At 33.6% G+C, this 55,047-nt stretch overlaps 7 protein-coding genes across 34 annotated transcripts; 5 read left to right on the plus strand and 2 right to left on the minus strand.

Moving 5' to 3' along the window:
- Positions 1-4,677: 4,677 nt before the first annotated feature.
- Positions 4,678-12,679, plus strand: LOC111317970 (uncharacterized). 2 transcript variants are annotated; one of them, XM_022920525.2, is made up of 6 exons: positions 4,678-5,786; positions 5,915-6,023; positions 6,320-6,440; positions 6,580-7,314; positions 8,205-10,080; positions 11,893-12,679. In XM_022920525.2, the coding sequence occupies exons 1-6, from the start codon at positions 5,591-5,593 to the stop codon at positions 12,315-12,317; spliced, it is 3,462 nt and encodes a 1,153-aa protein (XP_022776260.1). In that variant the 5' UTR covers positions 4,678-5,590; the 3' UTR covers positions 12,318-12,679. The 2 variants fall into 2 exon arrangements, with proteins under 2 accessions (XP_022776260.1, XP_022776261.1); XM_022920526.2 differs by having other exon boundaries at positions 5,939-6,023.
- Positions 12,680-13,200: 521 nt separating this feature from the next.
- Positions 13,201-21,433, plus strand: LOC111317971 (DEAD/DEAH box RNA helicase family protein). Of its 7 annotated transcripts, none has more exons than XM_022920529.2 (21): positions 13,201-14,372; positions 14,459-14,512; positions 14,647-14,759; positions 14,883-15,095; positions 15,190-15,268; positions 15,573-15,626; positions 15,716-15,790; positions 15,916-15,969; positions 16,580-16,624; positions 16,714-16,808; positions 16,897-17,026; positions 17,267-17,365; positions 17,530-17,585; positions 17,679-17,781; positions 18,411-18,539; positions 18,929-19,098; positions 19,318-19,342; positions 19,431-19,546; positions 20,216-20,357; positions 20,456-20,569; positions 21,189-21,433. In XM_022920529.2, exons 1-19 carry the CDS (start codon positions 13,296-13,298, stop codon positions 20,301-20,303), a joined length of 2,775 nt encoding a protein of 924 aa, XP_022776264.2. In that variant the 5' UTR covers positions 13,201-13,295; the 3' UTR covers positions 20,304-20,357; positions 20,456-20,569; positions 21,189-21,433. The 7 variants fall into 7 exon arrangements, with proteins under 7 accessions (XP_022776264.2, XP_089609060.1, XP_089609073.1 ...); XM_089752934.1 differs by having other exon boundaries at positions 20,216-20,363; positions 21,189-21,432; XM_089752947.1 differs by having other exon boundaries at positions 20,216-20,363; positions 20,499-20,569; positions 21,189-21,425.
- Positions 21,434-22,413: 980 nt separating this feature from the next.
- LOC111317974 (Acid phosphatase/vanadium-dependent haloperoxidase-related protein) lies at positions 22,414-25,266 on the plus strand. Its single transcript, XM_022920536.2, has 5 exons — positions 22,414-22,945; positions 23,764-23,920; positions 24,175-24,225; positions 24,439-24,531; positions 24,861-25,266. The coding sequence occupies exons 1-5, from the start codon at positions 22,776-22,778 to the stop codon at positions 24,930-24,932; spliced, it is 543 nt and encodes a 180-aa protein (XP_022776271.1). The 5' UTR covers positions 22,414-22,775; the 3' UTR covers positions 24,933-25,266.
- Positions 25,267-25,706: 440 nt separating this feature from the next.
- Positions 25,707-31,673, minus strand: EMB2421 (FAD/NAD(P)-binding oxidoreductase family protein). 3 transcript variants are annotated; one of them, XM_022920530.2, is made up of 11 exons: positions 31,411-31,673; positions 31,051-31,133; positions 30,828-30,963; positions 30,074-30,567; positions 29,920-29,967; positions 29,365-29,539; positions 28,773-28,885; positions 28,589-28,685; positions 28,246-28,465; positions 27,943-28,096; positions 25,707-26,238 (listed from the first exon to the last, which is right to left on the minus strand). In XM_022920530.2, the coding sequence occupies exons 1-11, from the start codon at positions 31,610-31,612 to the stop codon at positions 25,801-25,803; spliced, it is 2,160 nt and encodes a 719-aa protein (XP_022776265.2). In that variant the 5' UTR covers positions 31,613-31,673; the 3' UTR covers positions 25,707-25,800. The 3 variants fall into 3 exon arrangements, with proteins under 3 accessions (XP_022776265.2, XP_089609085.1, XP_022776266.2); XM_089752959.1 differs by lacking the exon at positions 31,411-31,673 and having other exon boundaries at positions 30,828-30,955; XM_022920531.2 differs by lacking the exons at positions 30,828-30,963; positions 31,051-31,133.
- Positions 31,674-33,474: 1,801 nt separating this feature from the next.
- Positions 33,475-36,291, plus strand: LOC111317474 (Remorin family protein). The gene is made up of 3 exons (XM_089743006.1): positions 33,475-35,166; positions 35,336-35,417; positions 35,903-36,291. The coding sequence occupies exons 1-3, from the start codon at positions 34,358-34,360 to the stop codon at positions 36,110-36,112; spliced, it is 1,101 nt and encodes a 366-aa protein (XP_089599132.1). The 5' UTR covers positions 33,475-34,357; the 3' UTR covers positions 36,113-36,291.
- Positions 36,292-38,187: 1,896 nt separating this feature from the next.
- On the plus strand, positions 38,188-45,304 carry LOC111317975 (cyclin-dependent kinase G-2). 19 transcript variants are annotated; one of them, XR_016332796.1, is made up of 12 exons: positions 38,188-40,452; positions 40,982-41,117; positions 41,242-41,330; positions 41,417-41,439; positions 41,526-41,637; positions 41,725-41,831; positions 41,940-42,316; positions 43,039-43,085; positions 43,277-43,345; positions 43,445-43,531; positions 44,327-44,472; positions 44,922-45,304. XR_016332796.1 is itself a non-coding variant. In XM_089752978.1 (6 exons), exons 1-6 carry the CDS (start codon positions 38,726-38,728, stop codon positions 42,037-42,039), a joined length of 2,271 nt encoding a protein of 756 aa, XP_089609104.1. In that variant the 5' UTR covers positions 38,188-38,725; the 3' UTR covers positions 42,040-42,455. The 19 variants fall into 19 exon arrangements, 1 of the variants encoding a protein (XP_089609104.1); XR_016332800.1 differs by lacking the exon at positions 44,922-45,304 and having other exon boundaries at positions 41,940-42,116; positions 42,189-42,316; positions 43,277-43,368; positions 44,327-44,761; XR_016332798.1 differs by lacking the exon at positions 44,922-45,304 and having other exon boundaries at positions 41,940-42,116; positions 42,189-42,316; positions 44,327-44,761.
- A 159-nt stretch (positions 45,305-45,463) lies between these two features.
- On the minus strand, positions 45,464-49,046 carry LOC111317976 (uncharacterized). Its single transcript, XM_022920541.2, has 4 exons — positions 48,389-49,046; positions 47,508-47,939; positions 46,957-47,260; positions 45,464-45,974 (listed from the first exon to the last, which is right to left on the minus strand). The coding sequence occupies exons 1-4, from the start codon at positions 48,854-48,856 to the stop codon at positions 45,832-45,834; spliced, it is 1,347 nt and encodes a 448-aa protein (XP_022776276.1). The 5' UTR covers positions 48,857-49,046; the 3' UTR covers positions 45,464-45,831.
- Between the last annotated feature and the right edge of the window lie 6,001 nt (positions 49,047-55,047).

Here is a 55,047-nt window from a genome sequence, read left to right on the forward strand (position 1 = left end):
AGGATCCTAGAGTTCTTCATTTAATTGTTGTTAAAAAATCTTTTGCTATGTCAAATGAACTCTTGATTACAGTCTTATGTACAAGAAAAGTAGAGAATTTCTCTTAATTGGCTATCGATGTAGATTAGGCTGGGAATGTTAATGATCGTAGATCAACCTCGACCTATTAATGTTGGTTCAATTGCAATTTCCTAGTGTAGTAAGAAGCAATCAATAGTTGCTTTTATCAAGCACTAAAGCAAAATATACAGTAGCAACTATGCCTACATAAGAGAATAGTTGGCTTAAAATGAAATATTTTTTCTAAAGCTGACTATGCAGTGCAGATTTATTATGATAATGAAGGTGCTATCACACTTTCTTCAAATCTTGTATTTTATGCAAGAACAAAGCTTATTGAAGTTCATCATCACTTTGTCATAGAAAAAGTGTTAGCCAAAAGATAGAATTGAAAGGTGTTGGAACAAATGAGCAAGATGTAGATATTTTTACAAAAACTCTAATAAAGTCAAAGTTCAAAATCTTTGGAGTTGCACTTTAAATTATTATTGATAATAAGCATGCAGGAGAGTGTTAAAATTAGTACACGTTGCTAGAACTTATTTTATCGTAATTTTATTTTAATAATCTTTCATATAAAGTCAAGAGTTTTGAAATATTTTTAAGACAGTTTTTACACTTTTTTTTTATTGTTAGGTTTTATTAATTTATTGAGTATTCTTAAGAGATAGAGTCATGTTAAGAGTTAATTAATTAGTTTTATTTGAACAGTATAACTTTGTAACGATGGAATGTAAAATATATATATATATATATATATATTCATTTCAAGTTGTATTCTAAATAACACTTGATTAAGTAGGAATAATAACATTCTTTCTTAGCTGTTTTTCTTTATCTTTTCTTCTCGGTTCTATAAATTTCTTCTCTTTTTTTTTTTTTATAGACATCGGGATCTTGAAGCCGCCGAAATCAGATTACAACTCCTGAAGTTTTCGAACTTAACAGTCGTCGCCTATTCGTCGAGCTACTGCATTCACGCCTAAAATCCCCAGTTGTAGTTCTTCAGAAGTGACATAATGCGACGTCGTTTTAGACATTTCTCTTATACCGATTACCGACATTAAAACGCGAGCGTCTTGAGCGCTGACAACAGGGTGGAGTAAGGTGTATCGCACCTAAAGGGCTCAGTGTTAGGTTGACTGCTGAGAGAATGACACGTGTATGATAGGACTTTAGTCAACCGTAACGCGTTGCGCATTTAGCTTTCAGCTTTCGAGAGGCAGCCTACCTTGGAAAGGTAAACTTCGACATCATTAATTGTTTAATTGGCTTTACTTACCGTCGGATCTACATTAAAAGTACGATCTGACAAAGGAACAAACCATCAGTCTTACGCCACGTGTGTCTGGAGACAGACCTGATTCCAACTCGCTTTTTGCAGCTGTAATCAGATGAACACAAACCGACGAGCCTCACGCGCACCCCCAAAAACAAACTGGATTTTCAGCGAGACGCTCCATCATTTTTACTCGAAAAATTACAGTTTCACCTTCCAATAGTATATTAGTAAAACGGAATTGAAACCCAATATAACGTAAACTCATCGCAACTGTAATCAATTTGTTTATTATTAATTGATGGATATGTTTAATTAATAAATAAAGAAACTAAGATAACAACTTCATCGGTGTTTTGGACATTTTCTAGATTTCGCAATAATTTAGAAACTACTAATAAAAACAAATAAAAATATGGGTACTAAGTTAGGGGTTTTTTTTTTTATATTACCTTAGCTTGGTTGTGCTGATTCAATTGATTCCATTTTCTATACTTAGATTGATTAGAATAAGGGAAAACGAATACCTAGTCAATTAGGGATGGATATTTAAACCGAATAATTACTTTCTTATTTTATTGCCAATCCACCTATAAATGATTCTTTTTCTCAGCCTAATTCAATTGAAGTTTAGGAAAAAGAACAGTTTGAAAACTGGTAATGATTTTTTAATGTATCAAAATCCATACAAATATATTATATATATGGATTAATGTCATTAATTTGGTCATTGTATTGTACAAATTTTTTAAATATGGCTTATTATTTTTAAAATAGGTAATGTGATATATGTATTAGTATTATGTTTATCAATGTAGGATAACATTCTTAAACAAAAGCGGTTTGATGTGATTGTGTCTATCACCCAATCACATAATGACACATGTCATCTTGTCGAATCATTTTGCTACCACATCAATCAAAATATTATTAAAATGCACTTGCAGCACTTACGTGACACTTACATCTTAACTGTGATTTGATAAAAGTCACATCAATTATTTTGATTGAGGACATTAATTTTAGGTATCAAATTTTATCATATAAAATAATAATTTAAATATCACATTATACATTTAAAAAAATAAGTGATATATTGAAAATTTTGATAAATTATATTGACCAAATATGAAATTAACTCTGTAAATATATATTATTTCAATGTTACTAAAAAATAAGTAGGAACATTGGTTTGTTTTTTTACCGGAAAATTAGTATTGTTAATATAAGATACTTATCGTAAATATTAGTACATAGAAAATCATACATTTAATTATTGGCAAGCTTGGGATTGCTCTTTCAAATTCATGTCATAGACATTCTGATTGCTCTTTTACGTGAAATTTTTGTTCATGAATCCTAACCAAAAACTCAATTGTCAACCTAATTTATAGACCCATGATTGATAGTAAACCTAATTTAATTATTTAAATCCAAATATCTTTCATGAACCGTAACCAAAACCAACAACTCAAATGTCAAAAATCCAAATGATGAGTTTACCTTTGACAATGAATAAAGACTAATACATAGCAATTTGCATAGCTAATCAAACTCACATCTCAAAGTATTTTTAACAAATGAAGTCATAATTTAAAAATAAAAAAATTTTCAATTTTCAATTTATAAGACATTATAATTTATAAATAATTATATAAATTAATTAAGTTAAATTTCAAATTCTATTTCTTAACACTTTAAGAATTAACAAAAACACTTTCCATGCATTATTATTTTAATGGCTAAGATGCTTTTTTGCAATATATAAAATGGAAAGCAGACCCTTTGATGGATGGAAAAAGAGTAGTTACCATATCATTGCTTCAATTGTGAAGAAAGCTTTGAAGTTATCTCCTACACCTAGGCTACCTACCAATAACAACGACATCATTCTAAATCTAAATCTTTCCATTAGGGACATTAGCTAATCATTACTTTGGTTGCCATAATTTGGCTTTTTATACCCTTAGGCTAATTGTTGCCTATATATATATTTTTTCTGTTTCAAAATTTTAATGATCACTTGTTGCATTAAAATAGGATATAATGATTTTATTATATTTAGTTTATACAAGGAGACAAAGCTTTTCATGTACTAACACCCTAAAATGTGAAGCACCCCACACTCCATCCTATTGTTTATTCAAATATAATTTAATAAAATAAAAAATTATGTATGATATAACAAAGAAAATAAAATAAAATTTTTTATCTTATGCGTTAGGACAAAAAATTAAATTATGTTTAATATAGAAAAAAGAGTTTTAATAAATGGTTGATTTACAAAATAACAAAGATTGTTATATAACTTAATTATCAAAGGAACTTTTTCTTGCCGTACCCATTTATTTTCTCTCTATTAAAAGGAGTGTAAAAGTTACATGAAGGAACTTATACACTTATCGTATGTCTATTTAATTAAAAAAAACAATATAGTAAAAATGGGAAAGTTGCTTCTTGACCTTACATTTTTTTTTTATGATTATTTTTTGAGGTAATTGTTTTTACTATTTGTCACTCCTTATGTAGCAAAAATCCATTGGGTTAAATTTAAACAATCTAATTATAAATAAATTTATCTTTCATGAATTGTTAGATTTTATAATTTTCGTATTTAAATTATTCAATGAAAAATTACGAAAAAGACTAATAGGAGGGGTAAAAGTATAAAAACAAATACATTATTCTAAAAAGGATACTATTAAATTAACATAATTAATTAAATTAATGATATTAGTTGTATATAAATTTGTTTATAAAGGTTTTTATATCCAACCTAAACATATAATAATGGTTCACATTTTAATTTGTTTTTTTTTTTTTACCAACAAACTTGTGTTTACAAATTGAAAAACATGAAATACCTAGTACCTAGCTACTCCACACATACCTCCAAAAAAAAGTCAATAAACAATGCTGGTAAAAGGGAACCTATCAAATTGTACCTCCCATAGAATTTATGAGGTGTCTATTGTTGCTGAAATCCATGTCTTGCTGTTGGACATACGCCAATGTTGGACCTTAAATAATATTTGGATTTTGGATTAATATAACTTTCGTATCTATACTAATGTTTTTTTTTTTTTGTCTGTCACAAAGTGAAAGAGGATTGATTATTTAAGGTCACCCAACCGCTAAAGATTTTTTTTAAGTGAAAGAAGGGCTGCGATGAGAAATAAAAGTTTCAATTAATTTTAACCGTACAGATCGTTGACAATTTCCAACGGCTACTTGCAGTTTTTATTTAGTCACTGTAATTACCACTGAAGCAGTAAAACAAAAATTAATTAAAACCCAAAAAAGGATTTAAAAAAAAAAAAGAAGAAAAGAGAGAGAGAGTGAACAAAATGAAAAAGAAAACGAAAGCTTGCTGCGGAGGAAAGAAGCAAATCTCAACAACAGCCAACCAAAAAAAAAGGGCCAAAGGTTAGTTATTTTACTGTCGTGGACATTCCACTTTCTCTCAGTTTCTCGGAGGAGAAAGAAGTGCGAGAAACTTCGACGTGTTTCCGTTGGAAACCGATCGGTCTGCTCTTTATGTCACCGATCTGAGCCGTGCAACTCTCATTTTCTCAAAGAAGAAAAGGACATTAAATGCCTATAGATCCAGGTGTCTCATTCAACACTCTTCGCATTGTAATTGGCATGTAAGCTCCATTTTTTTCTCTCTTCCAGTTTGAGATCTCAATCGCAATCAAAACCAGCTTCGTTTTACATCTGGAGGCGTTTTTTGTTTGACTTGGGATTCTTTGGTAAGCCCAAGGAACTTGAAACTGTACTTTTCAAAAATGGTGAATTAATTTCCGCACTCTAATTTTAAGCAGCGCTGGTAAGGCTTAGCTTGGCGGTTACTGGTGGCTCAAAATTTTGAGTTTTGGCTTAGGGTTTTGCTTAATGAAGCTGTTAAATTGATGGAAATTTAGGGTTCGGAGGTTGTGTTACGTTATGAGCCTCTCAATTTGGTCGTTGTTGTTCAGTTAACGGTGCTGAACCTCTCCTTTTGGAATGTACAGTCATTTCAGTTATTCTCAAAATATTGTCGATTTATAAAGATTTCTCTCACGTATTCTATTTTAGAAGTAGGACTTGTGCCCTTGTTAGGGTCATTTGGAAGTTGACTGCATTTGTTAGTTGGAAACACAAAAAGGCGGCGAATTTGGAGTAAATTATGGGGCAGGATGGCTGCTTAATTTTTAGATACGTGGAGAGATTGCGGTGATTGTTTCAGAAGGGTAGATTAGCGAAGTAGAGATGCCTCCTTCTCCAGCATTGAGATACTCTCCAGGGAGGGAGCTGAGAGGGGAAAACCACAAACGAGGGCGTAGTTTGGAGAGCGGGTTGATTGTAAGAGAAAAGCATGATGACCTTGCTTTGTTCAATGAAATGCAGTCCAAAGAAAGGGAGAATTTCTTGCTTCAGTCTTCGGATGACTTTGAAGACTCATTTTGTAATTTTCTGCTTTGACTTTTCATTTCAGTTATTTGGCTTTATTTGCTCTTGAATTAATGAATAGAAATCAGTGTCTGCATCTAACCTTTCTGTTTGTTTTCTTTGGTTTTGAATTATCATTTACAGCTACAAAACTGAAATATTTTTCAGATTTCAAGCTTGGAATTTCCGTTCCTGTTCGAGGAGAGACTAGTGAACTCCTTAATGCAGACGAGGAGAAAAATGACTACGAATGGTAGGTCCTGGTTTCCGCTTCAAGATTTTGGAACCTTTTGTTTTAAAACCATGACATGTGAAGCCTTTTGGTTGGTAACTAAGCAGAAATAGTAACATAATCTGCATGTAATTGGTGCTGCTGCTGCCTATGTTCAGTGTATGTCAGAATAAGTCATTGCTAATTGCCAAAGCAAGCAGTTATTATTATGTGATCATTTTTATTTCATTCATCTCTTTTATCGTGCTATTGAGCTGTTATCTGTACTTTTCGAAGTTTTTGGTTCTGACAAAGTGTCCATCTTGCTGATTTTGAAGGCTATTAACTCCACCTGACACCCCACTTTTTCCTTCACTGGACAATGAGCCACCACCAACTAATGTTGCCAGCAGGGGTAGACCTCGAACTCAACCCATTTCCATATCAAGATCCTCCACAGTAGGTTATCATATTACTCTTATGGAATGCAACTATGTGTATTAATGTAACTATGAGCATTCTTTCTAGGTTTTCTATTGAAACTCTTAGCTTAATCTTTCAAAATATTTGCCCTATATCGTCTGTGAAAAATATGCAGATGGACAAGAGTCACAGAAGCAGTAGGGGCAGTGCAAGTCCAAATCGTTTAAGCCCATCACCTCGGTCTGGGAATAGCACATTCCAGTCTAGGGGAAGGCCATCTTCAGCATCTCAGTCCAGTCCAGTACGTCCAGCAACTCCAACCCGGAGGCCATCTCCTCCCCCTGGTAAAAGTTCTGCACCTGCTCGAAGGTCTTCTACGCCTACCCCTCGAAGGACAAGCTCAGGCTCCAGTGGTATTGTGGCCTCATCAGGGGTAAGGGGAACTTCTCCTATTAGGACAAGTAGAGGAAACTCTTCATCACCGAAAATAAGGGCATGGCAGTCAAATATCCCAGGTTTCTCCTTAGAGGCACCGCCTAATCTTCGTACTTCTCTGGCTGATCGACCGGCATCATATGTGAGGGGTTCCTCACCTGCATCTAGAAATGGCAGGGACGCAAGATTTGGCAGGCAATCAATGTCTCCAACTGCCTCTAGAAGTGCAAGTTCATCACGTAGTCATGATCGAGACCAATTGAGTTCATACAGTAAAGGTTCCATAGCATCATCTGGTGATGATGACGTAGACTCTTTACAGTCTATTACTCTTGGTGGATCAAGCCATTCAGTCACAAGGAAGCTTGGTCCATTCCCAAATAACAAGGCTCCAACCTTTAACAGGAAATCAGCTAGAGTGTCATCACCAAGTTCTGCTCCAAAACGATCCTTTGACTCTGCTCTTCATCAAATGGTATTTTATTACTTTTCTTTAGGTCAATTTGCTTCGATTATGGCAGTTTTGGTCCTTGTACAACTATTAAAATATAAGTAGTTAATTTGTTTGCTCTAACAATTGCTTAGTATTCTGAACCTGTCCTGCATTATCTGCTACTAGTTTATTTAATTCCATTCTGACTGCCATCCAGAAAAGGAAATTAAAGAAAAAGCAAAGTGCTTCTCTTCCAATCCTTTTTACTAATATGGTATAGATTTTGTCAGCGGTAATAATGGAAGAGATGTGAAAGTTCAATGCAAGTACTTAACTGTTTTCATTTTCATTGGAATGTAAATCTGCGCGTCTTCGTCCAGAAGTATATTTTCAAATTCCTATGTCATATGTGAATTCAATGCTATATATCTAGAGGTGGCAACCATGATGGTATAATTTAAAATGATGTGTTTGATGTGCTTCTGCTAGTTAGTAAGAATTGTGCATGGAATTATGGTCTGACTTAATTGCTGAAATGACTATGAAGTTTTCAGTTGGATAACTATTGAAAACTTCATTGTTTAATATTAAATTGGCATGTCCAAAAGGGGGAAAGAAATTCAAACTCTAAATTTCCTATTTAATTTAGTGAGTGCATTCTCTAAATCGCAGTTTATAAGTAAACTTTTGATTGCAATAAGCATTCATTTGATGTGCTTTAATGTGTTAAATCACTCACAATTTTTAATGCATTCTGCATACTCTATTTGTACTAATAAGCAAAAAGAAACTAAATTAAAGAGAACTGTGGCAGAATCCATGCACTGACTTGTCCTCCACCTTTCGTGCGTGCACTTGCTGTCATTTAGAAGTGTTCATGCATATCATCAATGCACATCTTATAGTTTATTATAATCAACATTTTGATACAGGATCATCGGAAGAGTCCTCCTAATATGTTCAGACCTTTACTGTCTAGTGTTCCAAGTACCTCTTTCTATGTTGGGAAGGGAAGTAGTTCTGCACATCGTTCTTTGGTGTCAAGGAACTCATCTGTTACCACCAGCGGTAATGCAAGTTCTGATCAAGGTATAAGTGCTGTGCTTGATACTGAAGGGAGTGACCACCGACATGTTGATATGGCAAGTGAATCTGAAATGGGACCTTATGCTGATGTTCAAGAAGAAGTTTTTGCCTTCGATAAGATGGATGTATTAAACCAGGATGCTAGCTATGATAGACGTGATGGTTCGCTTAATATTCTTATTGAAGATGCTGATAGAGACTCTGCAATTCAATGTAACCCTGACAACTCTAAGGACTTAAGTCACCATGGTCTTGAAGTGGAAATGAGTTCAACTTCTGATGCTTTATGTGACAAGGGTGATCTTTTGGAAGTTGATAGTTTTGAAAATACAAAAATTTGTTCTAAATGTGGTTGCAGGTATCCTGTTACTGAACAGGTTGAAGAAGAAATCAGTCTTTGCGCAGATTGTAGTAGGCAACATGATTTTGTCGCTGGAGACATCTGTGATTTGACAACATTAACTGCAGTGAACTCCCCAGCATTGTCTATGAAGATTTCTGAAGAAGATAAACCATTTCATAAATTGGAAACCTCACTTCCTACATCTGATTCCCCATTGCAAATTACTGATGCAGTTGAACCCTGGATTTCTAAGCAAGAAGAAAATATCAAGCAAAGAGAAAATTCTCTTGGAATGTGGGCTGAGAGAGGTGAGCAGAGGCTGTGTTACCATCAAGAGATGGACCAACCTACCATTGGTCATTGCCTACCTGATAGGGACACAGGAGATCAGCAGTTGCAGCACTCTGGTGAGCATTCTGGTTTTAAGGTTAACACCTCAGAACTTGCAGGCATTTCAGTGCTGTTAAAGAGGTCAAGCAGCAGCAAGGGGCCGGTTGTTCAAGGTAGGACCTTTGCTACCGTAACTTATGAAGATCTGTCATATGCAAGAGACAGTTCTAACAGTTTCAGAAGCTCTATTGGACATGGCAGTATCTCTGCATCATCCTCTGTTGATTTTAGCTCATCTAGACAAACAGATACACCTGTGCAACGGCAGTTAAGTGGTAAAAAATCTGAGTTGGAGTATTGCAGATATGAAATGAATGCAAAGCCTCTAAGCTTTGCTTTGCCTTTGTCTCAAAGTTCAAGCAATCATTTAAGTCTTGCAACAAGCACAAATGAAGAAAATTTTGAGGGTTCTGTTGGCTGTCTGAAATTTGACGAAGCAGAGGAAATAGCTGTAGTTTCACAAGCCAAAGTGGTATCTTCTGAAAATTTAGAAGCAGATTCATCATTCGCTGGTGCTGCTGTTCCCAAAAAAGATGATATTGAGTGGAATGAAATTAGTAGCACAAGTGATGCTTTAACTTCAGAGCTATTAGAGGATAATTCAGCACCACTATTTCATCCCTCTGAAGACTGTGTTTCATATAAAAATGGAGATAACTTGCCAAGTAATGCCAGGGTTGTCTCTGGTGTTGATGCATCATCCATCACTCAATATCCTACTCTTGAAGAATGTAATATGCTGAATGCTACTCCTGATGGAGTAGATGCTGTTGAGGCTGCTGGCCACAACTCTTTGGCTAAAATCTCAGAAATAGAAATCGAGAATTCCAGTCAGAGTACCTGCAGTTCAGAACTTGATGGCTTTTCTCCAAATTCTGAGAGAAACAAGAAGGCATCCATGGACCTATCAGTTGCCATACCTTCAGATGTGGATACTACAGCTTCTGTTCAGGACCAAAACACATCAGATCATGCAGATGGCATTTTAGGTATGTTAATTATTTCGTGGTGACTTGTTATCTATTTTGGGCTTTCAACTTTCCTTGAAGTAAATTTTCACTTCCCTTCTTGAGAAATTTTTAGGTATGTCAAATACAATTTTAATAAACAGTTAATGATGCAGCTATGTTTAATCCTTTATGAACTATCCATGCTACTCATTTTAAAAGTTAGCAATACCTATTTGTTCTTCAATTGTTGCTGCTTTCTTGTAGTTTTATTGATAAGAATAGTAAATAGCAACAACAAGAGCTATAAGTTTCTCTCTTGTCCTATTTGTTACCAGTTAAGGTGTGAATGCATAAAAAATATCAAATATAAAGTTTAATGCTACTTTGTATGATGTGATATAAGAAAAGTGATGGCAAGGTTTAATGGAATTGGAATGAAATGATTTGGCCATTTACTATTCTTTTTTTTTTTTTTTTGGGATAAGGTCCATGTTTATCACTCTACTTAGGGTGATAGATCCAATCTACCACTTACTTTTGAACAAGTACAATTTTAACAGTGTACTTTTAATTTGGTTTAAAGTGGTCAAAAATTAACTGTAAAAGGAATATTACATAGAGAAGAAAGGACTATTCAGAAAATTTATTTGCTGATAATTTTTGACCATTTTTCAATCAAATTAAAAGTAGTGTTAAATTTGCATCTGTTAAAATATGAGTGGTAAATTTGGACCTTATCCCTTTTCTTTTGCTCTTTTAAACCATCTCTTATTCATGTCTACTGCTTCCCACCCAACCTGACAAATGAACATGATAAACATTTAGATACTGCCAGATTACTTTGTTCTTTGTGGCCTTTCTACTAAAAGTTATGCTCTGGGAAGAAGCAGGTTTGAGGGTGGTCCTGGTTCCAAAATCTGTTTATTTCAGTTTGAGTTCAGTCACAACTTTCATAAGGCTTTTAGGCTATGAAGGATCTTAATTTAGTTTACCAAATTTGTCACAGCCAATTACTTAACCAATTTTGGGAAAGCTGTGGATAAGGCAATTACTGGTCTTATAGTGGATGTGAGGATAGCCTGTTTCCAAGCCTTGTTTGTTTCGAATGGAGTTTGTTTGGCTTCGATGAGAGATGTGAAGTTGGAAGCATCTTAAGTATATTTTACCACCAAAGAATATGTTCCCATTTCGTGATCTTAAGAGAAATATTTATATGGCAGTTATTACCAATAATATTTTATAGATGAAGGTTATCATTGTTCACTAAATCATTTTTATCATGGTTGTAAAAGTCAAGTATTCTTTCTCCTCCCCTCTCCTTAACCCCAAAAAGGTGAAAATGATAGACAAGCATGTTAAATGTCTCAACATTGTACTGACATGTAACAAGCTCAATTTCTTTGATTACCCTAGTGCAATTGATCTCAGCTATAGAGACTTTGAAGGTACATCAAATGTAAGTCTACCAAAGGCTACTAGCATGTTGCCATGATGGTTTTAATGACATTGTCCTCCTATCATATATCCTGAATGACTTTGTCCTCTGCTGTGCTGCCTTCTCTTTTAATGGGAATGGTTTTCTTCGCAAAAGTGCTGTAATTTTTAATGGTGGAAACTATTGCATGCTTTGCAATGAATTTTTCCCATAGATCCTTGTCTTGGTGTCATGTTAGATCTTCCATTTGCCACCATGCCCTTGTTGTCAGTATGTGCACTGCCAAACTAGTGTAAAATTTTGTTTACAATAATTTTATACTCTTTTTGATACCTAAGGATAAAATAGGCCTTTTATGCTGATGAGTGGCAGAGAGATTGTGTTAGTCTCTGATGACCTTTTATGCTTTTTAACAGAGTCAACTGTCTTGGTAGAATGTCATGGAGGAAGTAAGGCCAGAAGCCTGACACTTGAAGAAGCGACCGACACAATACTTTTCTGTAGTTCCATTGTCCATGATATTGCCTACCAGGCTGCAACCATAGCCATTGAAAAGGAAAGTTCAGTGCCATTGGAAGGTTCCAGGCCAACAGTGACAATCTTGGGGAAATCCACTTCTGACAGGAAGGATCTACGAGGGAGAACTGTTGGTCGAAGGACTTCCAAATCTCATAAAGCGAGGCAGAGGCGGGTAGAAACCGATGTAAAATCTCCGTCCACTAAGACTGAAAATGATGAGAATGCTGATGAATCTTCAATTTGCAACGTTGGTCTTCCTAATGAGGTGGACAGTATGAAACCTCCAAAGCTAGAATCCAAATGCAACTGCTCAATAATGTGAGAAGAAGTCATTCATTCAGACCAAACATGGATGTCTCCACCAGCCTCGACATGATCATATTTGGAGAGATTGGCAAGTGCTTTGTAATTTAATGATTTTGTGTTCTAAAGGCTGTTTGAATTTGTTTCCAATCGGTTCCACCTGATGTTGGTGACATAATTGTAAAGTTGTTTATTAGTAAATTTCTTCTAGGTTGATATTAAAGAAAGGGTAGTGGGGGTTTCTATTTACTTATTCCTGTTTGTTTGGGGTCCAGTCCTCCCTTGGAGAAAGTGTGAATTAAAGACCCTTACTCTCATTCATAGAATCATATTCATTATTATCATTATTATCATTATTGAAAATATAGCTCAATTTGCTTAGCTTCTCCTTCCAGGCAACGTCTGCTTCTGTGCTTTGTATAGTTTGTGGGCTCATAATGTTAATTTTTATGAAAATTGCTCCTGTTTTCAAACTATTAAGAATTTTGAATAGATCTTCATCAATGGTAGTTATCTTTTTATTTTATTTTATTTTATTTTAATCAATTATTTTATTATTAAAGTTTTTAAATAATAATTTATTTTCGAATTATTATCCTATACATAGAGTCCAAAGACTTCACAAGTCAAGTGAATCTCTTTTTGTATCATGTGTGTTTTTTTTTTTTTATTGTAAATAAACTTTATGTAATTTTGTTAATATTCGGGGTAAAATATTTTTTCCAAATTAAAATAGAAAACAAAGAGAAAAAATTTTGCAGCGTTTTTAGAAAAAGGTTAGGCTTGGGTTTGAAACCAAACATTGGATATTCAAAACCACAAGGGCCCAATAGCTCAAGGGTAATTTAGACATTTAGATTCTGTACATTAAAATAATATAAAAATCCTCCAGGCGGGAAATTTTAGCGCAAAAAACTTAAAGCGGCTGAGCTCTCTCTATCTGCACACAGTCATTCATCACCTGTCTCAGTGACCCAATCTTCTACATTTGACACCCATGGACTCCGATTCAGACTCCGATGGCTCACATATATCCGCCACTCCTCCACGAGAACCACTCCTGCCTCCGAGGCGGCCGCCGCAACGGCCTCCAAAACCTCTTACCTCCCCCTTCAAATCCACAACAAAGATCAAACCTTCCTTTCATTCAGATACCATTTCCAAACCCAATAAACCATATTCGAAACATGCTAAACCCGAGCCAGAACCGGGACCCAAACCCAAAGTCAAACCTATTCAACAACCGGGCCTCGCTTCTCCGCTCGGCAATTTTCCCTTCCAGATCCGCCGTCCATCCGATCAACCCCAACCAATCTGCACCGGCCGTTCCCTCGAAACACTCCCTGCTGGTTTCTTCTCTACGCACCGGCCCTCCTTCTCCAAAATCCAAAAACCTTCCCTCAGTTTCGAACCCCTAACCACACCAGAAATAACTGCCGAACCTAAAATTAACGGCTCTGATTCCTCAGGTTCCACCAACAAGAAGTTTCCTAATTTGATCAGAGGAGATGCACCTTTACCTCCAGTTAAATTACAAAGGCGCAGCGAAGAAGGTAACTTCGTGAAGCTCAATTTCAATGGCTATAAACGCAAGTTCACAACCAAAGGTAAAAAGACGAATAGTTACTCTTCCAAATCAAAGTATTTCAAAAGAAGCAAGAGAAGAGTCAAATCCGAAGTCGATATGGAGAGCATTTGCGACGAAGAAGGTTTAGTTTCGGAAATTAAACAACAGCGTAAAGCAGAGAAAAAGACTAGGTGCGAGTCGATCGAAGCGGCGGTTTCGGCGGTTCAAAACGAGGCGTCGGATGATACCCTGGTGAGGTTGTTGAAAGCAATGTACGGCTACGAATCGTTCCGTAATGGACAGGTGGAAGCGATTAAGATGGTGCTTGCTGGCAAATCAACGATGCTAGTTTTGCCAACTGGAGCTGGGAAGTCGCTTTGCTATCAGATTCCGGCGGTGCTGTTGCCGGGAATTACGTTGGTTGTGAGTCCGTTGGTGGCTTTGATGATTGATCAGTTGAAACAGTTGCCTCCCATGATTCGAGGCGGTCTCTTGTCTAGCAGTCAGGTAGGAATCGAGTTATCTGTCTCTTTAGAGATTATAGTAATTGATAAATGGTGTAATGTGGTCATGGTGTTTTTGCATTGAAATAGGGACCTGAAGAGGCTGCCGAGACACTAAGGCTGATTCAAGAAGGGAGCATAAAAGTGGGTTTTATCCACAATATTGAAATTTTTTAGTCCTAGACTTTTTAGAATTTTCCTTGATGAATATTTTGTAGATTGGAAATTTGAGTTGCATTAGTGCCCAAAAGCTGATGTCTTTATGGCTTGTGTTTTAGGTGCTTTTTGTTTCACCAGAAAGGTTTATGAATGCTGACTTTTTATCAATATTTTCTGCTACTGCGTTTGTATCACTTGTTGTGGTTGATGAAGCTCACTGTGTATCTGAATGGTGAGTGGTCGAACTATCTTTGTTCTTGGTTATTGTTGGTTATCCCTTCACTTCCCAAGGAAACTTATTTTATATCACATAAAAGTTTTGCATATATTGAAATGAATTTAATATAATTAACAGGTCACATAATTTCCGGCCCTCATACATGCGACTTAGAGCATCTTTACTACGTGCCAAACTCAATGTTGAATGCATTCTTGCAATGACTGCAACTGCCACTACCACAACTTTGCATTCTGTTATGTCAGCACTAGAGATTCCTTCAACCAATCTCATTCAAAATGCACAATTAAGGGATAATCTACAGTTATCAGTGTCTTTGAGTGGCAATAGGCAAGTCCCATGGTGCTCTTTTATTTTAGTTTTACTCACGGGTTGGGTTATCCTATGAATCTTTAATATACTTCTAATAGTTTGAACATTATAGAATGAAGGACATGCTAAAGTTGATGAAGTCCTCTCCTTTTTTGGAAGCTCAAAGCATTATTGTTTACTGCAAATTTCAGGTGATAATGGTTTTCTTTTGAATGTTTAGAGTCCATGGTTCTTATCATTGCTGAATGATGTTATCTCTTCTCAATTGGCTATCCATGCTTAGTTCTGAGCAGTTGTGTTTTTGGATAACCTAATTTGTGCTAATTCTGCAAATAGCTTATAAATTTAGCATGTTCTGAGACTAAATTTACCTGGAAGGGAAACAAACGGTTTCTGAAATGCTCCTGATCTCAGATTGCTCTGGCTATTACTTTTATGCAATCAATGTATATTTCTCAGGCCATTAGTAATTTATACTTGCACTGGATTTTGCAGTCTGAAACTGATCTGATAAGCAGGTACTTAAGTGATAACAATATCTCTGCAAAGGTGAGTATTTTTATATTTTCAGTTGTAGTTGTGTGACTTTTTCAATCAGACTATAAGTTCTGGTAAGCTTATTTTTAATGCTTGTGTAGAGTTACCATAGTGGTATGCTGGCAAGAGATCGCATCCGCATACAGGAGTTGTTTTGTGCTAATAAGATTAGAGTGGTGAGAATTAATCCTGATCTAGTCTCACTGGAATATAGAATTCTGTACTGAACATATTTATTTTCCTTTTAAATTCTTTTTAATAGTTATAATGATTACCTCAATTATCATCTATCTTTTGTAAGGTTGTTGCAACTGTGGCATTTGGCATGGGGCTTGACAAGAGGGACGTTGGAGCTGTAAGAAGAAAGACTTTATTTATAAGTTTTGTAGTTTCTCTGCATTATATTCACATTAAATCTAGTCTAGGTTGCCTCTTGGACTCAGCTCAAGTTGTAAGGGTGCGATGGGATTTGTGTGGTGGTCCTAGGTTTGAGCCACAGTGCTCCCTCTTGTACCAAAAAAAATCTAGTTTATTTTTTGGTGCATTAATGAATTAGAATATTGTAACAGTGTACTGGTTTTGCGTTATAACTGATGGTATGTGAAGAGATAAGGCACTGCCGCTCCTATCTACTCTAGTTTTCCTATTTGTCATCTTCACTGAAGTTTGTCCCTACCCAGCTCAAAGGCAGATTAGTAAGTGGAAAATTGTTAAAAGAATCAATTTGGTTTAGGTCTTCGGGAATCATTGATGCCTATATGATCGAATATAGGGTGGTAATTTATTTGTTATCCTTCTGGGCTTGGGGGCACACCATTTTCATTTTGTGGACTTCATCTTGTATCTACAGACATTTGCTAGGCTCTCCTGGCTTACATATCCTTCTGCTGCAATATGCTTGCATTAAGCATTGGAACACCATTTGATAATAACAGAAGTGTTTTTTTTTCTTGAATTTGTTTCAGGTAATTCATTATAGCTTGCCAGAAAGCTTGGAAGAGTATGTACAGGTCGATATTTGCTCTTTAACTATTAGGTTTTAGCAAGGCATTCTGTATCTCAGTGTCTGCTAAATGAAATGAATAATCACCTCATGTAGGAGATTGGCCGTGGTGGACGAGATGGGAGATTGTCCTATTGCCATCTCTTTTTAGATGACATGACATATTACAAGCTCCGTAGTCTTATGCACAGGTGTTTAGCATTAAATTTATCTTTCATGAAGCATTTATTGAAAGGATTCAATAATTCTGGAACTGATTTACATTTTTTTTGTTGTCAGTGATGGAGTGGATGAATTTGCAGTAAACAAATTTCTTTGTCAAGTTTTTGCTGATGACACAAATTCACGGGGGAAAGTTTGTTCATTAGTGAAAGAATCTGGATCTCGCAAATTTGATATGAAAGAAGAGGTTCTCTCTTCTATCATGCTGCATGAACTTCCAGAATTTTCGGTCTAATATTTTCTGTAAAAAAAAAAATATCTATGTAATCAAAATATGTGATTCTCTTTAAACATTTGTGCTAAGATTTGGGGTAGGCTAGTCTTACTCTATCATGATTCTTGTTTTCTTTTCATTTTTCAAAATTATGTTGGTAGTCTGACATTCAGCAAATTATTGACTATCATTCATCTAATCTGTTGCTTACAGGTAATGCTCACACTCCTAACACATCTGGAGTTGGGCGAAACACAATACTTGCATCTGCTTCCGCAGCTAAATGTTACTTGTACACTGAATTTCCATAAGGTAATGAATTTTCAAATTTATGTCATTTGTCTCAGACCTCTGTTAAATATCATAAGCAATTAGGTTGTGGAGTTTTTTTAAGCCCTTAAGGGTCTTTTTACTGAAACTTGGTGGCTGTGAAGTGAGCTATTAACTAAAGATTGAAATCATTGGCATATATGCAGACTTCCCCAATATCACTTGCTGACAAGGATACTGCAGTAGCTGCCATTTTGAAGAAGTATGTTTTCCATGCTTGATTATGTAGAACAGCATTTCTTCTTTCAGGCATATACCTCCTGGCATAGAGAGTCATGCTTTATCAAATTTTCAGGTCTGAAATTAAGCAAGGGCAGTATGTGTTCGACATACCCACTGTGGCAAATAGCATTGGGGTTGCACCTAGTGACCTATCAAATCACTTGCAGAATCTTAAGGTTGGAATTATCAAAAGAAACTAGGTCTTGTTGATTCTTATACATGTTTATTTGCATGTGTGAGTGGCAGCCACACTTCATTTATTACTACTCAATAAAAAATCAAAGTCATTTTGAATTTTCATTGTCTGCCAATTATTAACGATATAATTACAAGAGACCATAAATCCTGAGGTTAAGACATTAGTTATGCTCTTCCTGCCCAGATTATCTTATGAAGCTATGAGTTACTTGCATGAAAAGTTATGCATTATGGTTTGTTAAGATGACAAAAAAACATATACACTGAAGGTGACAGCATCAGCAATGGTTCTGTTGATGTGCTTTATTTGTACACTGGAACATAATTATGGCTTCAATTCACTTTTCAATAACCTATCAGCAATTGTAGAAAACCCAAAACTCATTTACAAGACAGTATAATAAGCTTGTTTTCAATCTAAGTGCTATTTTTCTGTAGTTATATGTGATTGCTACACTGCTTTTTCAAGAAAAATGATTTATAACGATTCATTTTTTCTTCCTTTTGTTACTGGTTTCTTGTCAGTATCAGTCTTATTTTTTGGTTTCTTGTGTATAATTTGGAAGCAGTATAATTTTTCATCTTATTCTTTCTGGGGTTATCTTAGGTAAAGGGAGAAATAACATATGAGGTCAAGGATCCAGCCTACTGCTATAAGATTGTCGAGGTTCCTAGTGATTTTTGTTCTCTCTCAGCACTTCTTACCAGATGGTTATTGGATATTGAAAATTGCAAGGTAATGCCTTAATCATTTAGAAGTTAGCAAATTCCATAGTGTATTGGATTTTTTCTCTGGGGACATTTTGAAAAAAGATCGTGCTACTGAGATCATAGTCATATAATGTGGCAGTTGCTGTTTCTTGACTTGTTATAACAACAATGATGTGGTTATAAAGCAGCCTTTCTCCATGTTTAAGTTATGAAGTACTCTTCTTGTTCTACACTTATGGCAAGCAATATTAGTATAATGGTGGATGTTGTTTTCATTGCAACCAACATATCAACTTGTTGGCAGTGTTAATTTCCAGTTGACTTCTAATATACAGGCTTTAATACTTCTCTTTAAACATTTTTTTCTGATCTTTTATGTTTTAACTTGGACTGAAATTTCCACTTTTGAATCAGGTATGGAAATTGGATGCTATGTACAGTTCTGCAGTTTTTGCAATGGATACATGTGAGACGACGCATGGTTGCGATGTTGCCCAGCAGACATCATGCTTGCAAAAGAAGATTTTAGATTATTTTGAGGGAGACAATAATCATGATGTCCTTGATAAGATGGGTCACAACAGGTAGATACAAATTCTTGGTCTTTGGCTTCAAGACAGCAAAGATGAACAGTTAACAATGGTCCAAGATGGTTCTTGAGTTCAAATTTAAATCCATATGAATAATGTGCCTGTTCAAACTATTTTTTTTTTTAATTTTTCATGCTGAATATGTCACCTGTTTCCTTCTTTCTTGTAAGTTTTATTTCACCATAATGATAGGACTATCATGTATGTTTGCAGCCCTTTTCTTCGAGCAGATATAAAGGTGAGATTTGTACAGCCAATGCAATTCTGTTCTCAATGGTACTCATGTTTGGTAGTGTTACAACATTTCATCTGCTTTGGTCAAATAGGTCTTTCTGCAGGGCAACTCACATACTAAGTTTACTCCAAGAGCTATTGCAAGGATAATGCATGGCATTGGGAGCCCAGCCTATCCTTCTTCAACTTGGTCAAAAACTCATTTCTGGTATCTTATATATTTCCCTTGGCATTAGTTGTTTTTTGTTATTTTTGGAGGGACCCAACACCGTTAATCTCTGGTGATGGTCAAGGAGCCATTGAACAATCCATTTGAACATCTTGAGCAAATCATAACATCTGATATCTATATATATTTTTTTTTGAATTACAATGCTGCTATCTAGGAATTGTCAACATCAAGAGTAGTTGCAAATTTCTTCTTTCAGCATAATTGAAGATTGAATCGCTCATATGATAGGCTGTTTAGACAGATTCTCGGGCCAAATTTTGTGTCCACTGCACCACATGACCCGTTATATACATGAAAGGAATGTCCATCCGTTTCTAGATGTTTCCGCAAAGATTTTTACGGTTCCCTAGAAACTAGAATAAATAATTAGTATTGGTTTCACATTTTTCTTGGAATCGTGCCTGATAATTCTATGAAGTCTTGGAACAGCCGGGTGGTGCAACAATAAACTGGACTTGTTCAAATGTCACATGATGTGGGCTAAATTCAGGGCTTTGTTAAACTTTCCATTTGAGACAAAGTCTAAGGATAGTTCATTGTCAGCCATTTGCTTTGACAGTGTGCTTCATCAGTGGGTGGCCATGGTTTTATAATCTTTTTCATTAAAGTAGAGGCCGAGCTGATTATTCTATTTCTGAGTTGCAGGGGAAGGTATACACAAATAGATTTCAGGGCGGTAATGAACGCAGCAAAGGCGGAACTCATGAATCTTGTTGGGAAAGATGCACCTTAGCTGCTTAGTGTCATGTTTAATATGCAAGCATCTGAAATAAAGAGCGATATCCAGGTGCAGGTGGTTTTTTTTTTTTTAGTTATTTTTAAGTTCATTACAATTTACATTTGTCCAGCTATTTTTTAAGTTCTAGAGAATTTCTCCTGTAGCAGGTGTTTCTGATACTTCTTTTTGCATAATGCTTTGGTGGTTTAGAAGTGGGTGTGCAGAACAGAGAAAACACGATACAGAGGCAATTACATGCCAGGTGTAATTTTATTTGGCAGGTAAACTTCTTCACCCTTCTTCCATTTTTGGAACTTAAAAGCGTTTTGCTTAGTCACCTTTTCTATATGTCTGCATGACTTATTTAAAAGAAAATTTGGAGTTTAGTTTAAATGATTCATTAATCTTTTTTAAAAAGTAAATTTTTGCAAATTTGAAATCCAATTCTCAGCTACTTTGTGTATATATATATATTATCCTTTTGCGTTTAATTTGGCTTCAAGAATTGGAGCATAATTGTATCATAAGATTCTTGAGTAGTCATTCCTCTTCATTTTCTATGACATTTTCGATCCGTCCTTGTCTTACAATAAAGATGAAATGAAAGAAAATTTCAAACTAAAAAGGAGGAAATTAGAGAATCCCTTGGCTGAAATGGGCATGCTTTACAACTGATCTAATACATCAGCGTACATGATCATGCAATTATCAGGATGGAATATTAGATACTCAAAACAGATAGTGATTGTGCATTTGCTTACAGCTGGCGGCATCCGGCATTAGCATTTAGGCTGCTTCAGATAATCCCTACATTGACAATTAATTTCAAACCAGAACATCCTTTTATGCAGAAATAATTGAATTTGACATTTGAATTTTCCTCTTTTATCTTTTCTGCAGCCTGCATATATGATATCTCCTACCCCACCATGAGAGGGCTGGGTGGTGAATTGAGCGGCTGTTGGAGAACTGAGAGAATTCTTTATTTATTAAAACATACGTTTATATGGGCCTCGATTATCGAATGGGTTGATGGAAAATTCCCTATCCGGCATTGCATATATGGATATTGAAGTCGTTTTAAGGATTGAGAGTTTGGAATTTGAACTAAAAATAATAAGAAAAGGAATGTGGATTATACCAGTATATTTATAGGAGTAATTAATTTTATATATTATTATTATTATTATTATTATTTACGAGGAATAAGAGCCGTTGAGGGTTTTAATCAAGTTAAACCAATTTCAAGAGCCATAATCTTTAGTGTTGTGCACGCAAGAGTTTGTGTCTTAACTCGAATCACAATTCTAATTTAATTTTTTAAGCTATAGTCAAAGGTAAAATAAAAACTTGCCGTCTGGGCAAATCTGATTTCTAAGCTATTGTTATGAATTTTCCTCAGTTCCCGACCAATCCCGGAGCTGCTGAAAGACTGAATCTTGTTTTGTTACATAGACGATAAGTATGGTGTTGCCTTTGTCTGGGCCTGCGTAGTCCTTTATTTCGTTCAATTGCAAAATTCCAATTACGTTAGTCCAAACCAACAAAAAGAAAATTACGTTTGTCCAGCTGAGAATTTCTGTTGCTCACTATTATTTGATTTGAAGGAATGAACTTTTTGTATTCGGTGAACTTTGACCAGATTCTTCACTAATTGGTATTACTTCTCTGTTGTTGAATTAGCGGTTGTTTCATTGAGCACTGTTCATAATTTTTAAAATAAAAATGGGAAGTGAAAATTATCAATTTTTCATCTCAAATGCGGAAGCAAAATATTAAAATTATAGTGAGCAAAAGAAATTGAATCCATTGAGTTGATAAGAATTTAATATTTTATTTATAAATTTTAAATTTAATTTTATTGTTAACAATTTTTTATGATAAGTAATTTATAAATTTAATGATAAAAATTTTTTATGAAATTTACGATTTATTTTCACCACGAAATAAAAAAAAAAAATTTCACCGTGAATTTTTTTAAAATCAAAGAAAAAAAAAAAGAAAAGAACAAAAATAAGAGGAAAAAAGGGAAGCCCTGGCCATGGCCCGGACCAAGTGGAGGAGATAGGAAGGGTATATTCGAGACATGATTTAGAGCAAGAGTGGCATATTCAGTTGGAACCTTAGAGAAGGCAAAGACCGTTGGTTGTTGTTAACATTGGAAAACCAAAGACAGCATAGGCAAACATGGCATTGCCACCATACCCTTGAAGGCTGCTGAAGCAATACTTCAAAACAAGCAATCCCCTTTCTCTTTCTCTCTCCCTTTTCTGCTTCCAAAGGATTCATCAAATTCGCCATCTAATCCGCTCTCTTTCATCTATCATACTCTTACAAGAACCAGTCTTTGCTTACTTTTTCTTTTCCTGTCTTCAAAAGATCAATCTTTTCCTTCTTTCTTTTTCATCAATAAGATTTAATATTACACTTTCAAAAGAAGGAAAGAATATATATATATACGCACATATATATCCAAAAGATAAAGAAATGATAGATGAAATCACTGCTACATCAAGGGCTTTGAATCAGAATACTTCAACTTTATTGTCTTCATCTTCTTCATCAATGTCTTCTTCCGCCATTTTTACAAACTACCCTCTCATTTGTGCTTTCCTTGCCTTTGCTATTGCCCAATCTGCCAAGTTCTTCACCTCCTGGTATCTCTCTCTCTCTCTCTCTCTCTCTCTCTCTCTCTCTCTCTCTCTCTCTCTCTTCAATTGTTTTGATGAATCTTAAATCTTTTTTTGTTGTTGCTATGGAGTTCTTTTTATTTTCCTCCGCAAGATTTGAGAATTGTGTCACTGCAGAATGTTTTTATTAATTGTCTTTCACTGGATTTGTTGCCAAGATGTTTTGAACTGCTGGGTAATTGCTGTTTCAATCACTAATGGAATACAGTAGCTAGCATATTTGTTTAGGTCGTAATTTGATCTGATTCTAGAGCTGATGGCTTGCAATCAAGATGATATGTATTGTTACTGATCATGGAGTGATTAATTGATGTGACCTGGTTTAGGAATCAATTTTAAATAAACTTAACCTTAAACCCAAGTTCATAACTAAACACAACATTCATCAATATTTTTAGACATATATATATATATATCTTGAATCCTGGGGTTGCTTGTCTATCTTCATATCCTTTGACCTGCTTCTTTGATAATTGCAATGTAATTCTGGTCGATTCTTGCTTGGTTCAATTTCTATTTTGTAGTGATAGCATTTTGAGTTTTAATACTTTTTTATTCTTTTCATAACCCAATTGCTTGCTTGTTATGTAATGGGGAAGAAAAGCTTAGTACAAGGAACCATTTTGGGTACTAATGCTGATAATTGACAGATTATAGAATTTGAGCGGCAAGCATGTACAACTGATTAATAATACAGTAGTATTGCTTTGCTATTGCACAGGTCTTTCCACTATACTTAATAATTAGTTTTCTCCTAAGAGTCTTAAGGTTTCCTAGATTTGCAGGTATAAGGAAAGACGATGGGATATCAAGCAACTTGTTGGATCTGGTGGGATGCCTTCATCCCATTCTGCTACGGTTGCTGCTCTTGCTACAGCTATTGGATTCCAAGAAGGCTTTGGAGGAGCACTATTTGCAACTGCATTGATCTTAGCATGCATTGTATGATCCCTTGTTTCTCATTTTTATGGTTGGTATATAAGCTATTTAGATAATTCAGAACTAAAGTCTGAGGATATGATTTTCAACATTGCTTTCTTTGTCCCTGCTAATGCTAATTTAGGTTTTCTCCTACTATCGACTTCTGATACCTGAGAAAAATGGATTATGGGTCATAACCAATGAATATATTTCTCATGTCACCCCTATTGCCAACATTGTGGATTGAGTTTTGGTGGGGTGAATTTGATTTGCAGGTAATGTATGATGCAACTGGAGTGAGATTACAGGCTGGAAGGCAGGCAGAGGTTTGATTCTATTGCTGGTGTTTCCTAATTATTCTCGTACCCTTTCTTCTCCAAAATGCATTTTCCCCCATGTCTCTCCCTGCCATTTCCTAGTAATTGGATGTTACAGAAGCTTTAGTTATATACTGCATACTCTCTTTGTGAAATGAGATGAATAATCACTTGGTTTGAACTTGATTTCATTTATTCATTTCCAAACCTTATGTTATCCAGGTCCTGAATCAAATTGTCTATGAATTGCCCGCTGAACATCCTCTGGCTGAGAGCAGACCATTACGTGAACTTCTTGGTCACACCCCTCCCCAGGTATATATCTATAGCAGATTATTGGCAATAATTACTTGATCCACATGATAATTTGCTGTTCTTGAACCTCCTTTAGCTTCAAATGTTTCATATATTGCAACTGATGGCTATAGCAATCTGAGCTATATTTTGATATAGATAATAGTCTACATGTTGGATTTTAAAACTTTTGGAAAGTAAATGCCGAAATTCTAAAGAGCAATAATCTTGGTATTGTTTCTCATGGTAACATCAGGCGCTGCAAGGTCATCAGATATAGTTGTTTATATGGAAGAGTTATGTATGAGGTTAATTATTTATAAATTTTTAACATTCCATTTCAATTACAGGTTATTGCTGGTGGATTGCTGGGTGTTATTACAGCAGTTGTTGGCCATGTAATTACCCTGGCTATTAGTTAAAGTTGATGCTCCTGTAGATCATAGATATCATTGGACGATAGCTTTGATGGTTGAACTTCGACTACCACACAGAAGAACTGCAACTTGAAGACCTTTGCCCTCAGGGTAGATTTCTCAGATTTGAATGCTAAGTTTCAGATGTCTATAATGGCAAGTTGTTACTTTGGAATTTGGACTGCCTTCAATTCATTTGAAGCAGTAACATCTTAATTTTTAATTGATTTATGCCTCTTGTAATGAAAAAGTCATGATAATAGGATGATACATGTAAATGGAACCCTGGGAATTGGTCAATCTGATCAAATGTAAAATTGTTTCTATGATTCTTGCATCAGTCATGGGCTTCTATCACTGGCCTTTGTATTCCTTACAAATTTTTAGCAAGGATATTTTTACTCAAATCAATTGTTGATTTGGGACCTGTGGTTCAATTTTACATTGGTGAGCAATGGAAGTGGAAAACAGAAATCAAAAGCTTCTACTGTTTTAAAGGGGTTTGATTTTGACAGTTAAAAGAGCATGAACATTTGGATGGATGGTGATTTAATCCAACAAGATGATCAAAACAGAGCAAAAAAATTATACCTGTATTCCACTCTATTGAAATTGGTGAAATTATACCCTCCTAAAATTAAAACACATGAATCACTGAGGACTAACACATAGCAGAACTATTGCATTTGAGCTGCCAGAAGCTATTATGAAGCAAAAAGCTTTTAACTCGTGCACAGCAGCCATCTCTGACTCTTCATTGGATCCATTCCAAAACCTTGGTAAATAATAAAGAAATTTCTGGCTGATGTATTTTATTTTATATGAAGCAACAATGAACAGTCCAGTCCTGTAGCAGAATTCTGATAGAAATTCTTCAAATATTCAAGACATTGTTTCTTATATTGATTGACTCAATTCCTAAAATGGTAGAAAAAACCATTTTCATCTTCGAATAAGGATCCCCTATGAAACTTGGCTTTGAACGCCAAGCAATATGTTCATCTGGCCTGACTAAAATGGCTCCTAGCTCTGTCATCTGACAAGTTTTCCACCATGACAATGAATCTGCTGACCTTTTAACCTCTATAACGTTTATGAAGTTCTTCCAAGGTGCTACTGTTACTTTGCTCTCTGGCTGAAATCTAGTAACAATACCAGCTGGCCATAGAACACACACCTTGATAGAAACTTTATATTCCTTGGCAACCTTGAATGCAGCTTGAGCAAGATTATAGGACTTCTCCACTGGAGCTATTATGAGAAGGAACTCAACTTTGTCTCCAGACACAAGATCGAGTGTAGAAATGGTTTCCTGCAATAATTTTAACAAAATTAGATAAAAACAAGAATGCAACATGCTTCTGTTCAAAACACTTCCAAATCCTCCGGTAATCATGCAATAGTTGAACTTGGCATATGAACCAGCATTCTGATGCCACTAGTGTAGCAAGCAATTAAAATAAAGCTCCTAATTCTCTGTAGAGAGATTATAGATCATAACATGTATTGATCAAGCCCAAGCACCACTAGCCTGCAACTTTTCAAGCCTAAACCACATGGCCTTTAAAAGCTTAACATCAAGTAGCTATTAGTGATTGATTTTGACCTTTACATGGGTCTTCAAAGTCACATCCACATCAGATGTGGGATGGGGTATCACATTCCCACCCACTCAAATCCTTGATGTCCTCATCAAGACCCACTTCACAACCACTCAAATCCTTGATGAGGACATCAAGGCCCACTCCACAGGAATATAGCTGACAAGGCCAAAAATCATGTGTCAAAACAGTTAAAGATTCATTATAATCAAAGCGAATAATTTCATAAGTTCATAAATCAATGACAAACACATATTGTTCATCAAATATCATACTAAGCAAATCATAGATTCAATCTTTAAAACTCATAAAGCTTCATCATCTTTCCTAACAATCATTGTTATAACCTCTCACAAGAGCCGTATCAAGAATGTCACTCACATGATCACTTTTAACTATTATAATCGGTTCATAAGAACGTCTGCTAACTATTATAACCTGCTAGTGAAGTAGTGTGCTAACCACAATAACCCATTAGCAAGACCATAGAACTACTTCTAGTGTCCTTATCCCACTTCCTAGGGATCAATTCTAACTCTTCTAAAATAATCTTTAAATAATAACAAAACATTCCCTATCTCATTCATAAATCAATATACTTATTGCACAAACCCTCTAATGGATTATAACAATTAGTAATGATCTTTAGAATGGTACTTTCGATATGGCTCTTGTCATGGGTTATATAATAGTGAAGTTAGCTAAAGATTATGAAGCTTTATGAGTCTTAAAGATTGAATCTGTGATTTGCTTGATATGATATTTAAAGAATTATACATGTTTGCCAATGATTTATGAGCTTACAAAATTATCCATTTTGATTATGACGATTCTCTAACTGTTTGCCTACATGATTTATTGATCAATGAATGTTATTGAATGATCTTATATGATACACTGAAACAAACTTGATTCGGTAAGGTGTGCATAGCTATACTTGCTGAGCTGTTTTTTCTCCTTCCTTCCTTTACTTTTATAAATAACCAGAGATGAGAGCTCTAGAATTTCGGGGACTTGGAGATCAACTTGGAGTCTGCCTTTGTATTAAGACATTACTAGTTATTTAAGACTTTTTATTAAGTGTAATTAAAACTTAAGTTTCTATTTTATTTAGTTTATTCTCTTAGAGACTTTAGATTGGTTGTATTAGTTTCCAGATACGAATTTGACTTAAGAGAATTTCAATGAGACTTTATTTGAGTACTTTAATGTCAATGATAGGCCAAAGGGCTTTGTGTTATGTGTGACATTGTCTCAATGTAATATGGCTATATTATGTCTCGGTTTCAAGCATGATAACATGCATAGAGATAAGATGACAATGAGCAATTCTAACATAACAAGCATTAAAAGTGAAAACAGAAAACATGAAGAAGGAAAAAGAAAAACAAAAGGTCCATAACGGGAGTCTATACCTCACTTTGAAATTTTGACAAAACCCTAACATTCATATGAGGCAGCCTAGACCCTGGATCTGCACAGGGGACATAATCCCTTCGACGAACCGTAGGCAATTGTGGAGCAGGCACAACATCCTTGCTATCTGGAACAAGTGCTCCTTCAAGGTACCTGACACCCATGCAAAGATTAAAAGAGAAATATATATTACAGTATTTCTTTAAAAGATTAGTACGGTAATACAAAGCTCAGAAATTGTTTAATTCCATCTATTGCAATAGTTCCAAGTTGCAAATAATCCTATAAAATAATATTGATACCTAAAGCCAAGATCCTCAGCAGGAAACTGGAGCTGAAGGCTCTTTCCTTCTTCAAAAATATGCCTTAATTTAGCAAGCCTTGACGATCCAAGTGGGTTATTTTCATTTAAAATGAATTCCGAAAGCTGTGAACGACCTATTGAAAAAATTCCATCCAAAAGAGCCTTCTGCATACTAGATGGTAAAATGGAACCAACCCCCTTATTAATAACTTGGTGAACTGCATAACAAGCAAGAGGAAGAATAATTGTCACTGATGAGCTGAAACCAAAATATTTACCTTCATAGGGAATGGCTCAGGAGAAACAGTAGGACTTTAAGAGCAATGGCTACATTAATTTACCAGAATTTGCAATAGTCGGATCAAGACCAAGAGTTGCAGGAACTGCCATTGCTGCTCTGAAGTTCTGAATGCTAAGAGCTGTATTAAAAATGGCAATCTGACAAAGCAAATAAATATAGAAGTCAAGATCAAAGAACTTACAATAAAATAGTGAGAATAAAAGGTGATTAGGCTGAAGCAATACCGGCTTACGTTCCGTTTCGTATGTGGCAAGAATTGAAGATGATGCAACACCTTTTAGTACAGAAGCAATTTTCCAGGCCAGATTATGAGCATCCTGGATACCAGTATTCATCCCTGCATAAACCATGTTAAAATCCTATAAATGGTTTTTCTATACCATAACTAGTATGCAAGGAAACATCACTTTACCAATCCTCATAAGTATTATTCATGATACAATATGTAGTCCTTTTATTTGATAGCATGCAGAGACAGTCCACTATGCTGCACTTGAACACTCAGTAGCTCTTTTTTCACTTAATCATACAAATTAGTTTTTGAGTTGCATATGCATAAAAGTCAAACTAGTAGGTGTTCATGCAGTTTAACTTGTTGGCATGACTCCCATTTCGCTCCATGTTAGACATGTATGCTTCACTTAACATGTTCTTCCTTTTACTCCTTTCATTCAACCAAGAAAAAAAAAGGACAAAGAAATTGCATAATCAATGTTATAGAGTTGCCAGCTGCAGTAGAAGAAAAAAATGTTAATCTTGAATGATTGATGTGCACATTTTTATTGTTAGCAAAAAAAAAAAAAAACTGCTACTAACCGAAACCACCAGCTGGAGGGAAACGGTGAGCGGCATCTCCACAAAGTATTATTTGATTGTTCCCACATACAAACCTCTCAGCAACTTCAGCATGCATCACCCATGGCTTAATGTCAATCACATTTACATCTGAAAGCTCTCGACCAACCAATTTGAATATTAACTTCTTGCATATCTACAAAAAGTTGCATCCTTCAAAGAGACTGCTACCTTCTTGTAAATTTGAGAAGGCATCCTTATGTACATATTATATCTTACAATTAAAAAAATAAAGTCAATCATGCACTTAAGTGAGTTGTTAATCAAGACGCCTAGGTAAATTTACATTAAATCAACTGATAAGTGATAACTACCACTGAAAATCATATTATAAGATACCATTTTTCTGTAGCTTATTACATTTAGAGTACCAATGATGTTAAAGGATGGTACTCTCCAGAGCCTCTCTTAAATGTAAGCTATCCTTCATCCAACTGATTTTTTTTTTTTTTGAGGGGTACAATGAGAAAAGGAAGGGTCATCCTAACCATACAAGTCTATAATGAAAAGAAATACCTCGGGGCTGAAATCTTCCAGGCTTTGTTGAGGAGGATAGAATGGGATCTGCAAGATGATGATGATCGATAAATCATTTTCAGTATATGGTGCATGTTAAAGTAGCAGTACTAAGTCAACAAAGATGCAGAATATTTCCTAAATCCTCCAATACCTGTAATACAAATTCCCCTTGTTTAAGATCATGAGCAACAAGAACCCCAATAGCTTCAGCGTTGAAAATGAAAAATAGCATACCAGGTCTCTCATTAAGCAGGTATCGCCCGAGGTCATTGCTCAAGAAATGAACACTCACAAGTTTTTGCAAGTCATTTTCACCTTTCAAATCTATTCCAACGAGCTTTCTTACTGTACTTCCGGCACCATCAGCAGCAACAAGAATTTTAGACTGAATTTTTCTTGTCATTGACTCACCTTCCTTGGAAAAAGAAACAGTTGCAGTAACACATTGATCAGTTATGTCAATGGAGACACACTCATGCCCCATCAAGATTTCCCTTCCCTTGAGTGGTTCATGATCAAGGCTTTCTGGACCTTCTGATGTGCAAATACAAAAACCAAGATTCTCCAACAGCTTAACAAGTAACCTAGTTAACTTGTACTGCGAGAAGTGAGCAACAGAGATTGGACTAACAACTTTTTCAAAATCTGGCCATAGATAACAAAAGAATGGATTTATGGAATAATCTTTAGTCAAGTATACAACATCCACGAAAAACACAACATGAATATTCCTACTTTAAGTAGTCAAATTGCCAAATTATTTACAAAAAATGGAAATACATTTCTCATTAAATAACAATAAACATGTCCCTGAAGTCTACATTAGAGTGTTAAACTAAAGGAGTTGAACTGGAAGCAGCAATTGGCAAGACAGCAACACATAAAACCTACAGAATCAATCAAACCTTTAGGATGCATATGGTCCACCGAACCTAGCATTGAACCAGTTAGTGAAGTACAATATATGAATTTTCTCCACAAATCTACAGGTGGTTGTGAACTTTGAATCTCCTCCGCTAATCCATCCAATTTCCTAAACACCTAACAATCAATAGTTACAATTAAGCTCAAGACTTCTTCTATGGTAACAATATTACACTCAATCTTCCATAAAGAAAGTAAACCAACCTCCATAGTTCGGTTATTGATAAAGTGAGCTTGTGGGTGCTTGGAAAACCCCTTGTTTTTTTCCAACACCGTGCATTTTACCCCTACAAGATATCACTATTCATTTGCTATATAGTTTGAACATATAAAAAGATGAATAAAAACACAAAAAAAAAAAAGTGAGTTGCATTACTCGCTCTGAAAAAATGATTATACAAAGAAGAAAAAAATGTAAAATGGCGTATAAAAGCACTATAACTAATTAGACAATTTCCATGTCAAGAAGCTTGTAAAAATTCAAAGTTTCCCACTTTACTTTTCCATTATAAGGTTTATAGTGAAAAAGAAAAAAGAAAAGAAAATTTTGGTTAAAGAACATACCAAATTTTGAAAGCAGAACGGAGAGAACGAGGCCCACAGGTCCTGCACCAACGATAAGAACAGGAAGAACAGAGTCATTGCTGTCGAGAAGTTTGGAGTCAGAAAAGGCCCTCCTTTGAATGTAGCCAGAAGGGTAAACACTGATTCTGGGTTTGATTCTATGGAGGAAGTTAAAACCCCTGATAAACCCTGAAACCCCCATGACCGAGATGAAGCTGACGCAAAGTGGGGGAAGAGAGGAGGATTCTACAAAAAAAGGCACTGGCAGTTCTGTTGGTGGATGCTCGGTTTTTTTAATCTTTTGAGCGGGCTGCGTTTGGGTAAGCTCAAGCCCATTTTCCCTTCTAGGTTTGTAGATTGTGAGCCCACTCCACATAAACCAGAGTATGTATTTACTTTACAGGCCTGTGCCTCACGCCCTAATCAGAATGTAAATAGGGCTAAGCAATGGATGGTTTCGATTAATTTGCTTTTAGTTGGTTGATTAATTCGGTTATAAGTTAATTTTTAAAAAAATCGATTTGATCTATTAAAATAATAAAAATCAAAATAAATTGAATTGAAATAAATCGATCAATTTTTTTTTTGAGTTTTAAATAAGCAGAGAAACAATTTGCAAAATAAATTCATCCATTTAAAATAAAAATCGATCCATTTTGTAATAGATCAATTTTTTTTTATATGGATCGACCCATTTGCAAAAAAGATGGATCTATTTATAAAAAATAATATAGTTTTTTTTATTTTTTTTAGTTGATTTATTTCATGATTTTCGTAATCACAAATCAACTTATTAAACCATTTAAACCGATTATTTAACTGAAAAAACTACTAAATCTGAAAAAAATCAATCCCTATTTAATTAAATTTTTATTTTTCATCAATTTATTCAATTAAAATCAATAAATATTCACCTCTAAACATAAGTTTAAAGTATTAAAATATTAAGTCTAATCCAGATTAAGCTACCATATTAATAATGTCGTGTATAAATAGAACTTCATAAGATCTAGTAGAATAAGTGATTTGACATAATATAAATTAGATTTTATTTATTTATTTATATTTTTTTATCTTAATAATATAAAAATACATTTATTTATTCTGCATCGACTCGAGTTATTTTTATTATACTATTAAAATGAAACAAGAGATCTAAAAAAAAGCAAATGTTAGATTACATTAGTAATAGGTAAATCTTTTATTTATAAAAATTTTTTATATAATTTTAAGATAAAAGTGAATTACAAGACTTAAGACGACCCATAAAATATTTAATCATGATCAACTTTATACACCTATCTGAATATTGAGCATTTACTTATGAAAATGATATTATTTGAAATGTATAGTTATAACTTCATAAAATAAAATCAAATAATTTTTTTTTACATATAAAATTAGTTATATATTTGTGAATAACATATAGATTTATTTTATATGTTTGGATCGAACTTGTCCTATAAAAAAACGGCCATTCTCATCCAAGCACGTGCACATGCAACATTTCTCAAAAAAAAGAACAAAAAAAAAAAAAAGGAAAACTGTATAAATGCTAATAACAAGCTATAAGCAAATAGTAGCAATCTTCCCGCACTGTCCCCAGGGCATTATCAGTAGTACCTAAAAGACAGGTCAAAACTTTACTGACAAGTGACAATTACGTCAACAGTCAATTTAATACTAAACATCAAATAACTCACAGATGCGGCCCATCACAGCCACGTGAATGACTTCAGAGCACCCACATGATTAATGTGTCCTTCCTTCTATTGTCCATCTTGGCCCGACACTTTCTCAGATTTTCATCTGACAATCCTTCTCAATCCTCCACCCTCCACTGTCACCCATCTAACGCCACACCCATTGCATTTGTAGCCGTTGAAAGGGGAACCATATTTCGAGAAAAACACCTTTCTCTCTTGGAAGTAAGTGATGGTTTTCAATGGGAGACTATTTCTTTTTCACTTAGAGTACGGTTACCAAGATTCCCATTGTGAGTTTAAGGCAAAGAGTTGAGAATTCCCAATTTTTTTTACCATTAGTTACTGTGCCAAATGGTCTTATGTTTGGTTTTTGGTTGGTCCAAGTTTCCAGCCATGCAAAGTATTTTACTTTCAGTATATTTTAATGTTCAATGGATCTGAAGTTCTGAAACTTTTATCTTTTGCCTGGCAATGTGTTGCAAAGATCCATGGTTTTAAGGCATTATTCCCTGTTACATTTCTTTTCTTCTGGAAAACCCATTTGCCTGTTCTCTTTCTTTTATTTTTCTAACATGAGTAACATCAAAGTCTTGTCTAATTTTTTTAGTGAGTCTGGGAAATTATTAAGCATTCGTTGGCTGCCGCACTGCTTAACAGATAGCTTTTAGTTGTTTTTGATAAATGGGTGTTTAGTGTTTTAAATATAGTGATAGTTAGCTTTGTGGATAAATCCCACTGCCACATGTGTGATGGGACCCTTTGCTGAATAGTGGAATTGATTCCTATGAAGGAAGTTTCAGATATTTCAGGGGTTCCTGTTGAACATTATTGTTTTTTGTTTTCTATAACTATTCTGCCATTTCTATTTTAATTACTTGTAAGGATGTAGTAGAAGTTTTCTCTATGTAATGAGTAGAAGTTGAAAGTATACTGGCAAGAGAAAATTACGCAGACTTCTTCACTAAGGTTATAGCAAGCTACAGATTTTGTGTGCTTTTAGTGGGCGCAAGATTCTCAATGTTTCATACACAAGCACTTGTGAAGTATGAATCTGGGTCTAATATCCCAACTCCTGGATCTGTTTTGCAATGAGAAAGTAATTCTATGTTGGCTAGTAACTTACATTTCGAGATAGGATCTGAACATTCTTGCTTTGCTGAGGATCTATCTGTAGACAAGTGTTATTTTTGGGACTTGAGAGACTAAGTGGAACAGAGATAGAAGCTTTTCTTGATTAGAAAATGAGATCTATTGAAGATAAAGGATGCTATAACCTTGGACCAGCTCAGGAAATTTCAAGCAGCAATGCCATTAATTTTGAGTTTCACAAAGGGAATGGAACAAACAACAACCGTGCTTCTAATCATCGAACTGCCTTAGGCAAACCAACACCTTCGAAATGGGATGATGCGCAGAAATGGCTAGTGGGACTGTCGAGAGGTAGAGACAAGAGCCAATCCAAAACCACACCTCGAAACTCCAATGCTGATGACAGAAGACTAATAGCACCTGTTCCACAAAAGGAACAAGATTATTCCAGTGGAGAGGATGAAGGAGCAGCACAAGCAAATGGTTTTGCTGCTGCAATGTTTTCTAAATACGAAGGAGAAACAAAAAAGGTGGATTGTGATGAGTCAATTTGGCGAATCAACAAACCCGCAGAGAACTCAACTTCAGCTGTTAGATCAATATGTGTGAGAGATATGGGGACTGAGATGACCCCTATTGCAAGCCAAGAGCCATCGAGAACAGCAACACCCATCAGAGCCACGACTCCTGCTGCAAGGAGTCCTATTTCTTCAGGATCTTCCACCCCAGTAAGGTGCCAACATGGAGTACCGAGTGCTGAGGGCTATCAAGCTGGCCCAATATCGACTGAAAGCAGGGCTGAAACTAACGCTGCTGCCAGGGGAAGTGGTTCAAACGGACTGTATGGACAAGAATCCAGGATAAATGAGAACAATAATTCAGATCAAGCTAGAAAGCAGAATACTCTAGAAACCCGAGCTATGGCTTGGGATGAGGCTGAACGTGCCAAATATATGGCAAGGTGATGTACTCTGACAAGTAACTAGCCACAACTAATTAGCATAAGCTTAGGAATTTCTTCCGGCTTAGATGTGAATTTTTTTTTACTGGAACTAGATGTAGAATAATGATGTAATTCGGAGTGTTTTCTACTCAAACAGATGTGATAAGCATTATGTCTTACATTCTAGGTATAAGCGTGAAGAAGTGAAGATACAGGCCTGGGAAAATCATGAGAAGAGGAAAGCAGAAATGCAAATGAAGAAAATGGAGGTAACTAATTAGCTAGATCCAGATATATGACATAGACTAGATCATTACTTCAAAGGTTAACAAAAAATTTTTTTAAACAAGCATAAAAATTGTAATGATGCAGATCCAGACTGAACAACATTTTATATGGCTTAGTATTTTATTTGTCAGCATGAAGTATCTCTCCTCCATGTTTGTATTTATCATAATAGGTGAATATGCTTGAACCAAGTAAGACTTTAGTTTGCTTCTGAAGTAATTGTAAAGATGACTTTCTTGGGAATTCCTATCAGTTAGTCTGTGCACAAATCCTTTGAAATATTTACTTCTCAGTTCACCAAAACATTAACTGTTGCATTTGTCTCCAAATTCCGAAAGGCCTTGCTGTTTTTTCTGCCGTGGATTAATTTTGCTAAAGTCTTCGAGTATTTGAAGTTAAAATCATTCTACAGTGAAAACTTTACAATGGTATCCATCCCATCATACCAATGCTGTTATGTGTTTAGGTGAAGGCTGAGAGATTGAAAGCTCGGGCAAAAGAAAGGTGTGCAAACAAACTTGCTACCACAAGGAGAATAGCAGAAGAGAAGCGTGCAAATGCCGAATCCAAACTAAATGAGAAAGTTATGAGGACTTCTGAAAGGGCAGATTACATAAGGAGGACCGGTCACTTGCCCTCTTCGTTCCCTTTCAAGTTGCCTTCCCTTTGTTGGTAGTAACTCTGCTGTTAAAGCTAAATGCCAAATCCGGCTTCAATCCTTGTTCTGCTACTTTCTCAATATACATATGATGTACTTTTGGACTTGGGGATGTGATTAATGTTGAAATTTTGCAGTCATGTTGTTAGTTCCTTCAATAAACAATCCCGAAATCAATATTTTAGCAATCGTTTATCAAGATTTTTAGTCATGTTAATGATGGTATATGATGCAATTGGAAAGCCATAAGACTGCCTATTATTATTACAAACGAACTGATTATGAATAAAATCATGAGCATGATTTTGTTGTGCTTGCTCAATGAAGTATATGCGTTAAAGATAGGGGCCCCAATTGAGTTAGTTGGCTGTTGGACCATGGAAACATGCACATGCATGCCCATTGCTCAGCTTACCAACAAAAAAACACTTTGTTTGGACTAGTTATTGACTCTCTGATACACATATCTTTCCATGCTTTGCTTCTACTAAAGAAGGATGTGGCCACATTTACATATTTTCATATTGCCATATCATTTTTTTTTCTTTCCTTTTGGGATAGAATCATAGCTTGTGATTAGTAGTACTAACAATCTGAACTTCATCTAATGCTTATTACTACTAATTTCGCACAAGATTCAGATTCAAGGTTTAATGTTATTATTAAAAATAAGCATGAAAAGTATATATATTATTAAAATGTCTGATTGAATTCGATATCATAAGTTAAGTAAAATCAACTCAACTAAGAAAACAAATAAAACAAAACTTTTTCAAATTGGAAAATTTTAAATGCACCCCTCTTTTTTTTTTTCTATATATTTCATTTAAAAAAAAATTTATAAGCGAAATTATTTAAATATCTTTCTCACAAATTTTACAACTTTAAAAAATTTATTTCAAAACTCATAACACTTCTCAAAAATAATACTTTTAAAAATGTAATTCCAAAAGTTTTAAACTAAAATTTTATGAAAAATTATTAAAATTATTTATAAATAAGTATAATGAAAAAAGTTATTATTAAAAAAATCATAAATTTTAAAATTAATTAAAAATTTACTTTTACTATTTTCATCTTAGAAAAACAATAATATCTTATGAGATCCTAATTAAATTAAAGATAAAATATTAAATATAATTTTTTTATAAATTTAAAATTTATCATTTTTTAATAAATATTTTTATCAATTATTAAAATTTTATAATAATTTTAATTCAATTGAATTCTTTGAAAAAGTGCTTTCATCTATTTATCATGATGGGTTTTTTCAATTAAAATATTAAATTTTAACAAAATTGTATAATATTCACTAATATTACTTATAAAATTTTAAAGAGTTTCAACTTTTATATGTTAATCAGGCCTGATAATTTTTTTATAACCTTTAATAGCATTAAGAGATAAAATATTTATTTAGAACATCATAAGATTTTATTATTATTTTTAAATCAAAATAGTAAAAGTAACTTGTTAATTTAATTATCTTTTGAATTAATTGACATATTATTAGAGTTAGTACTAAGAGTTTGTAAATTTAAAAAAATTCAAGTGCGTAATATCCTTCAACTAGGTATATAATAAGATAGGGATATAAGAGTAGATTAAAAATTTTAAAAAATAGTAAAAGTAATTTTTTATTAATTTTAAAATTTATAAATTTTTTAATAATAATTTTTTTATTATTCTAATTTATAAATAATTTTAACAAAATTTTTGTTATAAATTTTTATAAAATTTCACATTACACTCTTATAAATATATTTTTGAAAAGAATTATAACGTCTTAAAAATAATGAATATTCAAAATTTTCTAAAATAAATTTTAAATAATTTCACTTATAAAAAATATAAAGAACGTTTGGACAAGAAAGTGGAGCGCATTTTTAGACGCTTCCTTTCAGATTTTGAAACTTATAAACTGGGGGCTAAAAGGTAATTTCGGGGCTGAGTGCATTAAGCATTGACATCCCCTCTGGAGACGACCAATGATATGAAGATTTTTTTACTTTACTTGTTCTTTTCCTCGAATCGTGATTCGCGATCGCAAAGCCAAAGAATAAAACACTGCGTTTCAATTCACAAAGCTTTCTGGCCTTCGCTTTCTCATCTCGCTCTCTCGCGATTTCGAAGGCTCTCTTTTCCCTTTCCTTTTTGTATTATTATCTTTTCTCGACCTAGCGATTGCCGACTTTTATCGTTCTGTCCATGTTTTCTTTTTCCGTCTCAACCGGTAAGCCCTAGCCACTCTCAATTCTCTTTACTCTCTTAATTTCGTCGAGAGATCGAAAAATTCCATGCATCGTTCAAATTTTCACCAATATTTCAAGGGTTTATCCTCTTCGTCTTTTGTTTTAATTTCTACAATAATACAATTATTTTCCCCTTAAATTTACGAGCTACATAGCGCGAAAATCGAGGATATGATTTTTTTATTTGGTTATTTTGTCTGCTTTTATTGGTTAATTTCGTATTAATAACCTTAGAATTTGGTCTTTTATTTTTCTCAAAATTGGAAAAAAAATTGGCATGAACTGGGTTGTTTTCTGAGGGTTTGGGGTTTATAAGCAAACAATTTAGAGGGAATTTCTTGAATTGAAAATTAGGTTTTCGTATTTTTGAAATTTATACATGGCCGCTGGGAGACATGGGAGTTATAGTGATAACGAGTTTAGAGACAGAGACTCTAATTTTGAGGTTACAAGGCGGAAATTTGCTAATTCTAAAAAGTATGAGCCATCTAGGAATGGTAGCCGTGATAATGAAAGGGGTCGAGTACGGAAAGCTAGAGATAGAGCTAGGGTTAGACAAAAGGATATTAAGGAGAGGAAAGTAATAAATGGTGGGTATCGCTCCTCTTCAAGTAGAAGTGATTCTGTTGGTAGTTGTGGTGGTGGGAAAGGTAGTCATGGGCCCAGGCGATGTGAGTTCTCTCTTAGGGTGGTAGATAAGGAGCCTGGAGAGTTGTCTAGTGAAAGTGGGTCAGAGGATGCCGTAGAGTGTGAGTCAGTGGTTAAAGATAGTGAGATTGCTAAGGTAATGGAGAATGGGCCTCAGCCTCCTGTGGGAAGGAAAAGGAAGTTTTCGCCTATAGTGTGGGATAGAGGTGACAAGGATTTAAGTAATTTGTCCAATAGTAGGAATTTAGCAGCAGTAATGGCCCTTCCTCCTCCACCACCGCTGCCTAAAGCTTACCTCAAGTCACCTAACGGTGTCCCTGGTGGGGCTGTACAGATATTTTCTGTTAGAGAAAACAAAAACCAGAAATCACAGTCTTCTTCACCAGTTGCTGCTGCTGAAACTGTTGGATACTCTGCGCTGCAGTCTCGAGTCAATTTGGATTTGTCACCACCAAAAGAGCAGCTTAACAATCAGGATGCTAGGAAGCTAGAAGATGAAGACTATGTACCAACCCGACATATATCTTCCTCAAGATGGGCATCTGGTGATAGTTCTCCAGGCGATGAGGGAGAAATTTTAGAAGATGAGGAAATGTTTAAAAGGAGGAAAAAGTTGCCTCTTTCAGAATCATCCCATAACAGATTACGGAATAATTCAGCAACACCAGAGCTTGGGGAGCTTAAGAGGGAAGGTTCTGAGGGAATTAGAGCAAGATCATCTGAATCTGATGAACGAGGTGCCTGTTCCAAGTCTGGAAGTGGGGATGATCACCCTGTTAATGATTCAGAGAAGGATGACTACATGGAGATTGATATTGAACATGATAGAAATAACTCTAGTGTTAGCAAGTCTGATACAGATTCTGAGAATGAAAACTATTCACGTGGGACACCAGAACCTCTAGCTCCTCCTTTAAGAAGTTTAAACATGCTTCAGGGATGTAGAAGTGTAGATGAATTCGAGAGACTAAATAAGATAGATGAAGGTACTTATGGTGTTGTATATAGAGCCAGGGACAAGAAGACTGGGGAAATCGTGGCATTGAAGAAGGTAAAGATGGAGAAAGAAAGAGAAGGTTTTCCTTTGACTTCTCTGAGGGAAATAAACATTCTTCTTTCCTTTCATCACCCATCGATTGTAGATGTCAAAGAAGTAGTTGTAGGGAGTAACCTTGATAGTATTTTTATGGTGATGGAATACATGGAACATGATCTGAAAGGGCTGATGGAGACAATGAAACAACCATTCAGCCAAAGTGAGGTTAAATGCTTGATGCTTCAGCTGCTGGAGGGTGTCAAGTATCTTCACGATAACTGGGTTCTCCATCGAGATTTGAAGACATCCAATCTGCTTTTAAATAACCAAGGTGAACTGAAGATTTGTGATTTTGGGTTGGCTCGTCAATATGGAAGCCCATTAAAACCATATACACATTTGGTTGTTACACTTTGGTACAGGTGAGTTATGTATGCCATCAATTACTTTCCTGAATGTCATGGTTAAATCCTCATATTTGTCCAATGATAAAATTTTATGGGAGATTTTTCTTCTTCAGAATTTATTCAGTTACTGTTTGTGATTGGGTGTTTGGAAAATCATTCTGAATTATGGCATTTGGGTATGCAAGTGCTGATTATTGATTGAAACATCCTTTTTTTTTTTTGTTAAATATCATTATTATCTGATTCAATGTTGGATTCCAATACCTCAAAAATCTTTAGGTCACAGTTCCATGGAGAAGCCTTTGACAAAGTATGATCATGACTTGATAAATTGTGATTTGACCTCTCTTGTTTTTTTATTAATGAGAAGCATGAACCCCATATGCTTTACAGTGCTAACCTGTTTTTACTGTTTGTGAACTTTTAAGGCTTAAGCCTTTGCTTTGCTGCTGTTAATTTCTCTTAAGTTTGCTTCATTAATTATCTGAGCATTTATTTTTTTGGGGATTCAAGTAGTTAGGAACTTTTCATATTGGTTTTGCAGGGCACCTGAACTTCTTTTAGGAGCAAGACAATATTCCACTGCAATTGACATGTGGTCTCTGGGTTGTATCATGGCTGAACTACTATCGAAAGAACCACTATTCAATGGGAAAACTGAATTTGATCAACTTGACAAGGTAAATTAGTTGGCCTCACTTTTCATTAATCATTACCGTCTGGCTGTGCTATTGCTGGAATTGTTCAATCTGCCCATGGTGGTTAATGATCTTGGATTTGTTGTGTGGGTTTTACTGATTGCAGATTTTCAGAACCCTCACCACACCAAATGAGACAATATGGCCTGGTTTTTCAAAGCTGCCTGGAGTTAAGGTTAATTTTCTCAAGCACCAGTAAGTATTAGATCTTTTATAAATTGATTTTAGATTCATTTGAGTGTAATATTCAGGTCTTCTTATTTTTCTCACTGTTTTCCCAGGCTTCCAGCTTTGGGTGATTCTGGTCTGGCTTTCTGGCCTCCATTGGTGACAGTTCAGTAACACAGCATTTATTTTTGTTTGTATTAATTACTGATATTTTCCTTTCAGGTATAATCTATTGCGCAAGAAATTTCCAGCAACATCATTCACTGGAACACCTATTCTCTCTGATGCAGGATTTGACTTGTTGAATAAACTTCTTACTTATGATCCTGAGAAGGTAAATAACGTGGCTTTTCTAAATATTCCTGTTACCTTGTCATTATTTATGTGGATGATTTATTGAGCCTTGTGGTGTCACCTTCAGCGTATAACAGCCGAAGCTGCTCTTAACCATGAGTGGTTTCATGAAGTTCCTCTTCCCAAGACTAAAGCTTTCATGCCCACTTTTCCTGCTCAACATGCTCAAGACAGGTATTGAGCCACAGAAATAAGAAAATATCACTGCTATTTTATTGTAGTAAATTTGGATTTTAACTTATTATTGAAGCTTTAAATAAGGTCTTTTGGTATCTTGCTTAGGCGTACGAGAAGAATGTTGAAGAGTCCAGATCCTTTGGAAGAGCAATGTATAAAGGAGTTGCAGCGAGGGGAATTGGGGACTGGTGGTTTGTTTGGCTGAGAGAAAGTTCATCCTTAAGTGATGTTTTATCTTCATGTTTTAGATTTTCATGTTATTGTTAGATGGCCATGATTGAGGTGAGAGACATGCATTCAATGGAAGTTGCGAACTTTGTTTGTCAGACGATCATTCTTGCTGTTTTTTAGCAGGCGCTGATCATGATTTGGATGGAGATATTGTTTGCTTCCTCATGTGAACCAGACGTTTTGCAGGTTAATTTGTTTTCCAGCTTTGATCGTCATATCTAAATGCATCTGACACTGCTTGCATTGCAAAGGTGTGGCTTATCAACTTTTCTTCTTTTAGAAATCAGTTTCAGCTGAAACTTTTGTAACATATTTTTATTGGAACAATGATGTATAACATTCCCTTTATTGCTGGTTTTGAATATTAATGCAAAATGGATTTCTTCCTAATATCAGTTCCATCTTTTTAATATTGACATAGTGTTTGCAAGGGACTGTTGGTGTGAAGTGGAGGGGTTGTTCTTTGCTTTTCATTGAGGAAGAAATTGACAGTAACATTATAAATCAAAGCTAATTTATTAATCAAATATCTGTGGAATGCTTTATGGGGTTGGGTATAAATTTTCCATCCACGAGGGATTGCCTCTGCATTATGAAAATTGTGGTGCCAATTGAAGGTTTTTTTTTTTTTTTTAATTTCCTAATCTTATGGGACAATTATTTTTAAGTTTGCTGGAGATGTGGAGGACAATTGCCATGACCTGAAATTGCTGCTAGGACAATAGTTATGTATATGGTTTTTTAGGACACTGTATTTGAAGAGTTGAGATGTTGCAAATCTTTCCTCTCTTCCGTATGGTGATGTGTTCAAGATTTGTTATTTTGTGTTTGTGTGTGCATTCACGGAGAAAAAAGGGTATAAAACCCAATTTATTGTTGTCAACTAAAGGAATTGGCTTCTGAACTGTTTATCATAAATTCTTTGTTTGTTTATTGATTTGACAACCAGTTTTAACAGTTGCTTTGTCTTCAGTGACTGTTAGTCTGTAACTGTGGACAACTTAGCAAAGGAGAAAGAAGGTATTCATCACTAATTAAGTCAAAGAACATGTAGTTTATCTTATGTCCTTTTTATCTGATCATGCCAAACAGTAGGCTTGTACTTTCCAACAGATGACCTATTTGATTTTGTTTTGAGTTTTGAGCTTAACTGGGCCTTAGGGTTTTTGGGAAAAAAATTTATATTTTGATGCCTTTTCCCTGTGCTGCAGCCCCCCAAAAAAAGAACTTAAATTATGGAAGAAAACTAGTTATGGCATGGATGCTGATTTTAGGCTTTTGTAAGTACTTGAAATTCACTAAGGTTAGGCCGTGAGTTTATGTCCATGAGTTTTATGAATCTGGAATCGTTTATGACATGTCTGTGAATGTAACTGCAGTCTTAAAGCAAGCAGGTTGAGGAGTTTACCTGCATATTGTGGATTTTATCTAACTTCCAATTAGTTTTTACTTCAAGCTCAGTAGAGGTACCCTACAAACTTTGGTCTGCTACAATATCTTAGATTAACTCTTTTGCATTAATATTTCTATTTTCAATTAACTTGTTCGCATTAATATTTCTGTCTTTACTCACGTTTTTCATTGCTTTATATAGTTGTATTGTTAAGTTGCATTTGATTCTATGTAATTGTAATGAAAGGCATCATGTAAGTGAATCAAGAACGAATGAACATTTCTGTATTGTTCCTTAAAATTTGTCCTAATCTTATGGAACAGTTAAGGTAAAGATATGTCTTACTTATGTTCTCTCACACATCCCATTCTCTATTTATATATAGTTGGATTGAATGTGATCATACTGACAGATTTTCATTTAGCGGTATGCTCTGCTGAGACTACCATGGCTGTGATATAAGTGTTTTCTTTTTAATGCATGAATGCTTAGAATAGTCAAGTTTAAATTGATCTATGACAGTTTCCAGTATGGAATTTGAATGCGCATTAATGCATGAATGCCAAGTTTTGTAAATATAAACTTGTACAGTTTGTTTTTTTGTATTGGTTCACGACATGTTCATTTAACCTTGGGAAAAGTTACAATTGTTACTACATAGGTAATTTAGGCTCTGTTATTTCATGTTATCAACTCCTTTGGCATACATTTGGTTTACTGTGTTATTCCATGAAAGCATTTTGACGTCCAAATTGTCTGGTGGTCGGCATGTTTTATCCAGTTTTCTGGGTTATTGAATGCTAGTTACTGGGGGTTTGTTTAGTATTTTTGGTTTATCGTATTCCTGTAGTTGCATTTCTGTCTACAGTTCTATTAAGTAAGTATTTGAGAGTGCGCATCAATTATCAATCATCCAAACAAGCAGAAAAACTTGGTAAAAAAGGTGCAGCAAAGCTAGGATGACAGCAAGGGGGAGACAAGATCACCACACAGGAAACGTCAGCAGAATAAACTGTATGCTTGTTATTCCTCTTAGCCCAGCCAGCACAATGATCATGGAAATGAAAACTCGTAAAAAGCTCCCATGTTTTGTAACGTTGGTTGTAAAATTCTCCTTCACTAACAGCATATTTGGTTCAATGAATGAAGTGAGATAATTATTCTGTGAGAATAGAATAGAATAGAATAGAAAAGGAATAGCTATTACAAAGTTTGGTTTATAGAATGGAATAGAAAAAGAGTATTATAAATATGTTTGGATAGTTAAAATATATCAAGGAATAAAATTAAAAATATTATTTTATTTTTTAATAAAATAATAATAGTTTTATTTAAAATAGCCCTTTAATTAATAATTTCTCTCTCTAATTTTTTTTTTGTTTTTTTAGTTTATATTTTCCGTTTTTCTTTCTTTTCTCTAACCAGTGTGGTCTTTGTTGATTGGCGTTGCCGCCGGAAATCAGAATCTACTTCAATGACGCCCGCGGTCACGCCTGGTTGTGGTTTTTGATGCACTCTTTTTTTTCCCTTATTGGTTGCTTTTGGGCAGCTTCGACGGTGGTAACGCCTTGATTTGGTCGTCGGCTCAAGAGCCAAATCTTCATGCTCAAGATCTCGCGTTTTGATGATCGACTTTGATTGTTCATATTTAGAGGGAACCGCAAATGTCTTCAAAAAAAATAACAGTGGCCGTGGATTGTAGTTGTTAGGATTCTACAGCATGTTTAGGGTTAAAGCTGTGATTTCATAAAATATTGGAAGATGTTTTGGAAAAAAAAAAAAAGAAGCTATTCTGGTGGCCATGGATTGTTATTCAGCCCTTTTAATGAACAACCCGTGCTATTCCTTGTAATAGAATAGCCTTTCTTTGAACGAAACGATAGTGTATGGTATACTCTTAAAAGCCATGCAGCCCAACCAAACGCTGTAAGGCTTCCAGATTTGGACCAAAGACTTTGATTGAGGTTGATAACAATAGTATACTAACTACTCGTATCCACCAGAGTGAATGTAAAATTTCCATTTATACTAAAACACAAAATATTTGTATTGTTGAGTATACGACAAAGTATATAAAAAAATCAAATGAAAGATCGACGGAAATATCTGAATCCGTGTGTGGTATTGTTCAAATTTCCATAACCTTTATCGAACGGCCTTGTTGCTGTTGTTGGCTGGCTGGCTTAACGGACAACGACTTTCTCCCTTGTTTATTCACCATTCATGATGCCTAGACCCCGTCAATTATAATGCGTATCATTTCCTAGCCAGCCAGTGATATTGTGATGCAGGAACAATCACCTTGTAACCGTAGTATAATGTAATGATTCCTAGGTATTGAAGGTCAAATCTGTCAGATTTGTGATGGAACCATTACGTAGAACTGAAGACTATGGTCTTTCCGAGCACAAATGTAACCAGGGAAAGTTCAATGAAAAAGATTGTGTTGATGAGACCCCTGTCAACTGTCCATCCAAATATAGTAATGCCTCCAGGATTGCCCTGCAAATACATCACTGCATGCCCAAAAAAATATGACTAAGCATAATAACTAGATGCATCAAAATCACAACATTAACCATCATAAATTTGTTTGCCGTAATGCCTCCAGAAAATTCCCACACCGTTGTGGGAGGCTTGGAGCATGAACAACCGGGCCAAGCCCAAGTCTTTGATGTAGGATTGATTTTGCCATAAATTTATATGAGCAAAGTTGAACAGATACTATCTTCCCCAGGTGCAGCCGGAGAAGAGAAACAGATTAGAATTTTCATTCTCAATGTTGCTGTAATCTATTCAACCATAACCCTTGATCAAATCACTTATGTCCCTCAATGAAATTCAAATAAAAGACTTCTCATGAGAAAGATAAACACAGAAAAAGCGTAAAAGGATAACCTAAAAAAAAAGACTTCTATGATAGAAATAACAGTTTTTAACTGTGCCTAGTGATAAACTAGGAGATCTATTACTTAATGCAAAACTAGGACATATGACTTGCAAACTAAATCTCGCCTGCCCTCTACAAGTAACCATTGATAAATGCTAAACTGGTTCTTGGATGCATAGCAAATATAAATCCAATTACTTGGCCAAAAGGATAAAGTAAGATTATCCATTATTGTTAAATGGCAATCAGTAAAATAGACTTCATAAAGTAGAATACCCATCTTCTGGTGGTTAGCATTGGATGAAGTATTGGAGTTAGAAGGTGCAACCGAACATTTCTCAAAGACCATATGAGCAGCTTTTTCATACCTACATAATTTTGTATGAACTCAGTAATGTCTAGGACATTCTTATTATAGTTTCATATAATCACAAAGTATTCTGGTTAAAAAGGTCAAGCAAGTGGCAGTGCTACTGTGTCTTTTCTCCTCATTTATTTATAGTGCTTGTGGAGGGTTCACATTGTTGCTTCATAATAAGCATGGTCCTAAATCTTCGGATGAGGAATAAAGAAACAGAATCTGTATAGAAACAAGATATATTTCATACCAAAAGCTTGTCTTCTGTGATATGAAGACATATAAGAAGCCAACTGCATGGTTGTAGGCATGGCAACATAATCCACCGACTCCAGATCACTTTCAGAAAAAGTCAAGTGTAGTGAGTTCAATTGATTGAAAGCTTCCATGTTCCCGACACTGTTCGAACCTCTCAGGGATTCATCAGTTGAAGTGCATGTTGCCAATGCATGCCATCTACTTGCAAGTGAAGCAATTCCTTGAGCTCTATGAGAAATTTTTGTGGCTGCATGCAAGCAAAGAATAATCCCAACAACTTGAACAATTGAGGAGACCTAGGAAGGCATGACAGAAAACAGACAACAACAAAAAAGACCCCAAAGAATTATATGATTACACTTTAAAAGAAAATATTCAAGGAATTAAGAAAATTTCCATGAGAGCTAGAATTCAAATTAGCAGCTTCTGTTCCTATTTAGTTGCATTAGTGATGCTTACAGAGTGCAGGAGTTAAACTATTTAGCTATTTTAATAATGCAGTTTATCCATTTAGAAAGTAGAGAAATAAATAGCTGCACTTACTGCAAAATCACCTCCATTTATGAAGTTAATCATTCCACCGTATCCAGTTGTCTGGAAAAGAGTCACAAATTGGCTAGCTGTGACAACCAAGAACTCTAAAAGAAGAAAAATTCTGAACCTATGGCTTATCTTGGAGAGATGATGCCGTAGTCGAATGTGCTCCTCTATTAATACCAGAACATCAAATTCTCTTTCCAAGAGCTTTGCGTAATCATCAAAGTGAATAACTTGCAAGTTGCAGACTAAATGAAACAAGATGCTGGCAGATAGACTAATCGTACTCACAAAAGTCCAGGACAAGATCAAAGCTAATAAAATAGCAACAGATATCCACCATGAATTGCGTTGCACGTATAAACTACGGATGATCTCACACACTGTCTTCAAAATAAAGCAGGGCAGCAACCACCATATCAGCAGGTGTATCGAATCCTATACAAAAGTAACTGAATCCAAATCAAGTAACAGTGATCGGCATAGCGAAACAAGAAAGTTTTTAAGTCTATATTACAATACTTACTATTACCAAAATTGCTGCTGCAAGGAACAACTACTAGGAGAAGATTCATGTCTCTAGTTTCATTGAATGATCCATTTATTAATTCAGAAAGAAAACCCTTTTTCTCATTGCAGAAATACAATTTCCAAATCCATAAAACAAGCAAAAGTGATAAATAATAGATCAATTCCAAGGTTAGGATTAAGCATCTTCTTTCTCTGCTTTAGTGGTGATCAATCCAACAACATTAATCCATGACTTAACATAGAATTATAATCAAAGATCAAAACTTTGAATGCATTAATCATGATTAAGCTCACTGTGATCCTCACTAAGAAAATTTTAACATTCAAGTTTAGGGAAAAAATGAGAGAAACTTTACCGAAATCTGCTTAACATAGAGGTTGGTAAAGCGAGCCATTTGGCCACCGTATCGATCAACAAACAGAAACCTTCTAATACCGTACTTTCTGAGATTAAAAGAAATGCAAAACAAAGAAACGGCGGCCAAACAAGCCTGAGAAGCCACGATATCCATCTCGAAATCCTTAATCTGGTACGTCTCGCAACCATCGCATTTGGAAAGTTCCAGCACTAAAACCGGAACCAAAACCCCAACCATCGAGAACGCCGCCCAAGACAAAGAAAAGCTCAGCAAAGAAGATTGATTGAAACCGAGGAAACTCAAAAACCTCTCCAACTTTTCCAAGGAATCATCGAGATCGTTCCTCGTTCGGATTTCTTGTTGCTGCCGGTTTTGAGCGGTATCGTTTTGGTGGCTTGAATTGAGCAGAGGGATTTGCGCGGGAGGTGGTTGCTCTGCTTCTGTCTGTACCTCAGAATCACCCATCGAAACAAAAACAGAAAATTTTTTTAAAGATTTTTAATAAATTAATTCAGATGTAAATTTCAAAACATTTTGATGATTGAAGCTTAAAAATCATAGTTTTCGTTTAGATCGAAGGAAAGAATGTGCTAGATGAATATCGTGGAGTACATTGGAAGTTATCCCCCGTGTACCTTTTCAAAAATTTTAATTTATGGGGGCAATTATTGAATGAGTTCCTTTTTATTGTTTTTGTAACGGTAATTTTAGGTTTGAAGGTGATCACTTGATGTCAGCCGTTGATTTAGTGAGATTAATGTGATTTTGATCAAGATCTGTCTAATTTCTTTGCTTCCCTGATAATTTTAAGTATGCGATAATACAAAATAAAAATAATATAAATAAAAAATATACAAATAATATAATTTAAAAGTTTAATAAAAATTATAAATAAATTTAATAAAATATAATATAAATATATAAATTATTAATATTTTATAATTCACAAATACATGAATTGTAAAACCTTTTAATTAGGGATGGCAACGGGTCGGGTCGGGGCGAGTTTTTGCTCGCCCCGAATCCGACTCGATTTTAAATATACAATACTCGAACTCGTACTTGACTCGATAATTTTTTCATTTTAAATACCCAAACCCGACCGACCCGATATTTGTATAAAATCAAATCCGACCCGACCCGACATTAATAAAATATTATTTTAAATATAAATATAAAATTAAAATATATATATATAAATATATATAATTAAATATAAAATTAAAAAAAATAACTAAAAAATAATTTTTTTATATATATCGGGTCGGGTAAGGTCGGGTTTTAAAAATTTTTTTTACTCTACCTAATTTTATCCGACCCGATACCTAATTTTTTTAAAAAAAAAATCGACCCTAAGAAATCGAGTCGAATCGAAACCGACGAATTCGGGTGATTTTGCCCTCCCTACTTTTAATGTCCTTCGACCGAAAGCCAAGGGACGGACAGATACTCTGGGGGTATTTCACTAACTTGGAAATGTGATTCTCTCTTTTTTTTTTTTTATGAAAATGGGCAAAGGAAGAGACAAATGGTAAGTGGGCAAATGTCGGATCTGACAGATAAAAGAGCTGATTCCAATGTTGTAGTATGATTGTTTAGGTCCCAATCTAATCATAACAATTACAATTGAAATCCCCTAATCTTTGAAAAGAAAAGCCTCGATTTGTTGTAATTAAGTTTTTTTTTTTTTACCGGCTCTTAATTTAAGAAATAAAAAATTATGTATTAAAATTTAAAATTGTTATATATTATTTTTTAAAATAATTTTATAAGTTAAATTAAAATTTGAAATCGTTGTGATTAAATTTTTTATTTTTTATAATCCATTCCTAATGATTTTGATATAAAAAATGTTGAAATTCAGGAGAGTAACAAATCTTAGAAGGTATGGAGTTTCCCGCCAAAATTGAAGGTAATTTACAAAGAAAAACAATGAAAGTATGAGTTGTAAAGAAACATTAACCAACCTATTGGGTTTTTTGAGGGGGAGGGGGTAAATTTGGGGTAGTTGGTAGCAGTTTATTTTAATTTATAAAGTTAAAGTGGGTAATTAATGATTTAAAAGTGGATTAATGAAACAATTATTGGGAATAAAAAGAGTGGTAGGGGGCGATTAAGATTGATACGACTGTCTTTAAGGTTTGGGCAAATAATTTGCTTTGGTGGCATTCAACGTATTATAAGCGGAATCAGTGACAGTTGTCACCCATCTTAGATTCTTGTTATGTTATTATGTACTAATAAAAAATTAAAAAAATTTATAGTAAAAAAATACTAATAATCTAATAAATTAATACTAAAGTAAAAATTAGGTGTTTTGTTGACAAAATAAAATTTAAAATATTAAAAAATTAAATTAATAATATATGGTTTAATGGTGCAATTAGGGTTTACTTCTCTTATTTTAAACTAAATTCAAGTCTAAAATGTCAAAGGACACACCATAAACAGGTGTTTTAAACGAGAGGTTTAAAGTTTTAAAAAATATGTCATTCATCATCAATAAAAAAAACTCTACAAATTGAGATTAATTGAATGACATATATCATATATTAAAAATTAATTAAAAAATAAAACATGCATAAATTTTTTATTTTATTTTATGAAATTAAAAATTTTCAACGTCAAATGTATTGATAGCAAACTCTTAAACCCAACACAAAAGTTTAAAGGCTTGTTAGCCCGCACAAGGAAAACTTAGATGAACCACAAACTCACAGCATGATACGGTGGATTATGGCCCAATAGGTAGGATAAACACAAGTCGAAACTTGCCTTTCTGTCTGAATAAGAGAAGAAACGAAACTTCCTTTCTTTATACGTGGGAAGGACTAGGGAATTAGCAGTACTCGTAACTCTTGCAGGATTCTCAAATTTTCTAAGATGATAGTAGACAATTGGGATTAGAATGTTAAAACGTGAAAGCGTGATATGTAAACATTTAAAATTATAATTGATATATAAAATCAAGATAAAATAATATTATAAATAAAATTAAATTAAATAATATCATATTATTTTATATTTAATATTTTTAAAAATTAATTTAAAATAATTTATTTATCGATCAAAATTATTTTTTAAATTTATATAATTTAAATTATTAATATAATTTTTAAATATATAATAAGATATTTAAAATTAATTTTATGAGTTAAAAATAATTTTTTATTTTAAAAATATTAAATTATTTTATATTAAAAAATAATATTTTTTTTAATCTTATTTTTTTTAATTAAATATAAATTAAATACAATATATAATAATTACCGTATCATTTAAACAATAATCTGTACACCAAATACAATCTAAGGTGTGAAACTTTCGACAAGCCTATTCTACCCACGATAAAAGAGTCCACGTGGTCCTTAGAGCAGACATCACCTGTATAGGAAAATGCTTCACAGCTGCCATAAAGCGATGCAGTTAAGAAGAAGAAGGTATAATTTCTTCGATACCTCAGTTTTTCTCTCTTCCTCTCTCTTTCGGTCGAATGACTGAGAGAAGAGTAGTAGACTTGTTTTACAGAAAATAATTTTTAAAAATTAATTTTTTTAAATTAATTTTTTTATTTGAATAGGTTAATAAAAATATTTTTTATTATTTGATTATTTTTTCAAAAAAATTTTTTAAATAATATTAATATAATTATTAAAATATTAAAAATTATTTATTATTAAAATATATTGAATTTATTTATTTATTATCTTATATTAGCATAATATTATAAATATATTATATTAATAATATATTATTTATTAATATAATATTATTTATACATAAAATTATATTAAAAAATACTGATAAATAATTTTACTCATTAATAATTTTTTAAAAAAAAATTATTGTCTTTTCAAATTTATAAGACAATTTCTAAAAAATTGATCTTATTTTTTATTTTTTATTGATCAATAAATTATTTTTTATTAATCAATCAAATTTTTACGAAATAAATATTTAAAAATATGAAATTTATTTTTCAAAAGTAATTTTTTTTCGAAACAAATGGAACCATAATATATTGTAAATTTTAAGCTTGAATTTAAACAATTTTAACCCTCATTCTCGATATAAAAAAAAAATCAAGTGAATTGTAGTAAGTATTGATTCTTTTAGGACAATTGTTGTTAATTCTTTGTTGGTTTAACTGTTATTATTTTTAAGTGGTATTCTAATAGTATTAAACAAATACAATACAATTAATACTAGCACAAAAAAAAAAAAAAAAAAAAAAAAAACAACGGCGGCATGTCCTATACTATCACTAACCTTAAAGTCTAGGTAGTGGTTCAAATCCATTGCCAAATTTGTTAAAGATGTATGCAAAATCAAAATGTAGTACCATCAAATTGGAACCGATAAAAAAAAAAAAAAAAGAATTTGTGACAGTTACCAACTAAAAAAAAAACAATTTGTTAACCACTACTTAAAAAAATGACAAGTGACGTGTTAGAATTTTCCCACACTACATAAATGATTTTTAAAAAATTGTTGGATTTTTAAAAATGAAAAAAAAATCTCTCAAGTTTCATGTGATTAAAAATAAATATGATCATAAACGATTTATTAATAAAATATTTAAATTTTAAATTTAATTATTAAATTTTAATTTTTTATGAATTTAAATATATAAAAATAAAAATTATGGTTAGACTAAACTTGACAGTTCAACAAAATTTTAAAAACATCGTAACTTCACTGTGCCAAGAAATCTTGCCAAGAGATTTCTTGGCAAATTGCAATATGATATAACAGCAATTTTGAATTATTTATTTATAATTAAAAATCACTTCTGAAAAACGTAGATATTTCCAAATTTAAGGTTTATTTTTTTGTTGAGATTTCTCACTCAAAACAAAATTAAAAAAATGCTAATTGCATCTTTGTTTAATTTCCTATATTTTAAGTCAACGAGTGCAGGGAGAGAGAAAGGAAGTGGACAGAAAGACGCCATTATTATTTAATTTTTTAAATAAATTATGCAATGTTTTTCATTTGACAATGATTAAATGGAAAATAATAAATTAGTAAAAGTCAATGAATATATTCATACTGATTTTATTATATAGAACAAAAATAATTCTCGAATATAACATTTAGTAGAGTGAAAAAGTGGGAGAGATCGGAGTGGGTAGGACCGTAGAAGAAAAATAAAAAATAAATAAACCTTAAGCCATGCTTAATAAGAGAGAGAAGTGAGAGAAAAAAAATTATTTTTCATTATTATTCACACAAAAAAATTTCTAATTAAAAAGATAAATGAGAGAAAATGAAAGAGATGTGACTGCATGAATTTCTTTTATTGTTTAGATTTTTTTTATCTTAATTTATAAAATATATCATAGTAAAAAATATAATTTTTCTTTTTTTTCTTTTGATAAAAAATTTATATTTTCTCTTCAATTTCTCATATTTTCTGCCAAACATTAATAAAAAGAATTTTTTATTTTTATTTTTTTTATTTTCTATTTACAATAAGATTTTTCTTAATAAAGTGCAAAAGTGAAAGAATGAAAGAGGGTATGTGAAAAAGTTTTAAAAAATGATTTTTACAGATGTTTAATAAGAGAGAAAAACAAGAGAAAATAATAAAAATTTTGCATTTTTTATTCTTATTTACAAAGAGAAATTATTTCAAACTAGAAAAACAAAATGGACAGAAAATGAGAGATTAATTTACAAAATCAAATCATTCTGAATTAGAAAGATAAAATGAAGAAAAAAATGGAAAACGTGAGTTAAGTGTGAAATTTACAAAATTATCAATCTTTTTTAGATTTTATGTTTTTATTTTTATTTACAATAAATATAATAATAAAATAATAAAAATTCATTTTTTCATTTTTCAAGCAAGGATGAAAAGCAATTTATTTTTTTATTTTATTTTTTTTTTAATATTTAGGCTTTGCTTGGTAGAGTGGATAGAAATAAGAAAAGATGAAAAATTAGAAGATAAGAAAAATAGAAAGATGAATTTCATTGGTATGATTGGTTGGAAAGATGAAAATTTTGAAAGAAAATATAAGGCTCTGTTTGATTTAAGAAAATATTTTTTGTTTTTATTTTTTATTTTCATTTTCTAGAAAACAATTTTTGTTTTTTGTTTTTTGTTTTTTAAAAATTTAATTGGTAAATGAAAATAAAAATTGTTTTCTATAAATGCAAAAATAAGAAAATAAATAAAATATTTAATGATATTATTATTAATAGCATCTAACTAAAAATATAATATATATTAATTAATTAATAATGTTAAAAAGTGTTTAAATATGGTAACTTGCAAAAAATAAGGAAAAAAGTAAAGAATATCCATTGTTTCACAATTAAAAACATTTTTTTTATTTTCATATTTTAACCCATTTTCATTTTATTTTTTAAAAATTTGTTTTCATTTTCAATTACTAAATATGTTTTTACTTATATTTTTCTTCCAAGAAAATAAAAAAAGGAAATGACTATTTGCTGAAACCAAACACTATCTAATTTTCTTTTCATTCATTGTTTATAGAGTTGAAAAATAAAAACAAATAAAATAAAATTTATATGATTTCACTATTATAAACTTCCATAAATTAAGATAAAAAAATATAAATATGATGGACAATCTTGTAAATATGCAACATATTCTCACACTCTCTCCTATTATCTCTCTCTTT

This window comes from Durio zibethinus, chromosome 2 (genome assembly GCF_047325235.1).
Source record: "Durio zibethinus cultivar Kanyao isolate XHJ-2024 chromosome 2, ASM4732523v1, whole genome shotgun sequence".
Lineage (NCBI taxonomy): Eukaryota > Viridiplantae > Streptophyta > Magnoliopsida > Malvales > Malvaceae > Durio > Durio zibethinus.

Bases quoted from the DNA above. Each gene is read 5' to 3' on its own strand.
- LOC111317970 (XM_022920525.2), top strand. From the start codon at position 5,591: ATGCCTCCTTCTCCAGCATTGAGATACTCTCCAGGGAGGGAGCTGAGA. The intron at 5,787-5,914 runs GTAATTTTCTGC...TATCATTTACAG, and splicing joins TGACTTTGAAGACTCATTTT to CTACAAAACTGAAATATTTT. The intron at 7,315-8,204 runs GTATTTTATTAC...ATTTTGATACAG, and splicing joins ACTCTGCTCTTCATCAAATG to GATCATCGGAAGAGTCCTCC.
- LOC111317971 (XM_022920529.2), top strand. From the start codon at position 13,296: ATGGACTCCGATTCAGACTCCGATGGCTCACATATATCCGCCACTCCT. The intron at 14,373-14,458 runs GTAGGAATCGAG...GCATTGAAATAG, and splicing joins GTCTCTTGTCTAGCAGTCAG to GGACCTGAAGAGGCTGCCGA. The intron at 17,366-17,529 runs GTAATGAATTTT...GCATATATGCAG, and splicing joins GTACACTGAATTTCCATAAG to ACTTCCCCAATATCACTTGC.
- LOC111317974 (XM_022920536.2), top strand. From the start codon at position 22,776: ATGATAGATGAAATCACTGCTACATCAAGGGCTTTGAATCAGAATACT. The intron at 23,921-24,174 runs GTATGATCCCTT...TTTGATTTGCAG, and splicing joins CATTGATCTTAGCATGCATT to GTAATGTATGATGCAACTGG. The intron at 24,226-24,438 runs GTTTGATTCTAT...TATGTTATCCAG, and splicing joins AGGCTGGAAGGCAGGCAGAG to GTCCTGAATCAAATTGTCTA.
- EMB2421 (XM_022920530.2), bottom strand. From the start codon at position 31,612: ATGGGGGTTTCAGGGTTTATCAGGGGTTTTAACTTCCTCCATAGAATC. The intron at 29,968-30,073 runs GTATTGGAGGAT...ATCATCTTGCAG, and splicing joins AAGGGGAATTTGTATTACAG to ATCCCATTCTATCCTCCTCA. The intron at 28,097-28,245 runs GTATCAATATTA...CATGGGTGTCAG, and splicing joins GCTGAGGATCTTGGCTTTAG to GTACCTTGAAGGAGCACTTG.
- LOC111317474 (XM_089743006.1), top strand. From the start codon at position 34,358: ATGAGATCTATTGAAGATAAAGGATGCTATAACCTTGGACCAGCTCAG. The intron at 35,167-35,335 runs GTGATGTACTCT...CTTACATTCTAG, and splicing joins CGTGCCAAATATATGGCAAG to GTATAAGCGTGAAGAAGTGA. The intron at 35,418-35,902 runs GTAACTAATTAG...TTATGTGTTTAG, and splicing joins TGCAAATGAAGAAAATGGAG to GTGAAGGCTGAGAGATTGAA.
- LOC111317975 (XM_089752978.1), top strand. From the start codon at position 38,726: ATGGCCGCTGGGAGACATGGGAGTTATAGTGATAACGAGTTTAGAGAC. The intron at 40,453-40,981 runs GTGAGTTATGTA...TTGGTTTTGCAG, and splicing joins GTTGTTACACTTTGGTACAG to GGCACCTGAACTTCTTTTAG. The intron at 41,638-41,724 runs GTAAATAACGTG...TGTCACCTTCAG, and splicing joins TTACTTATGATCCTGAGAAG to CGTATAACAGCCGAAGCTGC.
- LOC111317976 (XM_022920541.2), bottom strand. From the start codon at position 48,856: ATGGGTGATTCTGAGGTACAGACAGAAGCAGAGCAACCACCTCCCGCG. The intron at 47,261-47,507 runs GTAAGTGCAGCT...ATGCCTTCCTAG, and splicing joins TAAATGGAGGTGATTTTGCA to GTCTCCTCAATTGTTCAAGT. The intron at 45,975-46,956 runs GTATGAAATATA...TTGGGCATGCAG, and splicing joins TCACAGAAGACAAGCTTTTG to TGATGTATTTGCAGGGCAAT.